This window comes from Balearica regulorum, chromosome 2, assembly GCF_011004875.1.
Source record: "Balearica regulorum gibbericeps isolate bBalReg1 chromosome 2, bBalReg1.pri, whole genome shotgun sequence".
NCBI lineage: Eukaryota > Metazoa > Chordata > Aves > Gruiformes > Gruidae > Balearica > Balearica regulorum.
The window spans coordinates 88592005-88664093 of record NC_046185.1 but is presented as its reverse complement, the minus strand read 5'-3'; positions in this window follow the sequence as shown (position 1 = coordinate 88664093).

Here is a 72089-nt window from a genome sequence, read left to right as displayed (position 1 = left end):
TTCACGAACTGCTCCAGCGTGGGTCTCTCCCATGGGGTGCAGACCTTCAGGAAGAGACTGCTCCAGCATGGGTCCCCCATGGGGTCACAAGTCCTGCCAGCAATACCCAATACAAGGTCAGACACTGGAAGCAATATAGCTGTATTAATGCAAGGTCTGCAATTGTTTATTTGCTCAGCTTCATCTTTTAGTAGACACACTTTCAATAGTTGTTGTTCTTGGAAGTTATTACTCAGACAAGTGTCTTGCAAACTGGCATTTAGTATATACTTACTCTCTATAAGAAACTGGAAGCTACTTCAGTTTACTTTGGGAAATGTTTATGCGTATGCTGCTCCAGTTTCCACCGGGCAGCCCCCCAGACCAAGTGAAAGGCCAGATCGCACTTCTGATCCTCTTGAAGGGACTTCTAAGTCCTTTTTGCAAGAGGTGAGTGGTGACTATGACGAGCAGGACTAGAGGGGCCCTGCCTCCAGCCAGGTGGAGGAAAGGGACAATAGGGTTTATTGGACTGTGTGGATCCGATGGCCTGGCACATCGAACCCACAAGAGTACAAGGCCCTAGTGGACACGGGTGCACAGTGTACCCTAATGCCATCGAACTATGAAGGGGTGGAACCAATATCTATTTCTGGTGTGACGGGGGGATCCCAACAGTTGACTCTGTTGGAGGCTGAAGTAAGTCTAACTGGGAATGAGTGGCAAAAGCACCCCATTGTGACTGGGCCGGAGGCTCCATGCATCCTGGGCATAGACTACCTCCGGAAAGGGTATTTCAAAGACCCAAAAGGTTACAGGTGGGCTTTTGGAATAGCTGCCTTAGAAGCGGAGGGAATTGAACCATTGTCTAGTTTGCCTGGTCTCTTGGAGGACCTTTCTGTTGTAGGGTTGCTGAGGGTTGAAGAGCAACAGGTGCCGATTGCTACTACAACTGTGCACCGGCGGCGATACCGCACCAACAGAGACTCCCTGGTTCCCATCCACAAGCTAATTCATCAACTGGAGGGTCAGGGAGTGATCAGCAGAACCCACTCACCCTTTAACAGTCCCATATGGCCAGTGCGGAAGTCCAATGGCGAGTGGAGGCTGACGGTAGACTATCGTGGCTTGAATGAAGTCACACCGCCCATGAGTGCTGCCGTGCCGGATATGCTGGAACTTCAATATGAACTGGAGTCAAAGGCAGCCAAATGGTATGCCACAATTGATATAGCTAATGCATTTTTCTCGATCCCTTTGACAGCAGAGTGCAGGCCACAGTTTGCCTTCACTTGGAGGGGTGTCCAGGTCACCTGGAATCGACTGCCCCAGGGGTGGAAACACAGCCCCACCATCTGCCATGGACTGATCCAGACTGCACTGGAAAAGGGTGAAGCCCCAGAGCACCTGCAATGCATTGATGACATCATTGTATGGGGCAACTCAGCAGAGGAAGTTTCTGAGAAAGGGAAGAAAATAATCCAAATCCTGCTGCAGGCTGGCTTTGCCATAAAACGAAGTAAGGTGAAGGGGCCTGCGCAGGAAATCCAATTTTTAGGAATAAGGTGGCATGATGGGCAGCGTCAAATCCCTATGGATATTATCAACAAAATAGCAGCCATGTCCCCACCAACCAACAAAAAGGAGACACAGGCCTTCTTAGGCGTTGTGGGTTTCTGGCAAATGCACATTCCGAATTACAGTCTGATAGTAAGCCCTCTCTACCATGTAACCTGGAAGAAGAATGATTTCAAATGGGGCCCTGAGCAACGACAAGCTTTCGAACAAATTAAACAAGAAATAGTTCATGCCGTAGCTCTTGGGCCAGTCCGGGCAGGACCAGATGTAAAAAATGTGCTGTACACCGCAGCCGGGGAGAATGGCCCTACCTGGAGTCTCTGGCAGAAAGCACCAAGGGAGACTCAAGGTCGACCCCTGGGGTTTTGGAGCCGGGGATATAGAGGATCCGAGGCCCGCTACACTCCAACGGAAAAGGAGATACTGGCAGCCTACGAAGGGATTCGAGCTGCTTCAGAGGTGATTGGCACTGAAGCACAGCTCCTCTTGGCACCCCGACTGCCAGTGCTGGGTTGGATGTTCAAAGACGGGGCTCCTTCTACACATCATGCAACCGATGCTACGTGGAGTAAGTGGGTTGCGCTGATCACACAACGGGCTAGAATAGGAAGCCCCAGTCGTCCAGGGATTCTGGAAGTGATCACAGACTGGCCAGAGGGGAAAGATTTCGGAATGTCGCCAGAGGAGGAGGTGACACGTGCTGAAGAAGCCCCACCATATAATAAACTAACAGAAGATGAGAAACCGTATGCCCTCTTCACTGATGGGTCCTGTCGCATCGTGGGAAAGCATCGAAGGTGGAAGGCTGCTGTATGGAGTCCTACATGGCGAGTTGCAGAAGCTGCTGAAGGAGAAGGTGAATCAAGCCAGTTTGCAGAGGTGAAAGCCATCCAGCTGGCTTTAGATATTGCTGAAAGAGAAAAGTGGCCAACGCTGTACCTCTACACTGACTCATGGATGGTGGCCAATGCCCTGTGGGGGTGGTTACAGCAGTGGAAGCAGAGCAACTGGCAGCGTAGAGGCAAACCCATCTGGGCTGCCCCACTGTGGCAAGATATTGCTGCCCAGCTATAGAAGCTAGTTGTAAAGGTACGTCATGTAGATGCCCACGTACCCAAGAGTCAGGCCACTGAGGAACATCAGAACAACCAGCAGGTAGATCAGGCTGCCAAGATTGAAGTGGCTCAGGTGGATTTGGACTGGCAGCGTAAGGGTGAATTATTTATATCTTGGTGGGCCCATGACACCTCAGGCCATCAAGGAAGAGATGCGACATATAGATGGGCTCGTGATCGAGGGGTGGACTTGAGCATGGACGCCATCTCACAGGTCATCCATCAATGTGAAACATGCGCTGCAATCAAGCAAGCCAAGCGGGTAAAGCCTCTGTGGTATGGAGGCCGATGGTTGAAATATAAATATGGGGAAGCATGGCAAATTGACTACATCATGCTCCCACAAACCCGCCAAGGCAAGCGTTACGTTCTTACAATGGTGGAAGCAACCACTGGGTGGCTGGAAACATATCCTGTGCCCCATGCCACTGCCCAGAACACTATTCTGGGTCTTGAAAAGCAAGTCCTGTGGCAACATGGCACCCCAGAGAGAATTGAGTCAGACAACAGGACTCATTTTCGGAACAACCGCATAGACACCTGGGCCAAAGAGCATGGTATTGAGTGGGTGTATCACATCCCCTATCATGCGCCAGCCTCTGGGAAAGTTGAAAAGTGCAATGGGCTGCTAAAAACCACCCTGAGGGCAATGGGTGGTGGGACTCTCAAACACTGGGACACACATTTAGCAAAGGGCACCTGGTTAGTTAACGCTAGGGGATCTGCCAATCGAGCTGGCCCTGCCCAGTCAAAATTTCCACACCCAGTAGAAGGAGACAAAGTTCCTGTAGTGCGCATGAAAAATATGTTGGGTAAAACAGTTTGGGTTATCCCTGCTTCAGGCAAAGGCAAGCCCATCTGCAGGATTGCTTTTGCTCAGGGACCAGGGTGCACTTGGTGGGTGATGAGAAAAGATGGGGAAGTCCGGTGTGTACCCCAAGGGGATTTGATTTTGGGTGAAAATGGCCAATAAATTAAATTGCATGATATTAATAGCGATATACTGTATCAATGGTATGACCATAAGAATCACCCAAAACTAATGAAGGATGGACTTTGAAACTGAACAAAGTGCCACGATGATGGAACTAGAACTGCCTTCAACTGGTGCCCAGAAACTTCATCGAAAAATCACATCTTTGGCATCCCGACTGTGAGCATGGACCATACCAGATACACCGGCTGTGAAGACTCCGGATGCAGCATGCAACAATCCAGCTGCATGCACCATTGCTCCTGCTCTGAGAGACTGTAATGGCAGATGGAACCCAAAGCCATGGACTAAATGAACTCGACAGACATTTTAGAGCAATAGCCCATAGAGTAAGGCAATGAGTTCTGTAAAATAATCTGGGCATGACGTAGATGGTATGGAATAAGGGGTGGGTAATGTCCTGGTTCTGGCAAGGATAGAGTTAATTTCCCAAGGAGCCAGGACAGGTGAGCCAAGCTGGCCGGGGGCTATTCCATACCATGTGACATCATGCTCACCATAAAAGGGGGCCAGTCGGGCAGGGGCGGGTTCGGCGTGTCGGCGGGGCTCCGGGACGGGTCGAGCGTCCGGTCGGTCGGTCGTCGGATCGGTAAAATCGTTCTCTGTTATCACCCATTGTGAATATCTGTTATCAGCACTGTTGTTGATTGTTTTCCCTCTCCCTTGCTGTCCCAGTAAACTGCCCTTATCCCAACCCTCGAGGCTTTGCCCTTGTTTTTCCGTTCTCCTCCACATCCCGCTGGGGGAGCGAGCGGCGCGTGGCACTTAGCTACTGGCTGGGGCTAAACCACGTCAATACTTTGAGAAATTCACACCGTGGGTGAGAATGTCATTGCAAAGCACTATACACAATGGCATATACAGTGGGGTAGTTTACTGGTTAGGGAAAGGTGAGGGAAGAAGCAGAACCTTTCCTTGGGAATAAAATCCATGCACTGTGGCAGAATCAATGCTGTATTAGATGTTTTAGATAAACTGATAGACTTTCACTAACTTGCTTATAGACTCATAAGTGGTGCTTTTAAAATATTTACATATTTCTTACTGAAAATGGTGTTTAGTGCTTTTATATGCAATTTAAGATATGGTGCAAAAGATGAAGAATTAATCAAGCTTTTCAGAATGTCAGGAAACAGACTGAATTTGCTTTAGTTTAAATTTTGATTGGAGATTTGTTTGGCTTATTAGGCTTTGGAAATTTCCATCTTTCTGGGATCACCAGATGCTAACTGACTTCATCTGACAGACTGCATGTACCTTGGATAGCAAATGACATCATGATGTGGCATATCCAAGGTGAATGTCACCACTAGCTAGCAATAATTTGTGCTAATGTAATACCTCATGCAAAGTACCAGATACACCTCCAACTATAAATAGTGATGCCAGACTACCGTAGGCAATTTGACTGACAAGCAAGGACTTGCGACAGCAGCAAGACGCAATAGCTCAGCAAGGGCACTGAAGAGGAGTTCAGAAGAGTAGTACCATTATTACAAATCTGCTGAATTATACTGGCAAGAAACTCTTCTAAATTTTGCCAACAAGGGTAAGGATAGCAGTTCAACAACTTCTCTATATTCTTGCAACTCATGTGAAATACAAGGAACTTAAAACAGGGCTAAACACCTACCTTTCAGGAGTTTGGTCCTCTGCAAGATACATTTCTCTTCCTCTTAGTAGCATACACAGATGGAGCTAAATGCGAAAACCTTTATACAAGCCAAGGGAAGAGTGAGGTTCTTCTTAATGTCAGTGCTGAAAGTGAAACCAGGTAAGTAGTAGTTGATATGAAATGTAGTGTCTCAAATTCTGCTCTTCTTAGAGGTTTAGCCATCTTACTGTGATACAAGGAGAAACTTTACCTTCTAAGAAAGTTTGCAACAGTGTGAATGCTGACAAAAATAGTTAATTAAACTTCCCCCCCCCCCCAAGAAATAAGATAGAAATCATCCATTTCTTTCAAAATATTTTTCGTTGTTCTATGTACCTCTGGAAACTGAAACCTTTTATTTTTGTTCCACTTATGAAATTATAATAACTATTGATTCTGCCTTCAAGATGTGGCAGAAAGAATCAGTGAAGTGCTTGGAAACACAGTGAATTTCATGTACTAATCAATTTGAAGGGTCATTCTTTCTCCAGTATTCCCTCTGAAAATAAACACTTTCTTACACACCTTTTCTTTATTCATACCATTCCCAAAATGTTAGAAACAAAAAGCCTACTTAACACAGAAGCTTAAAATTTCATAGTATCAACAAAAAATTCGAACATTAAACATACTGTAATTCTGAAAACTTCATTCAGAAACTGAACATTCAGTCCATCAAAACTTTCAGTTTATAAACAAATCAAGCTTTTTATATCTTTTCCAGATTTTCAACATTTCTCTATCATTTCAAAGATTAAAACACTCCTTTACCATCAAACAAGCTACACCTGAAAGATTCATGTAATCAAATGTCTGTGGTTTTAACTCAAGACTATCATGATGAAATTGCAAGACCAGTATCAGAAATACCTATATAAATAATCTATACTTAATTAGGCTAACCTGCTCAGTCTGTGCATTCAGAATAATCAAAAGAGTCACAAGAACGAAAGCATATCTGTCTGAATTTAGCCTAGCAATCTTACCATTGCATTCAGGTAAATTTTTCTTTCTGCTATTACAAGAATAAGAAAACTGGTATTGTGTGCAAATGTGGAAGCAATACTGGTTTGTTGTGACAGATCTCTGAGTCAGCCAGAGCTTTGAGGTGGATATGGCTTCATCTGTTCCCTAAAGTGAGCTCCTCAAGGAAGATCAAGAGATTTTCAAATTAAAAACTCAGACACTCCACGTTTCATTAGAATATAAACTAGAATTCTTAACTTTTTTTCAATAGGAAAAAAAATCAAAGTTACTAGGCTAGACCAGAGAGAAATAAAAAAAGTCCAGTTCTGTGACCCATTACCTTTGAAGGTGGGTCTGGGCAATCAGGTTGGTGGACTGTCAACTTAGCAGCTTCCTGAGCTGCAGGAAATTTTGCACAGACTTCAGCCAAGTTTTTCTTTCTCCCTCCAGTGAAGCCTGGTTGTCTGTTCTCTGTTTCTCCATGCAGTTGCTCTTTGCTCATCTACAGACTTTCAGCCCCTTGATCTCTCTTGCTGTCTCTCTTGTTTTTGTTCTCTTTCCCACCCCTTTTCTGCTTGAAGTATCTCAAAACTTTTCTCACCAAGGAAGACTTGGTGGTTGCCCAGGGAAGAATTGCTCCACAGAGGATTCTATTGCCCCGCGCTCCTTTTAAAATGGACATTATCACACAAACTGGAAACAAATCATACATACCAACAATCGCTCCATGTAATAGCAGTAGTTAAAAATCACCAGCTGGGTTTTTAACTCCACTGTCAATTGAAGTCAAGTCTGTAAGTGAAAGAATGAAAAATCTTTACCCATATGAGTAATACTGTCTTACCAGAGGCAGCTTTCTGTGACCTTTGGCTAAAAGACAGCTGACCGTATAACCTCTCCAAAAGAAAGAAGAAATAAATTTTCTGTTGAAGTGAAAGCTTGCATTTAACAGTAGATTGTCAAATACAACAAGCTGACTCCAAGAAATTATTTTAAATGGACAGTGCACAATCTAAGACTTTAGACTGCTCTAAATTGCAGTGCTGACTGTTCCTCGTATGCCCATAGGTGTCAGAAAACAGCTCCGTCAAAATATTTTTTGGTTTTTCAGAGAAACTCATGTCACTGCTGCCTAATTCTTATCTCTCTCTGGATAGAAGAACCTTCAGAAAAGAAACTCAAAACAGATCCCCCCACCCAGTTCTGCCGAAACAGGCTCTTTAATGAAAGCTCTGGTTGATTTAACAATTCTGACCTCTTATGCTGAGCACTGCCAGTCATGCTGTGTTATGTAACAGCTGTAACGCTGCATTACATGTCAAATCTAATGCAAGTTTGTGCTACATTTCAGAGATGAACAGCTGACTGAATTTTTTTTTTGGTTGGTTGGTTTTTTGTTTGGTTTGTTTTTTTTTTTTCCCAGTAAGCAAACTTATGGATACAGTAAGTTTGAGACTTACTGACTTACTGAGACTTTCTGTAAGTATTTTTTCTGGGAAATAAAATAATCCTAGAGTGAAAAAAAATGTATTTTTCAAGTTTTTCATTACTGTTGAATGCTGATTTTTTTTTTTCTTCTTCTAATTACATGCACAGTCTGATATAAAGAACACATGTAAAAGAACAGGACAATTTTGACTTCAACAAAGTTAATTCAGTCTTGGAAGAAGTGAGTGCAAATTTTATGATTTAAGAAAGGCTGTATCCCTCTCATGCAGTTCAACATCCAAAAGGATGGGAACAAAGTAAATCAGCATCCTCATGTATAGTGAGTATAACCCTAAATAAATAAATAAGAGTCATTACTTAAGATCTGCTTATAATAGAATTGATTCCATGCCAGTATTGCTGGCCGTGGAGGAACCTTCCTAGTTACACAAATTATTTGAAGATTCATTCAGGATGATCATTGTAACTGTGAGCAAATCAATAAACATGCCAGAAAAAAGTTAGGACACTTTAAAATAAAATCCTGTGTTCCATGAATATTTGGAATATTTAAAGACACTTTTAATTAAGAGTCCAAACAAACAGTTCGCTCCTGTTGGCTGAGTTAATAGAGAAATTTAGTTTCTCTATTCCCCTTGTTGGTCTAGTTTACATTTATAGCTGGCTTCAAGCTCCCAAAGGTTTTCTGCTTTGTGGCTGTCTACCAAGCACCTTGGAGACCTGTCAAATTTCAGAGCTATGTAATTTCACACAATTTACTCGACACTCTCATCTCCATGCCTCTTCCTCGTTCCCTCGTCCAATCCATAGCTAAACTGAAATACAACCCATTTGCAGTTTCATGCCATAGTTTCTCTCCATGACTCCACTTGCCAAAACATGTCTATACAGTTAGCCAGTCAGGTACTGACTGAAAATCAATGTTGTACAGTGGCAAAAAGATAAGATCTTTGAGATGCATTGCCCCAATAAGAATCTGTGCCAGTAGTAGTTTTAATACATTTTAACTGATGGAGATATCAATAGAAAATTTTACAGCAGACTAATGTCTTTGTGTGTGTGTGTGCACATGTTGGCACATATAATCAACTGAAAATGAAGAGAACAATATTATACAAAAAAATCCTAGTGTGGATTATTCATCATCAAGATAAAACAATTTTTATTTTTCATATGTTGTTTTATATGTTTTTTTACCTTCTAAAATTCTCCCCCACACACATTTAAATGCTCGACTCAATTTGTCACATGTCCGTTTGTGTGGGCTTGAGTATAGAGAGTGACATCCCCATGAAGGGCCATGGTAAATGTCCATGAAATCCCCTAGGTATCTGTAATATCTTTAAGAGTTAACTGAAAAAAAAAAGACACCTGAAAAATGAACCTATGGAAACCTTTTGTATGTCATGATATTGTTCTCTCAAGTCTCTTTTACTGCCATTGTGCATCACTTTTAATACACAACAGCAAATATAACTTGTGCAAGGTTTGTAAAATGCTGGTGAGGATGGACTCTACAGTCACCAGTGTATGAGCCATCCTTATCCAAGCTCCAAAGCTCCCTGCTGATTACATGCTCAAAACACATGGTCTAATGTTGCAGCCCTCTCACTGATATGTGACGAGCATAGCTAGCAGGCCAAGGGAAAAGTGTATTCTGTGTTCAGCTCTCCTGAGGCCGTGCCTGGAGTATTGAACCCAGTTCTTGGCTCTCTCATGCAGGAAAGGTGCTAATAAAGTGGAGGGAGTCCGGTGCAGGTCCACCAGGGTAATTGGGGTCTGGAACACCTGTCATAGAAGAATAGGCTGAGGGAAGTGGGTTTTCTTAGTCTGGAGAAAAGAGGGCTAGGAGGGATTGAGTGGCTGCCTTCAACTACCTGTGGGGGTGTATTGAGAAGACAGAGTCTCAGAGGTACACCATGAAAAGACAAGAGGTAACTGTTGCAAGTTGCAGGAAAGGAAATTCCGACTAAACAGAAGGAAAATATTTTGTAATGAGAGTTAAACACTGGAACAGCTTGCCCAGAGATGTTTTCGAGTCTCCATCCCTGAATATGTTTAAAAGTTGGTCAAGGACCCAAGCAACCTCATTTAAATTTGAGGTCAGCCCTGCTCTGAGCAGGTGACTTCCAGGGCTCCTTTCCAACCTTGCCTCCCCTATGACTCTGTATGTCCTCCCATTCCATTCCATGACAGTAGGGGACAGCCTGAAAGATTTGACTTCAGTCCATTTAACCCAGTAACTGTATTAGCAAAATGCACCTAGATGCAATATTAGAAAGGCCACCAGCTACTGAACTCTGCAGCTCCTACTAGAGAGGTTATCTAAAGCTCATTACCTGGTGGGAGGCTGTGGAAAATAAGCTGAAGTGTGGGAAACTAGGCTCTGAATTGCTTACTGAAAGGCTATAATGACAATTTAGGTAGCCTATCCTACTAACAGATCCATTTCAGAGAGATGCTCGAACTTGGTGTGAATTTTCCTTGCACCAGCTAAAGCTTACAAGTCATCTTACATTTAGTCCTGCAGAAAGTATATTGTAGTAATACATTTGGAAATGACAGGCACATAAATAATTGTGGTGATGGTTATATCAGCAAGGTTGTTGATCTTGTAGCTTTTTTAATAAAGCTGTAAAACAACAAGAACTGAGCTAGAAAATATACTAAATTACCTTTTCTAAATGCAAGGAGGATCACAGAATTGCATTACTATGTTTTAGCTGAAAATTTATGTAGCTGTGCATTATTTATTCGAAAAAAAATAAATTACCAAATCTGAAGATTGAAAGGAAAATTAAATTTCTTAATAAGTCAGTGACAGTTGAAGCACTGCCATGCATACAGTTTTACTTGGATCAAATAATGTATCATTGGCAAGAACGGTCATTGAGTGGGTTTTTTACCTTTTGTTTTCCTCTTAATAAGTAAGAATCAGCTCTACAATCAAAGCAGTAAGCAACAGACAAATCAAAACCAAACAAAAATCCCCAAGCACATAAGCAAACCCCAGTAAAACCTCTCTTTGTTGTGCTACTGACTTCTTCATCTTAGAATTGCAAGCTATCAGACTGAAAAATGGAAATTAATCTAAACTTGGGTTGCAAGAATGTATCTGCAAATGCCTCACATTATAAAAAAATGCCCTAAGTAGCACAAAATACATTTGCATATGTGTATAAGGTAAAAAAAGCTGTATCTAAAAAAGAAAAAAGAAAAAGTGAATGCTGTTGTAGGAGATGACTGAAAATATACACTTTAAAGAAAGGGATTATAAGTAAGGATATGATATGTTCTGACAATGGAACTGCAGTGATATAGGCTAAACTGTGTGTTCACCTAAGTGTGTGTTTCAAGTAACTTCCATTAATATACTCAGTAAGAACAGAAGTCGCTCCAAGTTATTTCAGCTAAGAAATGTTTCCACTCGCTGTCACTAATGTCATTCCCAACACTTGCTAGAGAATAAGTCAGCCACTACTCTCCTACAAGACCCTTGCCTCAGGTTAGAATAACTATCAAATTATCTGTCTCTCTACTGCAGGATGGAAGGTAACTTCGGCTGGAAACAAATGGGTGCAACTGAGCATACACTTGCAAGAATTTTCAGCTACTATTTGTGCATTTCCTATTCAGCAAAACCAGGGAATTATGTACTTAGCCTCCAGCTCTGTTTAGTCCTGTGACTATTCGTTGTTATAACTTCCTCTTTTAGGTTAGTAGCCAGGCTGATTTTTACAATAGCTTTACCTTATGACCCTAAAGCGGTGTTCTGGCCTGGATGGGGCCCCCTGCAACATGGGTGAATGTGCCACTAGTACTAGCAGTCCTCTCTAATTCCAGTTTGCTTGATGAACCATGGGACCCTGTGGGACTAATTTTCTCTTTCACAATTTTTCTTATTCCATTAGGTTTGACTGAACCTTGTTACTTACAGTCTATTAGTTCATAGCAGTTGAGTATGTAAGACCACACCAATCTTTTTAGTTCCATAGAAGTTGCAATTATATATTCATCAACATTTTAACAATAAACCAAATTACATATTTCACATGAATTATTTTGGTATTTAAAATAAAACTAGTCCTTTTTTTCCTACATTCAGTAAAATAGTGGATTACTGGAAGGAGCAATATTAGTGCCAGTCTTGAAATTTTACCATGCAGACACCACTGAATTTCAAGAATGAGGGCACTAATTTACACATGTGAAGTCATACATGTACAAAGTAAAATTCTGACCTTAATGAATTCAGTACTAAAAAGGTGAAGTTGTGCCAGGGTTTTTAACAAATAGCCATCAGGCCTTTCAAAGATAAAAATAATTAAAATTGTCAATGTTATGCTTGAACTGAAGTTATATGGGGTAATTGCTGACACAGTAGAATGTAAACAATGCAGGAAAATCTCTGCCATTGGTACTTGCCATTTGGTACATGACATACATTTATAGCAGCTTTTAATCATGTTTGATATTCATATTTTTATCCTGTCATGGCAAAACAGCTATCTCAATGCAGGGTTAAACCTATTAGAGCTGGCAGTGTCTTTCAAACCGCTGGTAGAAGGAAAAGAAGCCACTTCACACTTTTACAGCATATTCTTGGAACCAATTGAAAAGAGGGCCCCATCATGCTGGTCACTGCACAAACATAGAAGAGAAGACAATGATTACTTTGAATATTTTGCAAGCTAAGGAGAAAATACAGTCTTATACCAAGGCAAAGGAGAATTAAACAAAAGTAGTTTGGAACAGCGGAGTGGAAACAAATATTCTGTTCACTCCATAAATTTACTTATTTGCAGGTGGAACATACCTAATGCCCAATGTGTGCTTTCAATTTGAAATATTAAGGTGAATTTCAGAAAAAAAATGTTGTTTTGCCTCTAGTTTCTTTGCCATGATCACTGTCAAAATCTTAACCACCTTTTTTTTTTTCAACAATTAAGACCAGAACTAAAAATGGTAGCTTTTTCTCCCACAGCTTTCAGTGAAATGGGAGGAAATCTTGTATAACTAAATAATTTTCCACATACTGAAATAGAGACAAGATAATTAAAGACACATTGTAACAAACAGACAAAATTATTATGATTTCAGGTGAAAATATTCCAAAGTAATAAAAGGGAAAAAAACCCCAAACCCTAACACCAAAAAACAAACCCTAAAATATCTATTACTTAAAACAGCTATGACCATTGTAAATTACTTTTCACTGACAGAAAATTTTCCACTGACAGTCCACTTTTTGGAGACTAAATAATGACTTTTCTTTTGGTATATACATATTTAGCATAGATCCTGCTGTTAGTTGAGTCTGAATCCAATGTTTTGTGGTTAGAGACCTATTAGTTTCAGACAAACCTTACAGAAGTTGTATTTACACAGGCAGTGTTGACTGCTTTGAAGTAAAATGTATTAAATGTCTTTCAAATTTAAATATCTTTCCCACTAAATGGCTTAGTTGTGCACCCTCTCAGTTAATACCAAAAGATCAATTTGGCTTTCATCTTGAAACACTAATGGCATTACTGACATAGAAACAAGCCTGAATTCTTCTAGTAAGTTGGATGAGAGTCATTGGCATCTTCCATCAAAGGCAAGCCACTGGAGCTTCTAAATCCATGGAAATAAATACATGCTCACCCTGGTACTATTAATCTACTCAGGAGAGCCATCTGAGGTCCTGGGAAGTACATCTAAAGAGCAGAATGGAAATTTGTCAAGCGTTTCGGCAACAACATACTTGTAAAGTACCACCAAAGGCTGGCCTGTGTTGTGGGTAGAACTCTTGTCGCTTTGTGTGTTTATAAATGATGGATGTTACAGTTACCTTGTATCCATCTTTTCCATCATAATTTTGAAGGGGTTTAGTCAGCTTTAGCAAATTGTGTAGACAGTTGATGTTTTCACTGAAACAATCACATGCAGTCATTTGCTTTCTAGTGTAGAAAGGAGCACAGAGCAGTGACTATTCACAGAGCAATCAGTTTTAAATCTCTCTCAGTCAAAAAATGATTAAAATCATAGCTGCTGACCTTGAAAGGCTGAAGGATCTGGATATTTCTTTCTGTTGCTGAACCCCAAAATTCCCATTATGAGATAAACCTCTGAAATCTGAGAAGCTTTTATATGAAACTGAATGGGAAATTTAAAGGAGTAAAAATTATGTATGTAATTAATATATTTCAGGACTAGCTTATTGTTTGAAATTCAAAGCAAGAGTAATAAAAACTCTTCTGGGCAAAACTGAGAAGCAGATTAAAAGCACACAATGCATACAAAGCTCATTTAAAAAAAAATAAATTAAAAAATCAATCCTCCCTTGGAAACTATCATGACCACTTTGGGACTGAATGCCACTAGTTCTTCAGCTGCTACTAGCAAATCCTACACATCAAAGGCCAATTGTCCAAGCAAAGATACTGAATCCAGAGACTGAAAAGTGAGGTTACATAAATTACATGTTATTCAGTGAAAGAGTGGTAAGAGTATGATGTGGTAGCATCAGTGCTGGTTTCTGGGAGGGCCAGTGTAAGCAGATTAATTAATCTTTGTTATTCTCCGAGTATAACCTGGCTATATGGTGCTATTGTGAGACGTTTGACAGACATATTTTCTTTTAGATGGCCTACAAGGGTGACCAGCACATGGTTACAGATTAGGAAAATTAAAATATTGTGAGCATCCGCACTGAAGTAAGTAAGGCTACATGTCTTAAAAATGCCATGTATTGTCAGGCTTCTGGCTTAGGTATTTACAGTTGAAGCACACGGGCTATGAAGCAGTGGAGGAGACAAAGCAGGGCAGGATTCCCTTTCAGTGGAGTTGTTGGAAGATTCTGGTGCTGCTCAGAAAATGTGAGCCTTTTTCGAGTGTATGTCCGTCACTTTACAGAACTTCAGGTAACTGTGAAGCAGAAGAACCAGTATATGTGCTGATAAATATGTTCACATATTCCTTACAGAAATTGTGATTTGAAATATCCTTGACAGAGGTTTACTTAAATATATGTTTTTACCAGGAGGATGAAGTGCAATAGAGAAAATCAAATAAAATAAATGAAGCCAAAATAGCCCTCTTATATTTGTCAGGCACCAATCATTCTGAAGGTTTGGAATTCATTTCCAAGCTGACATGTCTGCCTACAGCTGCATACACTTCTACAGGCAATTTTTAATTTTTTTTTTTATTTTTTTGAGAAGTATTAAAGTAACAGCGGAAACAACTCAACTTTGGCTACAGATGTTACAGTGAATAGCTGTTCAGTCAATTCACAGGAACATGCAGTTAATGAAAAGCCAGAAACCCAAAACATGATTTGTGACACAATATTCCAGAAAAGAAAAAAAATTATTTTTCAGCCTTGGACCATCCCTGTTTTTTTTATTATTGTAGGCATCTGAATGAAATTCAGATGAAAATATATTCTCTTTTTACAAAATTGACAGTTACTGCAGGATGCTCTTTTCCAGATGTTCAAGAGTGATCACGTGGAAGCCAGTTGCACTACAAGTGAAAAGCCTGTTTCATCTTTTCTATCATATATAGTAAACTCTTTATCTAAAGGTTTAGAACATGCATTCTTTTGTAGGATCGTGCTGTTTGTGTATCCAATCTGTAACTGACAGTAAGAGAGTAATGTGTGAATAACAACATAACATGCTTATATACTGGTTCAGGAGTTACGTTTGAGGATTTAAAACTTTTCTTCCCTATCTGTTTGCATAAACACTGTTTTCAAGTGATTCTTCTCTTTTCTGAATAATTTTTAACTATTAATGTTCTTGTTCAACACTCAACCATATATCAATATAAAAGGCATCACAATAGAATAAATTCTAACATGCCCAATTCAAACAGTCCCTCATATTCAAACTATTTCTAACCCTGTACTAATATAATTAAGTGCTCATCTGACATTATTTCTTAATAACTTTATGATATATTTGCTTAACAAAAAGTTCAGATGATAAATTAATTTGGAGTCTATTCTCCAAAAGCTCCACAGTAAAGACCCTCTCTGTTCTGATATATGCATCTGGTGATGTACACCTCCTACTTCCCTCAGAAAACATAAGTCTCTGCCTTGCCTTCTTCTTCCCATGCTGTTGGGGCTGGGAAGTTCTGAGATGGAAAATCCCTTCCGCTTTTACAACCTACAAAACTGGAGAAAGTGGTTTGAAAATTATCTACAGAAGAGTGATACACTTCCCCTATACCTTTGCTAATTAAATACTGTTAAGTCTCCAGGATAAGACATCACTTAACTAGCAATTTATTTTTTTTCTCCGTACAGGTCTCTCCAGTTTCTGTACTCATTTTCCTTCCAGGAAAACAGTGAAGATCTCTGTTTCTGAAACCATTACTGTATCTCCTTCATAGTAGAGGAATTTCATGTGTCTTTCAGAATGTCCTGCTCCAGACTGGTTTTCTCTGCGAGAGCAGGATTGGAGATTCAATGAGGCACCCCCCACCTCGCAATTCCTCCACATCCTGGGAATCTGGTTTAATGCAGTTCTGCTTTCTGTATCTCCTCTTCCATCTTTAGAGAACTTCTTTTTCGCTTCTTCCTCCCTAACTCTGGAAGTGTTTTTCTGCTGGTATTTAGTCACCATGTGGGGCAAAAGACATCTTTCCTTTCACAGTAGATGTTTTGCTTTTCTGAAAAAAAGTTGTTCTTTTTTGACAAAATGTTAGAGATGGTGAAGTCATATTACGAAAAGGAAAAGAAAAGGAAAAGGAAAGGAAAAAGTACCAGACAGATATCTAATGACAGAGTAAAATAATGGTTGCTTTCTTTGCTAGTTGTGGTGGTACAGCCCCCCAGGCCACTCTGAGATCTCAGGATAATCCCCACGGTGCTGCTATCTTGGATACAAGTGCAGTGACTTGGGTGTCAGGCACCCCCTGGCCACGCTTGGGCCACCTGCTGCCTGAATTGCCTACCAGAATGACTCAGCACAAACTGTGGCCAGGATGGAGAATCCTGACCAAAGCCAGTCATCTCTAGATCCTATACATAGCGATCCAAAAGCGAGACCCTTGAGCTCCCCGGGACCGCAGCGGGCTGTGTGACCCAGGATCTCCCCAAGCCGGGATGCCTCGCAGGGTAGGGTTCATCAGGACTGAAAGATCATCCATCCACGATTTCGCGAGGGCTCAGAGACCTGATTTCTCGTGTTTCACTGACTGCCCGTTGATGAATGCCAGCACATAAAAGTGCGTAATTTATGAAACTTGTGAAAGGGAAATTTGAATCATAGGTTAACCTCTGTGTGTACGTGTGCAGTTGGTTCAGAACTATTTGCCTATCTGTCTGTGTGATTTGATCCAGGATTGCTTGTCTGCCTGTCTGTATCAGTAATTTGATTTAACCCCCATCAGTGTGTGCGACCCTGCTGTAAGTTTTGGGTGACCCTTGCCATTCATGAATTTTTAACTAAGTTGCTAATTTGATTGTAACAAATTCTATTGAATTGCTCTGTTAAATTGGCTGATGATTAAATGCTGTTAATAATTATACAACCTAATCTTGTGATCTATTTCAAAAATACAAATAAATCCTAAATTGCTGCTAAACCAAAGCCTTGTAAAAAAATTGTATCTATCTGCAACACTAGAGCAAGGCAAGGGTCATAGTAAACTTACCATTGCTATGATTTTTAATTTTTTTTTAAACTTATCTTCTTATTCCATCCTCACTTTATTCTTTCTGTTGAGAGAGAATTAGATATCAAAAGAGATTTATATACACTTATTCAAGTTCATAATATTTAAACTGTTCAGCCAAGGATGAGAAAAAAAGAACACAAAAAAAACCCCATAGACCTTTGCTGTCTACATACCAAGTGAATTAATACATCCAAACAAGAAGAATAGTCCTGTGATTCATCTCATAAAATTAGGAGTGTAAGACAAGTATCGGTCATTAAAATTCCCAGTTAGTCTTAGCAGACACTGTTTTCACTAGGTAACATTTGGCTTCTCTGAGTAATTAGAAAGGCTGATAACATCATCTAGTTGAAAAATCTGGCAACTGTCTCCGTTTGAAATCCCTCAGAATCACTCAGAGTAGGCATTTCTCTACCAAAATTTCCTGCAGCCAGGCAGTACGGAAGAGATGTGCAATTCACAGCAGCAGCAACATTCTTCACACAATTCACAGAAGCTACAGGTACTTTGAAGATAGAATAAGCCTCCAGATCCTATATAATAGTCTCATTTAAGAAGCTGATATCTAGGGGTTTGCTCCACTTCAGCCTTAGGGGAGTCTGATCTTCTTCCTTGATCGTCAGTAAGAGTACTCTAATAACTTGGCAAAAATACAGTGAGAGGGCTCGAGGCTTTCTCCTGCCAGTCCATTGTACAGTGAAGAACTGAAATTCTTGGAAGCAATGAAAGAAAAGAAAAATGTAGAATAAATCCTTTTGTCCAGTTGTTACTTTGCTCTTTCAGAGGAAGAAGAATGAGATTTTTGTTTGTGATCTCAAGATTTCTTCTGGATTGTTAAATTGTGAAGTCATTGGCTAAAAAACCCATAAATAGGTATAGGCTTGCAGGGATACGAACATAGAAATTTCTCAGAAGCAAGGAACATATTTACATTCTGCTACATAAATATAATCTTTCCAAATTTTGTTTGCCTTCCTACCTACCATTCCTCCATTACCAAAAGGGACAACTTGAATACTTACCTCCAGGAAACACTTCCAGGCTATCTATGGCAATCCATCATTGGTACTTCCCTGGTGCCGGGATGTGATGCTTAAAGACAAGAGATGGCACATGCCCTCTGTGGGTTACCTCTAGCGCAGCTGATGCTAACCAGGGTCTCAGGTAGCTTTATGTTCAGACTAGTGATTTTGGTGATTTCCATCATAATATAGAAACTTGTCTTCATGCACTGTGTAGTTGAAGTAGGTTTATAATTCACAACTATAAATTGTAACTTTAGATTCTACATATGTAAATTGTTTATATATACAGCTTATGTGTGGCCATATGCCAAATTGCTATGAGTGACAAAGACATGGATCTAGTCTTTTGCATTACTCCATATCTCGATTTCTAATTTGAACAACTGAATAAAAAACCAGCCCAAGAAGTATCCATAACTCACAGAGATGTTGTGATGTTAAATGTACTGAATATACCTCTGTGCTCAGAAAAAACAGCAAGAGTAAGCCCCAAGCTGCATTGTTTGCTTGAATAAATAGTTGAACATTTGCTAACAGAAAACCAGTTGGTAAATAAAAGGAGCCTCACCCCAATAACAAAACTCTACAAGCCATTTAAAGACAGTTTGTGCATATGAAAAGGCCTACAGCTATATCTATACTTAAAACTGAGATGTAAAAAAATCTTAGCTAGTACTAAATATGCAAGCTCAGGTATTGGAAATCTGTCTTACTCATATGCCATCTATTTCTAGATTTTGACCTAACTAGTTTAACTGCTATTTCTACAATGTGGTGTAAAGAAACTCCTGCTATACAAAATCATACAATACCATTTATACTTGATATGTTAAATACACAAATATTATCTTAAGATTAAAAAAAGGAAATATCTATGCATCTATAATGACTTTCAAGATGGCTAAAATACTGGAGATCAAACCAGATATTGCTAGGAATAAAATCATCCACACATGGGGTGGATGAAACGGACTCTGATGCCTCCAACAGTGCCAAGATATAAAACTAGATTCCCATTTTCCCCTTCAAGTCCTCTTAAGTTCATTCATTTTCCAGATCTGATCTGTGTTTATGGTCAGTCTCTTCAGGGACGTTCCAGGACAGAACACAAGTTTCTTTATCACCTTGAATTTATTTCTGGGACATTGCTTACAAAGGAGATCAGATAAGCTGGGGGGGGCCTGACAGAATGTTTTAGCTTGCCTTAAGGTAAGTGAGCCAATGAGTATAATGGAAAGTACAGGCTATAGCTGAAGTTTTCTGCCTCTGAACGCTTGCAGGGCTGCCGAGACAGAGCCTAGAAAAATACAGCAAAGAAGTAATGTAGGTGAGAAATTCAGTCAAAAGTTTGGCCGCAAGGTTACTGCTACCCAGTTAATGTCATTCTGCCTGGAAATCCAGTCTTACCAGGTGTGCGGTTCCCACCTTAGTTATGGTTGGTAGCATTTCTAGGCAAGTCAATAACAGGGAACTTGTTCTCTAAGTCTGTAGGTTTACAAACATGCAATGTTTCCCACTTTCTATCAGGGAACCTGGAAACCCTGAGGTACAGCATGCTTTCAGTGATCTAATGTGCTTTGCAGACCTTAATCTGAGACAGAGCTGTCTAGTCCAAAAGCTATGAAGTGAGCTGACAGAAAATGAGGCAGACTCCCACAGGAACCCATAATGGCAACAGCCAGACTTCTGTGAAAAGTATGCTTGCTTATTGCTGAAAGGTCATCTCAATCAATAATGCAATATTCCAGCTTTAGTGAACTGATATTTTTCACCAAAAAAACCCCAAAACCAAAAACCCAACAAAACCAAAACCAAACAACCCCCCAAAAAACAATTTCACTAAAAGGTTTCTGAAAAGTTTCAGTAATTGTAGGTCTGGATGAAAATGAAGCACATCTGGATTTATTTCTCAACTGTTCCATACATTCCATATCAGGATATCTGTGTATCTTTTGCCCATGGTAACAGGAATTAAAAGCCCACTCTTTTTCTTATTTTTTCAGCTTTGTCTCTTCACATAACAAAGGCTGCAGGTAAAGGATGATACCTCAACCTCAGCTGAGAACACTGGAAAGGATCATAGTATGAACAAAGTAACTCTACTGTGAGCAAAATGTGTCCAGCATTCAGTTTTCACCAAACTTCATTAACTTTTTTCCACTTTGCTTTTAGAACACAGTTACAAAAAAAGCCCCAATTGTATTAAGGAAATGGTAAACTGTTTTATATATTATTTGTTTCTCTCGATACTAAATCAAATCTATGATGGTTCTTCATATTTGACAGGTGGAACTGAGAATGTCTTTTGCCTTCTGAATTCATGCAGTTATATTAATGTTACAAAATATTACATCAATATTAAACTAATTAAAGAAAGCAAATCAATACATCAAAATATTTACAAAAACCACCCACCCCAACACTGAAAATGTTTTACATTTATACAAGACTACACCGCTGGTATTTATAAGAAATGAAAGTCTTGTGGTTACCTTCAGTTCATTGAATGTGTCTGTCCAGCACTGGCATTGCTAATAAAATACTGAAGTCTCTACAACGAAAATCACACTGTAGTAATTTTTATGTGAGTAATATTCTTCTCTTTCTCAGAACTAAATATTTACACTCTTCATTAAAGGATTGCCAAAGAAGAATAGTCTGAACAGGCTATGTCTTCAGGGAGTGCTGCTCCTTTCAATCTTTAATGTGGTCTAATCTTGCAACATCCTGGGTGTAATAAGGCCTGAAACCTCAGGTCTTTGCACATTAAATACTCAGAGAAGGTGACTATAGTATTTTTTAATTTAATGTCTCTTTATGTAGGGATTAATTTTAAATCCAATTTTCATTTCCAGCTCCTAATTATCAATAAATTTTCAGTTTGCCTAATAATTCAAAGATTAGTAGAAACAGAAGAGAGAAAATACATGTTAAAATACTTCTCAACCTATCTTTCATTCTCTGTGAACTATATCATTCTAGTCCAGTGAGTGCAAGCTGTCCTCTGTCATTACATATGGCAGCGATTAGAGAAGGCTGTTAGGAGCGCCAACAAAGCCAGTAATATCTGAGATAAGCTATCTCAAATAAAAAGAAATCAAATTAAAAAAAAATTAACTTGAAAATTTCTGTAGAAATGTGAGTCTACAAATCTTGCTAGTGTGAAAATATCTTGCCAGTGGCATTACTGTAGAATAAAATATAAACTGCTAAATTCAGAATCAACCGCCTATCCTTGTACTCCTGCTGCACATGCTAAGGGTTTGTAGAGTTCCTCCTAATTGTGTTCATTTGAATTAAAAACTCCAGAAGAGGCATGACTTTTTTTTTTTTTTTCTTTTGCTTGCCTCTTATCAGTTAGAAATTGTTTTCCCTGGGAAACATCCCTGCAAAGAAACCACTGTGTTAAAAATAATTTGATATGAAAAAAATGCAAATGTAGTCAGGAAAGTAAAAGAACATTTATTTAAAATTAAACCAGAAAAGTAAAATTTCTATAAGATTATCGTTCTGGAAAATCTGTGGAAGTTTACTAGATAAATACAGGCTATGCCATTAGATGAAATAAGTACTCTGCTGCATATCTAGCAACCCAGATCTTCCACCACTGTCCTAAATTTCTTCTGCCCCTTGATAATCTGATATTTTTGCTCTTCTGAGACATCTCAATTCTGAAAGCATGAATAATTGCATCCCATCTTCCCTTTCTTGTTCATCCTAGAATATTTTGGGTCATCCTCCCTGTGACTGTTTTGATCTAAAAGACATTTAATTCTAACTCTCCCAGGAATCAAATGGAAAACTCTTTAGGCTGAAGTATCCTCAGCTGAGATATAAGAAACTGGGATTTGGTGTCTACATTAGATTTTTCAGTTTTGCTTGAGGATAGTAGTTACAGTGTTGGATAAAGAGGTCTCTATCTATAGTTTCCTATTTAGAACAACAGTTGCCTCAAAATGCATCTTCCTACTTTCTCTCTAAAATAAACTATTTTTGATCCATATCTGCTTCTCCCTGTTTTGAACTAATGACTAGGATTTTGTTGTGATATTTTTCTAATAAGGAGCATCCATGCGAATTTTGTTCCCTTTTAAAGAAGCAGGAGGAATTATTTTCTTTGATTTCCTCCCAAATGTATTTCTTTGTTTGACAAATGTGAATTTATATCAAAATAATACAGTTAGCCCATAAGAACTACTTACTTTTGATAATATGGTATGTCCAAATAAGCATAAGGAAGGGCAATAAGAAAGGATACAGCCACATTCACTCTGTGAATTTTTCCCATAAGCTTCTACATTAACATACATGAAAGAAAAAATTTAATTTTTAGATGCTTCTATATAAAATCAGATTTTTCTAGTAGAACTTACAAACATTTTTTTTTTTCTGATTCATGTTTAAATGTGATTTTCTTCCCTTCTTTAATCTAACTGAAATGTATTCTGGCATGTAAACAGAAAGATTTGTGCAAATCAAGCATATATGCTGAAGATGAACAAACTACTTTTTAGTTCATTTTCTGGGGGCTTGATCATAGAATTTTAATATGCATTGCATTTTTAATCCCATCTTTATTTTTAAAAAAGGCTAGCTGCTTTCATTTGAAATAGCTAAGGAGTACGGAAGAGACTGCTGTGACTTCCTTAGAGATGAAAAGTCATACATCTAATTATCTTTCTGGTGCACACTCATTGCTTTGCTATGCTTTTTGTGCAATCACATGGCTAGTGCTGGAAAGTACTCACACACACACACACACGTGTGCACACAGTATAATGGTTTAGAATAATGTAGCATCTGATGCCGAGAGCACAATCAGACGCCAGAAACACGCTCAGTTAGATGTTCTGCAGAAAAATTATCCTAACAGATTGTATGTTCATGTTGAGCAGCCTGGCCAGAAGGATGTCTTTGTAGGTATTTTAAGATTTTATTTACCACTATTTTGCTTTACAATGTTTCTACACTATATTGTTCTTTTCTATTTTCTTTAAAATGTTAAAATATGGGACTAGTTACCTGTAATAGAGCTCTACGATTGTGTTGAGACCCCTAGACAATTAGTAGATGGGATCAACTCCAGAAATTAAAAAAAAAAAAAGTAATCTGATTTAAGACAAAATTACCTTGCACAGCTAATGGAGAAACAAAGAAATTGACTAATCAATAGCCATATGAGAGAGTTGCAATTGTTCAGCCTGAAGAAGAGAATGCTCCAAGGAGACCTTATTGTGGCCTTTCAATATCTAAAGAGGGCTCATTAGAAAGGTTGAGAGAGGCTTTTTCTAAGGTCTGTAGTGACAGGACAAGGGACAACAGTTTTAAACTGAGTGTTAATTTGGATTGGATGTAAGGAAGAATTTTTGTTTGTTTGTTTGTTTGTTTTGGTTTTTTTGTTGTTTTTTTTTTTTTACCATGAGGGTGCTGAAACACTGGAACAAGTTGCCTAGAGAAGTTGTGGATGCCCCCTTATTGGAAGTGTTCAGGGTCAGGCTGTGGCTTTGAGCAGCCTAATCTAGTGAATCATGTCTCTGGTCATTGCAGGGGTGTTGGACTAGGTGATCTTTAAAGGTCCCTTCCAATCCAAACTATTCTATGATTCTATGAAAGAGGAGGCCAGTCCTGCCAGAGATGTGGATTTATACCAACAACAAAACATTAAACATACAATAGATGCACTGTCTATTCTTATGTGAGTTTTGATGTATTTTGGAAGTAGTCAGGTAATCTTACTGTAGATTTTTATGTACTCCAGTTGACAAGGCATGAATTGGGTCAGGTATTAATGGTCCATAAACTGAATTAATAAGTTAACAAGGAGTATATCTGAAAAAGCAATGGAGAAAAGGATGTTATATGTTTCCTGTCAAATATACAACACAGTTAAATTTGATGCAAGACTTTTATGACTGAGTAGGGACAGAGAATCAGGGATTGCAAAGTAAAGGCTAATGTTATTTTTTTCTCTCAGGCACAAGCAACCCATATATGAGTATGAAAGAGTATCTCTTCTATTTCAAAGTATTCTGGTATGCATGGATTTGTGCTAATTAGAGCAGAATCAGAAATGACAACTATTAGTAGTCCACTACAATGTGATTGTTAATAAAATTATGTGTGTTCATGCAGTCTCTCTTTGCATGGTTTGAGAAGATACAAATTATATTGTCTGTATAGGCAACACTGAGGATTTCCTCTTCCATAGTATTAATCAGTACCAAGTCAAAGTCATATTCTCTGATCTGAGTTGAACAAGAGTAATGCAGAAAAAGCTCTAAGCTGTTTGCCCAAACTTGGGATCCACAGGAGCTGAGCTTTGGTTGTTCACAAAGACCCAATGTGTGACTGATGAGTAGAGCCCTTAAGCTTCAAGGGACTAAAGCTCAGCAAGAGTAAAGCTCTTCTCATGTTCAAAGTGTTTCCAGTCTGTTTCATTTTACCCACAGCATGTTCTGTCACTCTATCACTCTGTCAATCCAGATGGGAAGACAGACATAGCCAAAGAAAGTAGAGTTGCAGAATTTGGCTCCTCTTTAACCAGGAGAAATATCCACTGGAGCCAAATGGAAATTACACATTTTGGTTCCTTTGGGCATGTAGTTTCAAACATTTTCAAGCTGCACAACATGAAAGATTCCACTAGAAAATACTAACACATGGGTAATCCTTTTTGCATTTTCTGTTTTCTTTCATTCTTGCTTTTGTTTGTTGATAGTTTTCAGAAAAAAGACATTTGAAGCCTGTAGGCACATATTTATGTGTGGAAGAAAGATGTCACACAACAAGCACTTTATTCTCCAAATTACTGAAAACATGTAGGCTAAAGAAACAACATATCTTAATGACTGTTTCTTTTTTATTTATTTATTTATTTATTAAGTTTAAGGAGACTAGCTTAGTCACAAGGTTCTTCTTGGGCCTTAGTGTCTATTAGAATCAAAAGTAAGAAAGATATATACCAACACAACCTGCAATCAGATAAGAGTACTGACTTTAAGTAGACCAGAGTTTTACTACTGTGAAGATATCGCCAGAGTTCGAAGTTTTAAAAGAAGAGTTTTACTGTTGATTAATGGGCTTGACTAATCTCCTAATTTTGGCCGTTCATTAATTTTCAGCTTGGCAATGCAGGTAAGACTATGGCTTTTGTCACAGTGGTGCTATCTTTGTAGTAGAAATATCACTGAACATCTTATTTGCCTCATCTTCTTGTATATTTCTTTAGCTCCATTAGATCTTAATAAGAGTCATATTTCTGTTTTAGAAGGTTCTAAGCACCCTTGCTTTGCATAAAAAAATCTTTCAGCTTTAGCTGTCAGTCATTCCTGACTAACACTTTAAAAAATCTTAAAAATATAAATCATCATCAAAGGAAGGACTGTTCTACCTTTACAGACCTGCAGATAGGATGTACACAAAGCATTTAATTACTCATGCAGAAAGGTCATCAAGAGAATATCAAAGTAGATAATTATATTTAGAAGCAAAACATCTGAGTTCATATAATTGTTGATGAGGTGAAATCCATCCTCTTTCTTTAGGATTCTAGAAAAAGATTGATCGAGTTTCTTTATATGAGATAGAGGTGTCCTTTTATAAAAGGGCACAAAGAACATCTGACTTTCAACAAAGCAGCTTTCAAAATCAAGAAAACAGAGATTATATGACATAGATTTTCATTGAGCAAATTCTTGTAATTTCAGACATATGCTGTTCTCTATTTTAATAAAATCAAGTCCTGTGAAAGTTTTAAATAAAATAGAGAGAAAGTGTTGCAGCATAATCAATAGCCTTGAAGTCAGGACAGTCACTTAGGATCCCCCAAACCAAACACCTCATTTATACTAGTATTTTGTAACAGACACAATTTATGAATGACATCATTAGCAATTGATGTGGAAGACCCATTTATGTAGTGTCTGCTCCAAAGCAGATATTCAATTGAGTAATCCAGTTTAGGTCTCTGCTTTTTTGTTAAAGTAATAATAGTAAGCTACAAAACTTGTGGAACAAAAAGAAGCTTCAAGGAAAGAAAAAAAACACGCAAAAAACCCCCAACCCCCACCTCCTACACTCCTCCCATCCCCAAACCAAATCTAGAAAATACTTTAAAGACTGAGTTACTTATCCAGAGCATAGTAAACCCAGGCTTATGTTCCTTATGTAATATCTGGGACTGGAACCTGATTTTGAATGATCTGAAACAGAAAATGTTTAGATTTAATTTTGACAATTTCACATTCTCAAACAAACAAAATGTTTTGTGCGTGGGTTTTACACCACTGCCAAAATTCTGACTGTTTAATTTCAAAGTTATATTCCAGGGTCTTATACATAGAAATTATTTGCTGGATTTATGGGCATGTAGAAAACAGGATAGAAACTTTTTATACGTCTCAGTTACTGGGATAGAATAGAGGTATCCTTAAGTTTTTTCAGCTACTCTGAATGTTTCATTTCCTGAAGAAAGGAGCTGGAGTTTTGCACACGGAGTTGATATTTGCAAGGGATGTCAAGAGCAACAAGAGGAGCTTCTGCTGCTGCGCTAGGAAAATGTGGGCCTGTTACTGAATTGGCTCAATGATTTAAGCACAGTAGACAAAGAAAACACTGATGTACCCAGTATCTTCCCTGCTTCAGACTTCACCAACAAGATTTCCCAGGCCTTTGTGCTGAGAGAGTTGCCCAATGTCCTTGAATGGCTGCTCTCTATCTCCTTTGAAGTTTTGTGAAGATCAGGGGAAGTCTACAGCAACAGGAAGAAGTCAAGTGTTGCACTCATCTTCAAGGAAGGCTAAACGTTCAAGCAGGATAACTACAGGCCTGTCAGTCTTGCTTCAGACCCTTGAAAAAGGGTTGAATCCATCCTCTGGGAACATATTTCTGGGCACAGGAAGGTGAACTAGGTGATTGGGAAGAGCCAGCAGAGAAGTACAAGGAGTGAGTAATGCCTGATTAACCTGATTCTGTGATGAAATTACTTGTTTTATGGACTGATGAATATAATTTACCTCAACTTTAGCAAGACTTTTGACACCATCTCCCACAATATTCTTGTATCTAAGTTGGGACATTATGGTCTGGAGGGATGGACAACTAGATGGATGAAATGTTGTAGAGGTAGGCATGGAGGGCCGTGTACTGGAAGCTGGTAAAAGTTGAGTACTACATTAGTCTGAAGGATGTGATGGAGTACTCTCTCATCTAACTTGGACATTATATCAGGCTGGGTGTGCAATCAACACACTTGACAGCAGAGCTGTCATTCAGAAGGACCTAGATGGGCTAGAGGAATGAGTAGACAGAAACCTCATGAAATGCAACAAGAGCAAAGCTGAGTGTTGCCTGTGGCCGGGAAGCACTGGTGGAAGGGCACAGACTGGCCTGCCCAGCTGGGAGCAGCTCTGAAGGAAGGAAGCTAGGAACAGTTCAGCCTGGAGGAGAGACCGCCTCAGGGGGACCTAACAGCAGCCTGCCCATGCCCCAGCGTGAGTAGGTTAGCAAGAGGATGGAGGCAGTGTCTTCAGTGCTGCATGTTGTGAGGACAAGAAACAATGGGCATAAACTGAAGCAAGGGAGTTTCAGACAGCGTGTTAGGAAAAACATTTTCACTCTGAGGCAGTCAAGTAGTGAAGCAAGTTGCCCAGAGAGGCTGTGCAGTCTCCATCTCTGGGGATTTTGAAGATCCAGACTGGAGAAAGCCCTGAGCAACATGGTCTGACCTCACAGCTGATCCTGCTTTGGGCAGGAGGTTGCACTAGAGACCTCCTGAGGTTCCTTCCAACCTGAATTGTCCTGTGATTCTTAAAGTGTTACATAAATGCTTTGTCTTTTTCAGGCTTGAACATTTGCAAAACAGTGTTGGAAACTCCCATGTTAAAAAAAAAGGTGGTGATTTACCCCAAGCACATGGTTGCCCTAATAACTATATTGTAAACCTGCAAAACTACAAACTTTTCTCCTCTTCTTAATGTGATGTCGTTTTAGGAGACAACATCACAAATCAACACAGGAACAATAAAAAGTATGCAGGTCTTTCTGTCCTTTCCACTTTTCTGCTATAGCTGTAATAGATGTCAAGAGAGCAATCCTTGGAATCCTGCAATTTGGAGCACCCTTGCGCCTGGTATTCTTGGAAAGATAAAGGAGAAGATGAAGCTCCTGGGAACTTTGCTTTTGGTTTAGTTGTTAAGGTTACAGGTATCATATGTAAAGAATAATGTATAAATAATTTATACAATTTAAAAATAATGTATAAACTTAATAATTACACACACACACACACACCCCCGGAATAAAGGCAAGGAACAAGCTTCTATCACCTTGTAATACTTGAGTAAAATGTAGTAATCTTGCTAATGATCATATGCATATCAATCTTAAGATTGTTCTTCACATTAATTTCAAATCTTGTTCAGGCTTTTCTAACCCTGACAACAGTACGATGTGATCTACCTTTATCTTTAAGTAATAAACTTTCCAGTGAGGACCATGAAGGATGTTGCTGGTTTGGGGGTTTGGAAGAAAAGTCTGTGGTTTTTAGGGGGTGCTTTTTCTAGTATAGCTATTTTTAATTAATGTTTAATAAAATTAATTTAACAGCTGACCCCAACTGACCAAAGGGATATTCCATACCGTATGACATCATGATCAGTATATAAAGATGAGAAGAAGGAACGCGGGGATATTTGGAATGATGGTGTTTGCCTTCCCAAGTAACCGTTGCATGTGACAGAGCCCTGCTTTCCTGGGGATTGCTGAACACCTGCCTGTCCATGGGAAGTGGTGAATGAATTCCCTGTTTTGCTTTGCTTATGTGCACCCCATTTACTTTACCTGTTGAACTGTCTTTATCTTAACACACTGGTTTTCTCACCTTTACTCTTCTGATTATCTCCCCCATCCCACTGGAGGGGAGTGAGTGGGCGGTTGTGTAGTGCTTAGTTGCTGGCTGGGGTTAAACCACAACATCCATCATGCCAATGAGATCACAGCTTAGCAGGTGTGTGCATCTCTAACTCCTCTTGTTTATTCCCCATACATTTGCATAGAGGCATTTCAGTTGGGCCCCCGATGATGCTGACTGACTGGCTGGAGTGGCTGGAATTCCTTTGGGTGGCACTTCAGGTGCTCTCCTGCTGACCTGTGATCCTTCTCCGGGCTCTGGGCATCTATTGCTGGCACTGGCATCCAACTGGTAGCAGTGGGATGGATTGAGGTTTCCCTCCCCTAGCAACTTTAGTTTAAAGCCCTCTTCACCAGCTTGACAAGCCTATGACCAAAGATGCTCTTCCCCTTTTCCGACTTAATATCTCTGACTTAATAAGTCTTCGTCTTAATATCAGATTTCACTACTTGGTGGGGTTTTTTTGTTGTTTTGGGTTTTTTTCATTTACCTAATATAAAACCAATCCTAGTTGAAAGTACATGGCTGAAATATTTGACTGAAATATTTGTCTCAAGGTGGTCAATTTTAAACAAACAAACAAGCAAGCAAACAATATTTTTTTGGTAGTTTCAGTGAGCCAAAGTTTTTCACTTCTGAAAATTTAGTTGGATTAATTTTTTTGTGAGAGTTTTTTTTTTTCCCTCACGCATTGGTAAAAAACTAAAAAAGATATCAGTGGTGAAGGAAGGAAGGCAAATAATGAGACAGTGTGAAATTCTACAAAACTAAAATAATTACATGATGAAATGTATTTTTCCAGGGCATAGTATATATTTGAGCATCAGGTTTGTGAAACACCATTTTTGCTTTATTTAAACACATTATTTGGATTGATACTGAGTAGTTTATATCCTGATTTGCTATGTAGACCATGAAGTCAATTTGTTTCTTCATTATGTACAGGAATCTGGTGGGAACCAGTGCAGATGAGATATAAAAATTGATGATGCAGTGTGATAGAGGAGGAGCAATCATATTTTTTGTGTGTGTGATACTGGGCAATCCAAGTTACAGTTCCTGAAAGACAGCCATGATATCAGGTAAGAAAATGGAGAGTGAGGTGAAACCAGTATTTCCCCTTCATCTGTGATCTTTCTCCATATACCTGCTCTGTAGCTGTACTTTCCCCCATCACCAGTCTTAAATGTGTCAGGTGACACATCATGATATTGAGACTTTGCATCTATCTCCAATTATATTAGACAAGCTATTTTCTGTACAGTGATGTGATTCTATTCATGTCAGAAATGGAGTAAGTAAAGGAGACTACTTCATCCAGTACGTAGCAAGATCACAGGAAACCTAGTGCTAAATTAATTCAAAGCAATCTGCTTTGGGTGTTTGTGACAGATGGAAGCTAAGGCTGTCCTGAAGTTCCCTCATTCAATTTAGATGCTTGGTATAAATTCTAATATATGTTCTAGGTTGTAAACAGTAATTTGCTCCTACTCATTTCACAAGTCATACTCATATAAATTTGCCATGCAACAAAAAGCAACACACTTTACACACTTTTTTTCTTTGCGGAACCAGTAAAAAAGCTGAAAATTAAACTTATGTTCTGAAGCATCCAGAAGAAAAAATGCAACACATTATGTGAAGTCAACTATAAACCACATTGAAATTATTTCATACAGATGACTTTGTTTCATATCACATAGTTTGCTTGCCTTAAAAAAAATAAAATCCTATTCAGCACATCTGCTTATTCAGGTTGTACATTCCCAAACTACTGTGATTTACATTTGAATGAAGTTTCCAATTTTATTGAGTGACATGGAATCTAATTAGATTCTGCCTGTAAGAGAGGAGTGTCAATTATAAAAAGTAAGGCTCTGGAAAATTAGCCTAAATAAAATTTTACTGAACAGAACATGCAATTACAATCAACATCAGAGTGTTTCAATTATTACCTCTAGATTTTTATTTCTTATTTTATTTTCTCATGAAGAAATTAAGAGTCAAGAACTGGACTATTAGCAGTGTGTTATGGATCACATTAGAATATCTTCTTATATTATATGGTGCAAAAGAATGCTGTCCAGTTTTAGTGATATCAAATACGCAGCATCCCTCCAGAAGGATTTACTATTAATAGGACCTGAAATAGATAGGATTTGATCAATAAAATTAATATGCAAAATGTTCAACACTGGTGTGGGGGTGTCCAAGTTTTTGGCTGGGATAGAGTTAATTTTCACAAGAAGCTGGGAGGGGACACAGCCAGGATAGCTGCGATATTTGATACCATGACAAGATGGTCAGTTTATAAGGAGGGAGCTGGCCAGGGAGGAGGGTTCACTGTCTGGGGACTGGCTGGACATCAGGTCCTGGGTGGTGAGCAAATTGCATTGTGCGTCACCCACTTTGTATATTCTAAGTACTGTTGTTATTTTCCTCTTTTTTTGCTGTCCCAATAAACTGTCCTTATCCCAACCCACGAGTTCTACCTCTTTCTTCCAATTCTCCTCCTCATCCCACCGGAGGGGAGGGGTGAGCCAGCGGCTACATGGTGCTCAGCTGCCGGCTGGGGCTAAACCAGAACAGTCTTTTTTGGTGCCCAATGTGGGCACAGAGGGTTGAGATAAGAACAGATCTGACCACAGCATGTTAAAGCAAAGTTGATATATGCATTTGTTATATAAGGAAAACAGTTGCTGGTCACAATGGTGTTTTGTTTGTTCACACAGCTGTGGTATGTAAACCCATACTTGCTGTATGTATTCCCTGCAGCGCTGTAAATCACCTCTGGGAGAAGGAGCAGGATTCTCATTTTGCTGGACTGTGTAATACCAATTTACAGTATGACAACACCAATGGTCATGAGGTTAAGTTGGTAGTTGTATGTGGCATTGCTGTCATGTCCATACCTTGGACATCATCTCTTGGAATTGATTAATAATTGCACTCAATCTACGGGGAAGACAGAGGGGGATACTTTATTCCACTCTTTCACCTCCCCTTTGTCCTTCAGGCTGGTTACAACAGCTTTTCAGAATTTTGAATACCTTGGGATGTTCAGACCAGCATGCTCCTATCGCTATGGCTCCTGAATGTGTTCCAGGTCTTGTTTAGGGTTACAAAAAGTTGTTTTAAGAATACCACCCATAGATCTGCTCTGAGGCTGGATAGTCACAAGTGGCATGGCATGTGGGAGAATACGGGCAGGTATCTAGAGACCTTCTCACCCCCAATGGTTTGGAACTTCACTCCTGAACAGCTACAGGACCCTGATCAAGTGATAGAATATTTGAAAGGAAAATGCTGTGGCTATTCCAAAGGGGAACAACTCACCCCACTGTGCTGGGCCCTGGCCAGCACTGCTTGACAGTAGGCAGCATCTTCAGGGGGAAGAGAGGGAAAACAGAGTGACAGGCACTGTGGGCACCCAAACCCCAGGCACAGGCACTGTGGCTACTCAAACCCCAGTGACAGGTAGTGCAGCTGAACTGAAAAACCAACCCATGCCAGTATCAGTCACCCCTATACACAAGAACTACACAAAAAAAATCAGTTTGCTTAGTAAGGAATGACGATGAATCAGGACCATCATGAGAACAGGAGGAAGAGGCAGAACCAGAGGCAATCACCCAATCCCCACCCCTGAGTGAGCTGCAAGATATGCAAAAAGATTTCAGCTGCCATCCAAGTGAGCACGTTGTTGCCTGGCTGCTCCGGTGCTGGGATAACGGGGCCAGTAGCCTGGAATTAGAGGGTAGGGAAGCAAAGCAGCTGGGATCCCTGTCTAGGGAAGGGGGCACTGACAAAGTGATCGGAAAAAAGACACAAGCCCTCAGCCTCTGGAGGTGACTTCTGTCAGGCATCAAGGAAAGGTATCCCTTCAGTGAAGATAATGTATGTCATGCAGGCAAGTGGACAACCATGGAGAGACACATCCAGTCCCTGAGGCAATTAGCTCTGCAGGAGATATTTTATTATGACCTGGACAATGCACAGTTACCCACAGATCCTGATGAAGTCCAATGCACACAACCCCTGTGGTGGAAGTTTGTACGAAGCACACCATCGTCATACACCAACTCATTGGCAGTAATGGACAGGAAAGATGAAGAGGCACCAACGGTGGATGAAGTGGCTGGCAATACTATTGTTGTTATTTTCCTCTTCCTTTGCTGTCCTAGAGTTTTACCTTTTTCTTCCAATTCCTCCCCATCCCACCAGTGGGTGGGGGGAAGAGTGAGCAAGAGGCCGTGTGGTGCTTAGCTGCCAACTGGGGCTAAACCCTGACAAAGGGTCTGCTACAGACTGCTTGATTGGGAAGAAGTAGGTGACACTTTCTTCATGCAAGTGGAAGAAATCTCATATTTTCAGACCCTGTTCCTCATGGAGGACTTTAACCACCTCAGTATATGCTAGAAAGACAACACAAGGCAGAAGTAATACAGGAGGTTTCTGGAGTGTATTGATGGCAACTCCTAACACAGGTGATTAAGAAGCAGATGAGGGGAGATACTCTGCTGGACGTGATACAAGCAAAAAAGAAATAGTGAGGGATGCGGAGGCTGAAAGTAGCCTTGGCTGCAGTGACCATGGGATAGTGGAATCAGGTTCCTGAGAGGAAAGAACAAGGCAAAAAGCAGAATCACAACCATGGAGTTCAGAAGAGACTTTGGCCTTTTCAGGAATCTGTTTGGAAGAACCCCACAGGATATGGTCCAAGAGAGAAAAGAGGTCCGGGAGAGTTGATTGATTTTCAAGGATCACCTCCTCCAAGCTCAAGCATGGTCCATCTTGACTTGCAGAAAATCAAGCAAGGTGGCAGGTGGCCTGTATAGTTGAACAAGGAGCTGCTGACATCTCAAATATAAAGAAGTGTATGAGATATTAAAGCAATGTCAAGTGATCTACAAGGAATATAGAGATATTGTCCTAGTGTGAGGACTGCAAAAAAGACCATGTCACTGCTATCTTCAAAAAGGGGTAAGACAAAGAATCCTGGTAGCTACAGGCTAATAATTGCAATGCCTGGGAAATCCCTGGGATGAAGGAAATCCTCCTGGTAACCTTTTCCAGATATATGGAGGACAGGAAGGTGGCTGGAGTAGTCAGCACGGATTTATGAAGGGTAAATCATGCTTGACCAACCTGAGAGCCTTCTATAATTAGATGACTGGCTTTGTACATGAGGAGACAGGAGCAGATATTTTTATCTCGACTTTAGTATGGCTTTCAACCATCTCCCATAACATCTTCATTGATAAACTGATGAAGTATGGACTAGATAAGTTAGGTGGTCTAAAAACTAGGTGAACTGTGAGGCTCAAAGGGTTGTGATCGGTAGCAAAAAGTCTAGCTGGATGTCAGTCATTACTAGAGTACCCAAAGGGTTGATACTGCATCCAATATCATTTTACATCTTCATTAATGACCTACATGATGAGATACCCTCAGCAAGGCTGTGAATGATGCCATTCATAATGACCTCCACCAGCTGGAGAAATGGACCAATGAGAACCTCACAAAGTTCTACAAGGCAACATGCCAAGACCTGCACTTGGGAAGAAATAAACCCAGTACTCACAGCGGATGGACCAACTGGAAAGTAGCTTTTCAGAAAAGGGAGCCATAATGAACAATAAATTGACCATATGTTTACAGTATTTTTATTTTTTCTTTCTGAAAAAAAAAACCCACTAAAAACCCAACCTGAAAACAGCAGAGTGCCCTCATGGTAAAGAAGGCCAACAGCATCCTGGGTTGCATGAGGAATAGTGTTGCCATCAGGTTGAGGGAGGTCATCCTTCTCCTCTAGTCAGTCCTGGTGAGGTCACATCTGGAATGCTGGGTCCAGGTCTGCGTTCCCCAGTGCAAGAGAGATATGGACATACTGAAGTGAGTCCAGTAAAGGTCCACAAAAATGACTGAGGGAGTGAAGCATCTGACATACAAGGAAAGGGTGAAAGAACTGGGACTGTTCATCCTGGAGAAAAGAAATCTCAGGGTGATCTTATCAAAATCTTCTCAGTGGTGCCCAGTGCAAGGCAAACAGGCAATGGACACAAATTGAAACGCAAGGAATTCCATTTAAACAACCCTTCTCCATCCCTTTTTAATTCTAAGGTTGGTCAAACACTAGAACTGGTTGCCCAGAGCGGTTGTAGAGTTTCCATCCTTGGAGATATTCAAAACCCAACTGGAGACAGTCCTGGACAACCTGTTCTAGTTGACCCTGTTTTGAGCAGTGGTGATTGGAAAAATGATCCCCAAAGGCTGCTTTCCAAGTTCAGCTATTCCATTATTGTATGATTATATTTAAGAAATGAATCTATTTTATTATATTTTCTGTCTCCTACCAAGTCCATACACTGCCTTGTACCAACTCTATGCCTGAATGACAGAAAGTAAGACAAACTTAAACACCATGATTTTGTATTTTAAGAATATGTTCCTTTGGCACAATCTTTGTTAATAAAAATGCAAAGAACATTACACCTAATGTAAATTAAAAGAACTGTCAATAAGCATTTTTCTTCATATGTAGAGAGAGAGAAGATGATGTGATGTATGACAATTGTTATCCATGCTTTGCAGTGAATTACTGTAATGGGTTTAGATTCCACGATAATAGTATTTTCTTTAAATTTCATTAAAACAGATATGAATGTAATTCCTCTTTTTTGCCTCTGATTACAAATAATGGCAAACCCAAATCTCCACTGTAACATATTTGACTTTTTTCTTTCTTGTCTGGTAAGTCTAACTCATGCCTTTATCCACCTTTATTTCCTGAATTTATACAATATGTTATCTTAGTCCTATGTTTCGAGTCACAGTTCCTGCCTTGTCCGAGACTTCCCAGAATACTGAGAACATTAACTGAGTTTGTATATTTAATTTCCTTTCCATTTGGTTTGCTTTCACTCACAAAAACAAATATGCAATGTCCTTTCTGTCTTGCGCTCCACCCACTCTGAGTTTGGCTCAATAGGTAGTGGTCAGTCAATTGTATATTCTGCCATAAGCAAGGACAATGGATGGAACACAGAGTTTCATGGTGTCGGTGTATTCAGGATGGCTTACATCATGGACTCAGCTGATAAAATAACAAGATTTAAATGAGAAAAGGGAGCAGAATCTGTTCTCTTGAATTTAAACCCTAACAAATTAAAATCATCTGTATATCTGTAATAAGAAACACCTGAAAAATAAATCTTAGGTCTCTTTATACCACTGGCATCCCTTGCCACAAACTCCATAATCCTGAGAGTTTAAGCCAATGACTCAAAAGAAACTGTAGCATAGTATCAGATCAATTTAATCATTCACTGACTTGCCCTTCAGATATGGTAAGTGACGGATCAGATTAAATTCCCTAAGTGCTTTCTTTGGAATGCATCAAATGAGAAAATCATAGCTTTATGAAAGAGACCTTTTGCTTTTTGAATCTTATTCTTTTATTACTCTCTCTTATTCAACTGAGGCCATATGCCATATAGTTGTTAATTGTCTAACTGCCTTCACTCGGGGTGAGAATAAAAGAAAAGGTATCCAGGAAATCCTCTGTACATTGACTACAATTCCACTGCTATCGGGCAAGTGTGCATCTTGGGAATTATTCCTCCTGATGTCTTCAGGGCTACTATCTATCTCTCTCACATTGTTTCTTGATTCCATTGCTATCTTTTGGCTTGGCCTTCATTTACTATTCCTGGCGCGCAGAAGAGGAAGTAAAAATCTATGGCCATGAACATTTCTGCATAAAATTGTAGAATTTGATAATGTCTTTTCTGGATGTTTTCCAAATGTATACCTGCTGTTACAGAATAAGCAGTCTTTGTCTTGTGTTGGAACACTCTTTGTCTGTTTGGTTTTACTAATAGTAACACATATAACTTTCCAAATACATTGTTTTCTGCTGCATAGTTTCCAGTACTATTTATAAATGAAAGTATTGTTTTATTCCTTTCCTGTCTTTCTAGGTATTTTATTCTGCATTTGTTTACTGAATGTACATTTAGTCTCATACTCAGATAAATTATGATGTGCTAATTTCTTGTTTTTTTCATTCATCAGAATACTAAAGGGCAGTATCTAAAGGCTAACGATCTGCATTCACATAGGAGCTGCTCTCATTTCTCTTTCTATTTACCTCAGAAGACTTTTTATCCTCACCTCTCTGTAACTTCTTATGCCCTAAGAAAACATCCAGGGAATTATTTTCTGTGCAGGTGGTTGGTAAGGATAGACATGGAGGGATTGCCTGTGCACAAACAAGGTTTGAGTCCAGTTAGGGTTATTGCCAAAGTCATTATATAAATTGGTAGTCACTGATGCTAAGTAGGATAGAATAAATGTCATTTTACATATGGGTCAGTGGCATTTATTGTAACACATGCTACTCTCCTACTAGACATACATTAGTCTGGTGGTTTCTGCTAAGCTTTTCCCACATTCTAACACACACACACACTTTAAAGGTCTAAAAGTACTTTATAACTACCAACTACAGGATTTTCAGAGGTGGACTTAAAAGTGTATATTTTTTAGTGATTGAGTTGTGAGTTTGCTTCTATATCCCATGGACATTTTTGAGCATCAGGTGGCAGTCAATCAGCAAAAGGCATAGGAAGCAGAAATACCAAGCCAGACTGCTGATCAAATGACAACTGACTTGGAATTAAAAGGATAATTTATAGGTGTCCTGGTTTCAGCTGAGATAGAGTTAATTTTCTTTCTAGCAGCTGCTATAATGCTGTGTTTTGGATTTAGGATGAGAATAATGTTGATAACACACTGATGGTTTTAGTTGTTGCTGGGCAGTTGTAGTGCCTACACTAAGTCAAGGAATTTTCAGCTTCCCCTGCCCTGCCAGGTGCACAAGAAGCTGGGAGAGCACAGCCAGGACAGCTGGCCCAGGCTGGCCAGAGGTATAGTCCCTGCCGTAGGATGTCATGCTCCTGATGTAACTGGGGAAGCGAGTCAGGAGGCAGATATCGTATTAAACTGTCTTTAGCTCAACCCATGAGTTTTTTTCCATTCTCCTCCCTTCCTGCTTGGAGGGTAAGAGTGAGCAAGCAACTGTGTGGTGCTCAGTTGTTGGCTAGAGTTAAACCATGACATCAAGAAAGTAGTTCCCATTTTTACAGGAGTGATTTTGTGCTATAAAAGAACATGGGACTACTTATATTTTACCTCTTCCTGTCTCCCCGCTCCCTTACCTCTGGGATTTATGTTAAAAGATTGGACATAATTACATTTACTCATGCATGGATATAGAACACAGTAGGGGATGGGCAGTGGAAGGAAAACACATCTTTTCTTTGTTTATGTAGTTGTGGATGAATAACGTAGTTTTTCCACTCTCATGAGTGAAGATGACAGAGGAATGGATTTTTCCCACTTACAAAAGAAGAGGTACATTCTGGTATTTTCTTTAAAAATATGTTTCAAGAGATCTTAAAGGAAGCTTGAGTATCTCTACAGTTGACAGCTAGAAGGCTGAGTCAATTTTTACATGATCTGAAGCTGTTCTTGCAGAAATCTTGGATCATTTTAGCCACAAGTTTTTACATTAGATTATAATCTAGGGTGAAGTGCACTCTTACTCTTTTGTGGGGTCTGTTCCTTATCTGAGTGATGTCACTATGAGACTTCTGACTGTCAACTTTGAAAGACCATGGTGACTGGGCGAGATTTCTGGTGACTAGAAAAAGAAAAATGTCACATCCGTTTTGAAGAAGGTGAGGATAAGGACCAAGGAAACTGTAGGCTGGTCAGTGTCATTTCAGTCCCTGTGAAATTTGTGGATCAAAATCCTCTTCAAATTTATTTCTAAATATATGAAGAGCAGAAAATGACTGGGAATACACAGCATGGATTTAACAAGGGCAAATCGTACATGGCCAACCTGATTGTTTCATGTCATGAGATGACAGGGTTTGTGGACAAAGAGAGGGGAGTGGATGTCATTTGCCTTGACTTCAGCAAATCTTTTGACATGGTTTTCCATAAAATGAGATGAGATATGGACATCATAAGGTGTTGAAAATTTGGCTAAATTGTCATTATCAAAGAGTTATGATCAGCAGTACAAAGTCCAGGTTTCAGCCAGTTACTAGTAACATTCCTCAAGAATCAATAACAAGGTCAACACTTAAGTATCCCTATCTTACATAGAGCTATCTATTGAGTTATATAGACATCTACAAATACAGTTATTGATATCATCCATTTCTCTCCCTACGTCTCACTATATGTGATTTGCTGTCCTCCATGAACTTGCTGAAAGCGTACTCTGGCCTATTATCCATGTAGTAGATACAGATAAATGTTTTAGATGTATAGACGTATCTTTATGGATATCTGTAGATACAGATATATAGTCAGCAATGTGTCCTTGCAGCAAAGACGACTAACTGCGTACTGTGCTGTATCTGCATTTAAGTAGACAGATTACCATCATCTCTGTTCAGTACTTGTGAGACCACATCTAGAGTATTGTGCCCAGGTCTGGGCTTCCTGCTACAAGAACACCATTGACTTACTGGAGTGAGTCCAACAAATGGCCAGTGAGATGTTTTGGGGCTGGAGTACTTGACATGAGGAGAGCCTGAGAGAGCTGGTTTGTTCAGCCTGGAGAAGACTACAGAGGGTCTTGCTATTATCTACAGGTACCTATAGGGACAGTGTAGAAAAGTTGAAGCAGAGTCTTCTTGAAGATGTATAATATCATGACAAGTAAAAGACAATTTATTTCAGGGAAAATTCCATCTGTGTGTAAGAATAAAAAAATCTTCAGTCTGAGAACAATTGAACAGTGGGATAGGTTGCCCAGAGAAATGATGGAATTTTCCGTGTCGAAAATATTCAAGACTCAGCTTGACAAGGCCCTGGCTAATCTACTTTAAGGTCCTCCTCTTAAGAGACAGTTGAAGTAAGTGGTCTCCAGAGGTTCCCTTCCAAACTAGACTTATGTGATTCCAAAATTCTAAGCTGGAATATGAGAAATTCCACTTAAATATAAGAAAGAAAACTTTTTCTCTGTGAGGATGATTAAACACTAGAAAAGATGTCCATATATCTGTGGGATCTCCATCCTTGGACATGTTCAAAATTCAACTGGATACAACCCTGAGCAAGAGCTATAACTGGACCTAGTTCGAGTAGGGGGGTTGGACTGGATGACTTCCAGAGGCCTTTCCAACTTAAATAATCCTGTGATTCTAACACCCTTCACATGATGATCATTTATTGTGGAACCAATTTTTCCTCCCTGACTTTCCATAAATGTTAAGATTGAAGCCAGAGCTACTGAAATTTCTGGACTTTTACAGTGTAGCTACAGCATATTGAGGATATGTGAATAGAAAGGTGATGTACTTCAGAGGCAAATACAACTTAATTTGATATTGCTTCTATGATGTTCTCCATTCCATACAAATACTAGTGTAACTGCAGGAAATTATACAATATTTTGTAATGATACAGATTATTAAATTAAGGAGGTGAAGAAAATTGCTTTCAATCCCTATCAGTAGAATTTGCAATTAAACTTGACATGTCTTGCAGTTTGAACATAAATTGCCAAACAAAACAGAATTAATTACTCAATTCCTTAATAAAGTATACAAATGTGAGGTCAATATGCTGCTATGTTTATTCATATTTGTAAGAGTTCTCTATTAATTGTTGCCTAATATAAGAGATTCATTGTCTTACAATGAAATAGAAAAGGGAGAAAGTCAGGTTAAAGTTGTAGGCAATAATGTAGAAATTAATAATAAAGCTTTATATTGTCATCATTTTTGATTGCTTCCTTTCTAGTCATAGTAGATTCTTCAGGAGCTGCCTGTTTATGCTTATACAAAACACAGAAGCAAATGAAAGGCAGTAGCATTTTTACATACCTTGTTTTCAAAGTAGCCCTGAACATAAAATTGTTGTTACAAAATGACATGTATATCTAATAATCTCAGCATTGGATTAAGAGCGGCCCTGAGGAGAAGGACTTTGGGGTGTTGGTTGATGAAAAGCCCGACATGAGCCAACAATGCATGCTTGCAGCCCAGAAAACCAACCATATCCTGGGCTGCATCAAAAGAAGTGTGACCAGCAGGTCGAGGGAGGTGATTCTGCCTCTCTACTCTGATGAGACCGCAGCTGGAGTACTGCATCCAGCTCTGGGGCCCCCAACATAAGAAGAGCATGGAACTGTTAAAGCAAGTCCAGAGGAGGCCACAAAGATGATCAGAGGGCTGGAGCACCTCTCCTGTGAAGACAGGCTGAGAGAGTTCGGGTTGTTCAGCCTGGAGAAAAGAAGGCTCTGGGGAGACCTTATAGCAGCCTTCCAGTACCTGAAGGGGCCTACAGGAAAGCTGGAGAGGGACTGGTTACAAGGGCATGGAATGATAGGATGAGGGGTAATGGTTTCAAACTAAAAGAGGGTCGATTTAGATTAGATATAAGGAAGAAATTCTTTACTGTGAGGGTGGTGAGGCACTGGAACAGGTTGCCCAGGGAAGCTGTGGATGCCCCATCCCTGGAAGTGTTCAAGGCCAGGTTGGATGGGGCTGTGGGCAATGTGGTCTAGTGGAGGGTGTCCCTGCCCATGGCAGGGGGTTGGAACTAGATGATCTTTAAGGTCCCTTCTAACCCAAACCATTCTATGATTCTATGATTAAACTATTAGATTAAAAAAAACAATAAACTAGATTAATAGCAGCCTGTCCAACTGCACAAAGACAAGCTCTGAATTGTTTGGTGTTTTTTTCAGTTTTTTCCCCATCCACAATGCTATATTACAGCACCCTGCAGACAGTAAAGTATCTCTTGCTGTGACAAGTTATTGATCTTGTTTTCCTCTGAGATCCCTAACAAGTCAAACAGCAGCTTCCTGAAATATATAGATGGAACAGTACTTTTCAAGGGGTACAAGTTACAAAGAAATTTGCTCTCCATTGTTTAGCAGAAAAATGAAATGTCATCAGTATAAATGTGTGCAGTTTTGTCTAGGAAGAGTAAGGATGGTCTAAAGCTTAGCAAGCCTACTCAGCCCATCAGTGGTGATACCACCTCTTCTCCCCTGCTCCTCCCAAGTGAAATCCTGACCTTGTACCCTAAATTCTGAAAAAGGAGGGGAAGGTAAAGAAATGTGATATAGGGAAATAATTTGGTTCGCTCAAGGTAAGGACAAGAGAAGGTCTCTTCGGGTTTAATAGAGAATTAGAAACTGCTGTCATCCCACTTATTCCTATTACTTTAACATAAAAAATTTGATTTGACTGTGCATGGGAAAACAGAACCACTTTACTGGGATGCACAGAATAGATTTTGTTGATGAACAGAAAGTGGATCTGAGATGAGCTTGACAGGGACGTGCTGACTTAACCTGCTTAACAACCTACTGAGACTGTCATTTGTTGCCAACTGGCAGTGTCATCAGTTTGTGTGGAAAGTTTCTTTTATATGCTTTGAACCATGGCAAGTATAAGGACTAATTAGATGGAAATGCCTGATCTTCCTTTATCTCAAACAATAATCTCTGATCTTTTGAACCCTGCAGTTCAGTGGACAACATTCTGCATCTACTAGAGCTCCTTCTAATTTGAATGCTGCTGTGGCCCATCTTGATTCCCTCAGATCACAATCAGTTGAGAGCTCAGAGAATGTGATGATAGTGTTGTGTAAATCTGGTATTAAAAGTGAAAGAGAAATTTTCTTTTAACATCAAGTTGCCTTTGTTGTTGTTATAAACCACATAATCCTTGCAGGTAAATTATCTTAAACAACATTCATGATGTATTGACTTTTAGAAGCCATAGTAGATTATAATTTTCATTCTACAAAAAAAAGTCTTAAAACCTATCATAACTGAATTATCTCCATTTAACTGTTACAGTAGCAATTAGACTGTAATGTCTTTCCAAGTCTAGTGCCAATGCTCAGCTAAACATGCAGATGCTTTGCCCAGCTTTTGCCAGATTTCCATTTGTTAGGCTAAAGTTCAAATGTTCTATTATTATTATTATAGAATTACATATTACTATTATTATAGAATTACATATTGTTCTAGCATTACAATGCACTGGAGTGATATTTGCGGATTCTTATCAGACCTCAGAACTTTATCATGTGAGAAAAAGCGCAAATATGAAGAAGGACCACAACTATCATAAATATCTGATAGTTGTCTTTTGTGACAAGATGTCAGAGATCGATGTTGCAAGCACTTGGAAAGCTGGATATATACATGTGAAAGAAAAGACTGTGAAACAAATATACTTCACACAATCAGCTAATAGTCTCAACTTGCCTCCTGCCTACCAGTGCTAAATGGTTTTGGAGGCATCACCACAGTGGAGAATCTTAAGGAAGGATCTGAGGTAGGATGACATACTTGTGAGTTTTGCATTTGTAAGAGCCATTGCAAGTAAAAGTGTTTAGGGTTCTTTGACAGAGAAATGTCCTGCTGTATGTTAAGGCCAGCAGCACTGGTACAGCTAAATTGTGAAAGGTCTAAGGTATGAAAACAAGAGGCAAAGTCTGATCCTGATTAAGTCAATGGTTATTCCTCTATTCACTTCGTTTGGAATAAGGATTTTACCACAAAGTTTTTACATGATATGAAGGTACATAGAGAACATGTTAAGAGGGTGAAGTAATCTGAGTCATAAGAAAGAAAGAAAATTTTTGAAGAAGTCATTCAAAATTCTGCTTTTAAGTGAGCTATATCCTCTTAAGAAGCAAGTGTGAAACAGTCCAACTATTAAACTTGTGAGAAGGAAGTGCAGAGGCTATTGTAGGTACAGCCTGGTCATGGCATCTTGCCAAGTCAGCCTGAAAATCAGAAGATATTCTTCATATAATTGTGAAAATGTAGCCAGGGTTGCACAATGCAAGTCTTATTTGCAGAAGCCAACTGCGTTCTTTTGAAATTCTGGGAGTTTTATATCCCAAAAAGCCAAGCCATTAACCTGGCAGAACTGCATTTTTAATGGAAAAAATAAAATAAAAAAAATTTAAAAAATTGCTTTTGCACTTATCAGCAACCATAAAAATGTGGCTTGGCATTAAAATAAAAATCTTTATTAAGGACTTATTTATGGCTATGAAAGCTTTTCATTTTTTATATGACTCAAATTATCCCATGTCATTGTGCATGGAAACTCATTAACACAGATAAACAAGATCTAAACTAAAATTTCTGGAGTCCATTTTAATAATCTCCAGTTAAATTTTAAGATCTAATTAGAGTTTAATAGATTTAATAGTCTAATTTAAATTGATGACATCTGTATTTGCTTGTACTTTTGTTAAGGTTAGACTTATCTAATGCAGTAAGTCTCTGGTATAATGTCAAAGATGGTGGTACATCAGTTTTCAGTTATCCCCTCCATCATTACCAAATACTTCTCCAGGAGAGAGTGTATATTTCCCTTTAACTTAATACTTATATGAAACTTTTTATAAACAGTCACAAAATCAGACAAAGAGAATATTTCTGGTGCTGGACTAGCAGGTCATCTTTGATAGCTAACCATGATGAAAATTCTAGATTTGGAGCTGTTTTCAGCAGACCCTGACTATGGTCCTCAGGTAAACCAGCACAGCACCAGTGGCTCTTACAACTATTTGAAAAGCCAGTAACTTGTGGCATGTAGAATTGACCTGATCTTAAATGAAAAACACCTTATTCGGGAAAAATAGAATATTGAAAATATAAATATCTTCAAGTCAGGTAGATCACTCATGCAGAAATCATTTTAGTTGGGGCATTTAATAAATAGAAATTCTGAAGACTTTTATTTTCAACCCTTTGGTGGCATACATGTGAAAAGTGACAATTCTGTACTCCAATAAGTCTGCTAAGGTGGCTGTAGTAAAGACTGTACTGTACACTGATTAACTGAGGAAATAAAGGGTTTTCTTTGGGCATAGAATGTCCTAAAATCAAGAGCTGATACCTAGTTTCACATTTAAGGTGATTATAAAACTGAATGCTACAGACTATGCCAAAGATACCAGCTTGAATCTGGATATATTTTTTCCTCCTTTTAGTGATGCAGCCGACTCTGGCATCATGGTGTCCTTCTCAAGAGACTGCTTACTGAGGGTTGAGGGAGCACCGGCTTTGTGAGAAATAACATCAGCAAGATTATTCACCACCACCGTCCACCTTTTGTTTGTAAATTTTTGGAAAAACAATTTCCTCTTCTATAAAATTTCTCCAAGTATCCATGCATATTGTCTTCTTCTGGCTCTGTGTTGCACAGTGTATCCTGACTGCTTAACCATGGATCAGGGTTCCACTTCCCAGCTAGATTGCATCCTCTGGAAAAAATCTGGCATTCTTTACTTGTAAGCTCCTATAGTAAAGCTATGTTGGCCAAATAGCCAAAGCTGCTGGTTTATTCTCAGAGTCTTTTCCCTTTCTACTAAGTCTTTGCTGCCTATGAAAAAACTAGTTGCAAAAGCTAATAAAAGTCAAAGTATTAAAAGGAATCAGAAGTAGCAGAATTTTCTTCTTTTTGTAGTCCATTTATCTTAGATCATTTATTTCAAACAGCAGATTATTGTGAGACACCACAATGGAAGTGCCACATCATGTAAAAGAAATTGCTGGCAGGGTTCAGTTTAGGGCAGAGGTCTCAACGCCAAACAGCACCTTTCTTAGAGTTTCATTTTGCTTGCATTGTTACTTCACCTTTCAAACTCTGTGTGTGTGTGTGTTGATTTCAGAATCACAGAATCACTGATTGGTAGGGGGTGGAAGGGACCTCTGGAGATCATCTAGTCCAACCCCACTGCTAAAGCAGGATCACCTAGAGCAGGTTGCACAGGATTGCATCCAGGTGGGTTTTGAATATCTCCAGAGAAGGAGACTCCACAACCTCTCTGGGCAGCCTGTCCCAGGACTTGGTCACCCTCACAGTGAAGAAGTTTTTCCTCACATTCAGGCGGAACTTCCTGGGTTCCTGTTTGTGCCCGTTGCCCCTTGCTCTGTTGCTGAGCACTGCTGAAAAGAGTCTGGCCCCTTCCTTTTGACATCCACCCTTTAGATATTTATAAGTATTGATGAGATCCCCTCTCAGTCTTCTCTTCTCCAGGCTAAACAGACCCAGCTCTCAGCCTTTCCTCATACAAGAGATGCTCCAGTCCCCTCATCATCTTTGTAGCCCTCCACTGGACTCTCTCCAGTAGTTCCCTGTTTTTCTTGAACTGCGGAGCCCAGAACTGGAAACAGAACTCCAGATGTGGCCTCACCAGGGCAGAGTAGAGGGGGAGGATAACCTCCCTCGACCTGCTGGCCACTCTCTTCTTCATACATCCCAGGATACCGTTGGCCTTCTTGGCCACAAGGGCACATTGCTGGCTCATGGATAACTTGCTGTCCAATAGGACTCCCAGGTCCTTCTCCACAGAACTGCTTCCCAGCAGGTCAACTCTTAACCTGTACTGGTGCATGGGGTTATTCCTCCCTAGGTACAGGACCCTACACTTGCCCTTGTTGAATTTCATTTGGTTCCTCTTTGCCCAGCTCTCTAGCCTGTCCAGGTCTTGCTGAATGGCAGCGCAGCCTTCTGGTGTATTGGCCACTCCTCCCGGTATTGTATCATCAGCAAACTTGCTGAGGGTACACTCTGTCCCTCGTCCAGGTCATTGATGAATATGTTGAGTAAGACCGGACCCAACACTGATCCCTGGGGCACACTGCTAGCTACAGGCCTCCAACTAGACTCTGTGCCGCTTATCACAACCCTCTGAGCCCTGCCATTCAGCCAGTTCTAAACTCACCTCACTGTCCTCTCATCCAACCCACACTTCCTAAGCTTGCTTATGAGGATATTATGAGACATGGTGTCAAAAGCCTTGCTGAAGTCAAGGTAGACATCTACTGCTCTCCCCTTATCCACTCAGCCAGTCATGCCATCACAGAAGGCTATCACATTGGTCAGGCATGATTTCCCCTTGATGAATCCATGCCGACCACTCCCAATAACCTTCTACCTACCCGATGAGTTGCATCTGTGTGTCTTGAGGGAACGGGCAGATGAAGTGCCCAGGCCACTCGCCATCATATTTGAGAAGTCCTGGCAGTCTGGTGAAGTTCCCACTGACTGAAAAAGGGGGAACATAACCCCCATTTTTAAGAAGGGTAAAAAAGGAAGACCCGGGGTAGTACAGGCCGGTCAGTCTCACCTCCGTGCCTGGCAAGATTATGGAGCAGACCCTCCTGGAGACTATGCTCAAGCACATGGAAAATAAGGAGGTGATTGGTGACAGCCAACATGGCTTCACTAAGGGCAAATCATGCCTGACAAACTTGGTGGCCTTCTATGATGGGGTTACAACGTCGGTGCATAAGGGAAGGGCAGCTGACATCATCTACCTGAATTTATGCAAGGCATTTGACACTGTCCTACATGACATCCTTGTCTCTAAATTGGAGAGACATGGATTCGATGGATGGACCACTCGGTGGATAAGGAACTGGCTGGATGGTCACATTCAAAGAGTTGCAGTCAACGGCTTGATGTCAAAGTGGAGAATGGCGACGAGTGGCGTTCCTCAGGGGTTGGTACTGGGACCGCCCCTGTTCAAAATCTTTGTCGGCGACATGGACAGTGGGATCGATTGCACCCTCAGCAAGTTTGCCAACGACACCAAGCTGTGTGGTGTGGTCGACACGCTGGAGGGAAGGGATGCCATCCAGAGGGACCTTGGCAGGCTGGAGAGGTGGGCCCATGCGAACTGCATGAAGTTCAACAAGGCCAAGTGCAAGGTCCTGCACGTGGGTTGGCGCAATCCCACGCATGACTATAGGCTGGGCGAGGAATGGATTGAAAGCAGCCCCGAGGAGAAGGACTTGGGGGTATTGATTGATGAGAAGCTCAACATGAGCCAGCAGTGTGCGCTTGCAGCCCAGAAAGCCAACCGTGTCCTGGGCTGCATCAAAAGAAGTGTGACCAGCAAGTTGAGGGAGGTGATCCTGCCCCTCTACTCCGCTCTTGTGAGACCCCACCTGGAGTACTGCGTCCAGCTCTGGGGGTCCCAGTACAGGAGAGACATGGAGCTGTTGGAGCGAGTCCAGAGGAGGGCCACGAAGCTGATCAGAGGGCTGGAGCACCTCTCCTCTGAGGACAGGCTGAGAGAGTTGGGCTTGTTCAGCCTGAAGAAGAGAAGGCTCTGGGGAGATCTAACTGCAGCTTACCAGTACCTGAAGGGGCCTACATGAAAGCTGGAGAGGGACTGTTTATGAGGGAGTGTAGTGACAGGACAAGGGGTAATGGGTTTAAGCTGAAGGAGGGTCGATTTAGATTAGATGTTAGAAAGAAATTCTTTACTGTGAGAGTGGTGAGGCAGTGGAACAGGTTGCCCAAAGAGGTTGTGGATGCCCCATCCCTGGAAGTGTTTAAGGCCAGGTTGGATGGGGCTGTGGGCAACCTGGTCTAGTGAAAGGTGTCCCTGCCCATGGCAGGGGGATTGGAACTAGATGATCTTTAAGGTCCCTTCCAACACAAACCATTCTGTGATTCTGATTCTATGATTCTTCTTTTCCACATGCTTATTGATGACCCCCAGAATCAGCTGTTCCATCACCTTTCCAGGGATGGAGGTGAGGCTGACTGGCCTGTAGTTTCCTGGGTTCTCCTTCTTGCCCTTTTTGAAGACCAGAGTGACACAGGCTTTCCTCCAGTCCTCAGGCACCTCTCTTGTTCTCCATGACCTTTCAAAGATGATGGAGAGTGGCACAGCAATAACATCTGCAAGCTCCCTGAGCACTCATGAGTGCACCCCATCAGGGCCTTACTCAGTACTCTTACTGAAGTCAAAGGAAGCAAAGTCATGACATGGGAGTGGTAGGTGATAGCAGAGCAATTGGGATAACATACGAAAGGTCCCAAAATCTGCCCATGACTCAGGTGGACCATGTCAGCTAAAGAGCCAATGAGTTCAACTAATATTTATATATGTATTCAGAAGAAACAGAACATAATGAGAGGTCTGAAAAGGAGATAGATATTACAACAGTACCAACGTAAGCCAAAATTCAATGGACCTGTGTTTACTGCCCTCAGTACCTGTGCTCATGGTAATACACATTTTAACCAGTGCTGATATGCCTCAGCAAAGCACTTAAAGTAATGACCAACTCCAGAGGCTGAATCCAGCTGTTTCTCATGGTGAGTTTTTTGGTAGAATTTCTGATGTCTTGAAGATTTACTGACCAGTGTTTTGTTTTATTCATTATTGCTTCTAATAGCACACATTAAATATGTCATTATGATACAAAAATTTTGAATTTTTGATTGAAATCAACTCTAGAGAAGTTTCAATTTTCTTGCAGGGAAGATGTAAAAATTCTTTCCATAGTTTTCATGTAAAATTCATACAGAACCTTGATGATTTCTCTATCCATGAAAACGAACGATAAATGTATTGATAAGTAGAGAATACCACGTATTCTTTGAGCAGTGTCACTAAATCTAAGTTTGCATGAAATAAGCATTAGGCTAATATTAAGACTGATAAAAGACAACTAATTTTGTGATTTATTATAATCTGACTGTATAATGACACTGTATCACCACATTCTGAAAGACAATCATGAAAAGAAAGTCATTTGCATCAAAACTTCATGGTCATCAGTTGAGATTTTACTTATCTGGGGAGTAAAAAAACCAGCTATTGTGTCTATTATAAAACAAATATTGACCTTTTCCCACAAAACTGTTGCTCATGAGTAATAAAATTTAATTTGACTGTGAATTACTGCAATGTTACGACCTTTTGCTGTAGGCATTGTGCAAGAAGGACTTGTAATTTTGCATTTCAGACAGCATTTCACTGCTGTTATTCTACAGTATGATTCATAATTTCCTGCTAAGAACAAATTCTTTCACTTTCTTTGATAATTATGTTTCTAGTTAGCTTCTCCCATTTTTTCCTGTATACTTGTCATAATCCCAAAAATATACATTGCAACATAAAACTGTATTTTGAAGAGTAATTGTGTAGCAGAATAGTGATTATCTGCACTATAGATATAAAAAATCTAAATGAGGAATTTTTCTACTTAATTTTTGTGGTTGTTTGGGGGGATTTTTTGGGGGATTTTTTGGGTTTTTTTAATTGAGTGAATATTTCCAGAACATTAATCTTTTCTTCTTTTCCGCCCCCCCCAAAAGATATCATAAGCGTAAGGAAAATAAATGGAAGATTATAAATAGTTTCAGAGAGAAGAAAAATTTCCTATTCTTATAGAAATTGGTGGACAAATACTCTGGAAATGGTGTTTTAAAATGTCTTTCAAATGCTCTTGTCACGTTAAAGGAAGCTAAGAGCTGAGTGAGGTGAGAAGAGGCTGTAACATTTATTTCACACCCCCAGGTAAGTCAGAGCTGTAGTCAGCAGGCTGCCCCGCAGAAGGCACGCACCGTTTCGCTACGTCTGCCTGTTTGTGAGCGCGCTGGCCTTCGCGGTGCGTTCAGTGCTGTGCAGAGCGGAGCTCAGCGCGACGCGTGAGCGCGCGTGTGCTCTTGCCTGCAGGGTTCGCATACACGCGCTAAACACAATGAACACAGCTACAGAAGCAGGCTCTCCGGGGACTTGGAAGTCCTGGTCTATGAATCTGAGGCATTAATTGATAGACTGCTGCTGAGGTGTTCAAGCCAGTGAAATAGAGATGCTCTGGGGTATGTGCAGGAGCAAAACTTTTGGTACTTAAAAGTATATTCACCTTACATTTCACTTGAAAGCATATGATCGTATTTAGTCTTTTGGGTACGCTTCAGAAAAAGAAGGCGTGAGATTCAAACATAATTAAAATATCCAAGTGCTTAAGAGCACAAACTTTTTACAGGAACTGGAATTCATATCAGGATTGTGAACAAACCAAAATAAGCAGAAGTTCTAACTGGTGAGAAAGAGATTAAAGGTGAAAAGTATCTAGTAAAGAAACAAATATTAAGAGATGACCTTCTAACATATGAAATGTGTTAACACTGATGAAATAGAAGTAAAATAAGGGAAGGGATAAAATGAAGTAATGCTACAAACAGTTGCTTCACAAGCACTCCTGCAATGAAAAAGCACCTACTATCAAATCATGCAATGTGCGCCTCATTGCTGGCAGTAGCACTCCAAATCTTATGCTCAAACAGAAAGGAAAATATTTGCCATTGTGTAGAAATGAGACATTTTATCAGTGCAATAATTAGGGGCACACAAAAACCATATTATAACCCCACAGAGAACATTCTTGATAAATTTCCAGATTTTGTGCTACTAAAAATTCAGTATTTGAGAACAAATTTGACTTGAAAGGCCATAACAGACATTTCTTTTTTCAGTAAAACACCACAGGATGTGGTACAAGGGAAAAAGACTTGGAAGAACAGGTGCAGATAATAATTTGCTTATCAGCATACACAATAAACAAATGGAAAAAAGAGAGAAATAGAGAATAATGATACAAGGGCTCTTATAAATCAATCAAATCAAATCAAGGCAGCCTGCAAAGAAATGACACATTCTCTTCATTTTTAATTCCTAAAATTGTTGGTAAAATATGAACAAGCAAGCAGAAAAATAATTTTTAAAAAGATCAGAACAGTGAAAACCAGGTAATAATTCACGATGCATCTAGTAATTTCAGACAGCATTTTGAAACTGATTATTCACACAGAAGTGTCCATTAGCCACCAATAGCTGATAATTACAGGTTTGTGTTTTATTTTGGTTTGGTTTGTTTTCCAATAATTTAGTAAGTAACATATTAGCTGGCAATGTATCACATTAAGCCTAGACATCCTTGTTCACGTGTTCACACCTCTTCAGGTAAGATGTAGTATATGTTCTTAGAGACAAGTTTTGTAGTGAGCTTCTTGTGAAACATATCTGAAAAACTGTGAAGGTTTGAAAAGGATTGATTTTTGGATATAATGAACAGTCTGTGCTACCAGCAATCCAACAAACATAGGATCTGAATAACACATGCGCAATTAGCCAGACACCAACCAAGCCAAAAGAAGAGTCACAATGCTTCTTTTGATGTAGTTTGCTGTTGAATCACCCACGCTGTCAGAGACTTCATATATGTAATTGATGAATGGATGATACAAATCAGAAGTACCTGCAAAAGGTCCTTTTTTTTTACTGTCCATCCTTATAAATCCAGTTGACTGGATGGCAGAAGGCAAAAATACAAAGAACTCTGTCAGAATAAAGCAATGTTGAAATAGCTGATGGTACCACAGCACTGTAACTGAAAGAGAGAGGCCATGGGTGTTGTAGCATGGAATGGCCAGCTTGGAACAAGCAATCTCACGTACTTGAGGACTTCTGATAGACAAGCATAGCTACTAACGGAAAGATGGCCTGTGGTAATGAAACTGTGACTGAAACACAACCCTGCAGAACCTTTTGCACCACACCAGAGCAGAGGGAAATCAAAGAAAGTTACAGAAGCACCATCAGCAACAGTATAGAAAGTGTCTTTTGGGGGAGAAGAGTAAATTAAAGCCAGAGGACAGGAATACAATACGTCCTGATGCTATTATTAACTAAAACTATTAGTAAAAGCATCTAAAAAACATAATGTGTTTAAAATGGAGTACAGCATTCTTGAAAATACTCTGGTACTAACAACAGTGTAAGAAATTACTTTAAGGTAATGTTTCTTGGTCACCGACTCCTTTATGCGCTAAACTGCTGAATAAGAATGTGGGTTTTATATTGCTGTGAGCAGCTTAACCTTGCCCTTTTCCCCCTGCCAACACAGAGAGGGATGGAAAGAGTGAGAAACCTCCTCATATCAGATAAGGAATTGGAAAGGAATCTGAGTGCAACTAAAACATTTACAGGGCAGGTCCTAACTTGCTGGAAATCAATTGAAAGCTGAAATAGCTACTATTTCTACTAGCTAAACACCCAAGCCTTAATGCATCCAAAAATCAGAAAGCGGTTTAAGTGTAGGGAAAAATGTCAACTTGAATAATCTAGTGCTACAGAAATATTTTGAATAGATACATTCTGTACTAAACAATAGATACAAGTTGAAATAACTCTCAGTGCAGAAACAGGAGAACACGTGTTTCCCAGTCTTTTACAGTTAATGGTCACTTTTTCAGGCCAGTCATTTGATAGAGTTCCTAATCCTGAGTGTGCTAAGTAAATAACAAAAAGTTTCCTTTAGGTATGTCTTGCTTAAATAATAAAACAGTCATTCTAACTAAAGAATATCATCATGTCAATTATACAGAGTAGGTCTGCAGATTAATACATTTCAGTACTAAACACAGAAGAAATATTTTGGACGTTGAGAAAAGAAATGTGTTTGTGCGTATGAAAGCTAATGTATAGTGAGGATTTTGGTCACAGAGCTAGTTGATTAGATAAATCAGTTAATAGTAATAAATCAATAGATCAGTCTAATGAATGTAGAATGTCTATATTATTTTAATGACTAAACTTGTGACCCCCCACATGTAAAAGGCTTGCAGCCTTCCAGCAGCAGAAATAGAATCGTAGAATCATAGAATCTTTAAGGTTGGAAAAGACCTCTAGGATCATCAAGTCCAATCGTCAACCCACCACCACCATGTCTACTAGACCAATAGGCACAGGACAGGTCTGAGGTGCCGAAGCGCTTGGCCGCTCCCCTCCTGAATGCAAGGAGCCAGGCCGGAGCTCAGCAAGTGTCCTGCCCGCGCTCCTCCCGGCAGCTGCAGTCGCTGCAGTAAGAAGGGCATTAATGAGGTGAGTACGTGTGTGACCAACAGTCCTTACAAAGCAAAAAAAGTACCAGGAGAACTCCAGATAATATTTAATTCAATATCTCTATGTGTTTACCCACACTATTTCTCAACTGGCATATTACATGAACCAACACAATAATTGCGTGCAGAAATGAACAATCAGACGTTATAACACGGAGGATTTGACCCTTCTTTGTTTGAAAGCAGGGGAATAATGCCCACTGACATGAATAGGGCAGCATCACATGTTCCCGCCTTAGGACCACAGAATACTTTAGGTGTGCAGGACCCTCTATTTACAGTCAGATTATAGTGTAGGCAGAGTATTTGTGTTCCCTGTTAAATGCCTGACTAGTGTGTACCACTTCAGATCATAGCAGTCGTCCCCATCATTCTCTGGGCTTATATAAACATAAAGACAATACCTGAAATAGCAAAAGGCATTTTTATCAAAACTTATAACCTGTTGGAAAGAACAATAGTAAATTTATTGTCAGAATAAGGAGCTTTCTAGATTCTCCATCAAATCCTAAAGATTATACCAATCCTAAAATACAGCCTCAAAGAGATCATAAATACAAACAGTGTAACTTGAATTACATCAAATATAAAAATAGATTTTTACTTACAAAACAATTTGTTTCAAATTTGAAAATAGAGTTTAGCTGACATAGTAAAAGGATGGGATCTATGACAAGGTTATAACAGTAATAAATAAAACACACAGAATTTTTACAATCCTATGGTTTTCTAGTTAAGATTAATTCTGTCTTTGTATCACTGCCACTGTTTCTCTTCACTATAAATGAGATAGCTTGGAAAGCCAATCATAAATTTAAAATTGCACCATATCTTAGAGGATGATGGACATCTGTGGTACAGATCCATCATAAAAAGTATTATATACATGATTTAAGAGTTTAGTGACTCTTTTACATAAGCCAGAATGTGAGCAATCCATGAGGATCACCAGAGGCTATCTACTCTCTACTCAGCACCTGGATGATGCACCTGGAGTACCATGTCCAATTCTGGCACCCCAGTTGCCAGAAAGATGCAGACAGACAGGAGAGGGTCAAAAGGAGAACCACAAAGATGATCAAAGGAGAACCTGCTGTGTGAGAAAAGACTGAAGGAATTAGGTCTTTTCTCCCTGGAGAAGAGAAGGCTTAGGGGAGGCCTCATCACAGTATTCCAGTATTTAAAGGGCAGCTACAAAGAGGATGGAGGCTCACGCTTCACATGGAACCACATGAAGAAGAGAAGGGGCAATAGGTCCAAGTTGTACCAGGAGAGGTTTCATTCCAATATAAGAAAGAAATTTTTTACAGTGAGAAAAATCAATCACTGGAACAACCTCCTCAGGCTTGTGGTAGTGTCCCCATTGCTGGAGATGTGATTGGACAGGGTGATAGATAATCTCATTTAGGCTCCCTTTCCCACAAAAGGTTGGACCAGATGATCTTTCAAAGACCCTTTCAACCTGGGCTGTTCTATGAATCTGTGATCCCACCTCAAGGCTGAACAAGCCCTGGTCCTTCAGCATCTCCTCACAGGGCAAGTGATCCAGACCCCAGACAGCTTGGAGGCCCTCTGCTCAACTTGTTCCAGCACTTGTTCACTCTCTTTCCTGTACTGGGGAACCTAAAACTTGGGCAGAGTATCCAGACAGAATCTCATGAGTGCTGAGTAGAGGAATATTATCCTTCCCTTCAACGTCCTCACTGAGACCCTGTGAATACTGCCCAGCGTGCTGCTGGCCATCTCTGCAGCCAGGGCACACCGCTGGCTCATGCTCAGCTGGTGTCTGCGGAGGCTCCCAGGTCCCTTCCCTCAGAGCTGCTCCCAGCCAGGCAGGCACCAGCCTGTGTCCTTGCACCAGTGCTTCCCGCCCAGGGGCAGCACTTGGTGCTTGTTCTTGCTGAATTGCGTGTCCTGTTGGCCTGTTCCTCCAGCCTGGAGGGCCCTCTGAATGTCCCGCCCTCAAGTGTGCACCTGTACCTCCAAATGAGCGTCATCTGCAAATGTGACAACAGTGCACTCCATTGCCTCCTCCAGGTCACTGACAAAGGTGTTAAACAGGAAAGGTCCCAGTGCAGCAGTACCGACCCCTGTGTTACTCCCCTTCTTGCTGATCTCCAGGTAGACTAAAACCCATTAATGACAACCCTCTGAGCCTGATCATCTAAACAGTTATTACACCACCCACTCACACTATAACATCCTGATTTTAGAGACCAGATTATTTTAGGAACGCATGTCAAAAGCCTTGCTAAAGTTGAGATGAAGACATCCACTTTCATGTCCTTTCACTTTAGCCTCCAATGTTCTGCATTCAGCTTCTGTTCTCAACATGCTGCTGATACCCTTAGTGGCTATGATTTCATCTTTAAGAGAGATCCTGAGAATATAGGGAATTTTTAAGTATTCTAACTTTTTCTCTGATGATCTTTCCAAGTACAAACAGTAAATTTTCATGTTCTGATATTATGTTTCTTTAAAACATGTTTTGGCTTGTCTAATCCTGTCGTCAAGATCACGGTTATTTATCATCTGTTGGCTCTTTCTCATATCTATTATTAGAAAATATATGCAGCTACATGTTCTTTTTAACAATGATTTACAATCTGCAAAAAAATGTGATTGTGAAGCTCAATGGTACTCAATATGGCCCTTCATTTGTAATGGTGCCCTTCAATCAAATATGATCCACACTCCACAGGAATGTTTAAAGGTTTTTAAGTACAATTGTCCGGTGCCACCACAGTTGACCACATTTTTCAGACACCTGAATCACTTCCCATAATCCCCTAGCTTATTTGTCTGTGGTATCTTACCCAGCACTAGAAAACATTTTTAACTTTGATCAATCATGAATATCAATGGAGTTTTTGAAAAATTCTCTATTCTCTAAAAATTTTGGAATCATACTTTATCTATTAAATCAGTGCAGATTTTACTTTTTTCCTGCTGGTATTTTTTCAGTAATATTCCTTCCTTCCTCACTGCTTCCACCTTGCCTTTTAATTTCTTCTTAGAATATAATTTCTCCATCTACATTTTTTCGATTAAATTTTCTCAAAATGCCTTGTGGATCCTAACTCTGCAAGCCTGCAGTATGAAAAAACCTATACGCTTGAGCCCTAGTTGATGAACAGATGGGCAGAGAAGAACTGATTTCTCCACCTTCTCGCATGATCTCCAGAGAAATTCTTGCTCTGACTTCCTTCTGCTATTTCTCCTTCTTTGAGGATGGAAGTGTCACTCAGAGAGATACCACATACAATTACTGTGAAGACACAGCAAGTCCCAAAAGAGTCTGAGCTCAGAAGACAAAGACAGACCAGGAAGCAGACTGGTACCTATAAGCCTGCATATGAGAACAGATTCCAACTCAAAGTGGAGGGAGTTAATCTAATTTAGACCCAATTATTTTTGAGAGAGATTATATCTATGCTGCAGGAGATGTGATCTCAACATGGATAAATTCAGCTGAGTAATCTTTAGTTGAGATAATGTGGTCAACTGTACATTGAAAATAGGACATTGTGGACTCCTACACCTAGGAATCAGGCAGGTTTCTGCAGCACAGGCTGATATCTTAGTGCCAAAAAAAATGTTTTCCTGTTTATTAACCAGACTAAAGCTCCGCTTTTCTTTCCTGTGCTCCAACTGTGGTGTACTCTCCATTAACTACGTTTTTTTTACTGCCATTGCCTGAGTACATAGACATATTGACTAGAATGTTTGACAGAGTGATTTCCCTGTTAACCTGTTCACATCCAGAAGTTGCCTAGATGGAACATGTGCAAAGTGTGAATGTCAAGTGTGATTTACTTGTGCATTGCAATTACACATATGGGAGACCCATCCATTATCTCTCTGTATTGCTGTAAGTCATGTTCCATCTATTGACATCTTTGCAGTTTACCCTAGTGTTACACCACAGGAAACATGGACAAATAAGATTTTTTTTCCCCACCCTTTTTCTTTTAAGCAGAGAGCTACAACATTTATACCCTTGAATTATATGTAAGACAAAGGGAGGTGGCAATTTTTATTTAAATACTATTCTACAGTCTCCTACCATAGGAAGCTTTTAGTCCTAAATACCTTAAAGAAAACAAGCAGTACTACTATAGAAGGTCTATGCAGAATTAAGGAGACAACAGACTTGTGCCTTGTCTTGCTGCTGCCACTGTTCTTAGACTGTGTATTGATGGCAGCCGTTACATTCCTTTGAAACAATACATCTTCCAGTCCTTCTTTTGAAGTAACTGTTGAAAATTTAATCTACTTCACCACTTCAGCAGGTCAGTCAATTGCAACGTTGGTGCTGATGTCAGTACATGCTTGAAATCCTTGAATTGTCTTTAAGGCCCTGTCTCCACTCTCATTGTCTATGAGGTTTTTTTCTTAGCTGAGTTGATCAAGCTGCATACTTGGCTAGGAACTTCAACTAACTAATATTTACCTAACTCAATGTGACTTTCAGTCTTGCTGTTAAAATTTAACTCTTCACAGTGCAACCAGTCCTGAGGCAGAGGTTTTAGTTTTGCAAGGGCCTGGTTTGGAGGTTTTTTGTGTGTGTGATGAATTAATTTTAAGTTTGACTCCAGTCAAAGAATGCTAAGGACCCTACCTCTAATAAACTATGCTTTGTGATACACTATCAGAACTAAGGAATTCTTAAGCTCAGGGCTTTTTACCTGTTTAAAAAAAAAATAAATCAAAGAAAGACTGCTGACTGATGGGAAGTCACTTAGCAAAAAGTAAAGATGATTTGAAAGAAGTAGCTTTGAAGTAGGCGGCAAAACCTCAACAAGTTCCCATGGGGCGCAAACAGTTTCACCAGAGAATTTAAGAAAGTTTCATTTGTTCCACATAAGCCTGCTTCAGTGCTCCCAGTTCATAAATAATAATGTAGGTTGCTCTAAAAGGCAACCATTCCTCTTTATTCATTTTCTTTCACCCACAAAGAAAAAAACAAACCAAACCCACAGAAAAAAACTCCTCCCCACGACAGGAAAAAAAACAACAGCCCAAAACCAAAAAACCCAACAAACAACAAAACCCAAACAAAGCCAAAAAAACCCCAAAACCAAGACAGACAGTGGAATTTGGAATACCTGGAATCAGAAGAAATTATAATCTCTGTTTGAGAGCATGTCACTGAATATGTTCATGGCAACTGTAATGAATATGTGAATAATATGTGATTTTTTGAAAACTTTTTTTTCTTTCATTGCAAATATAATGGTTCTGTTTGGTATCATTGACTGTTTGCAATGAAGCATTTAAGACAGCACTGTGCATGGGAATTTTTCAGAGCAGAACTTAAAGAGATTTGACCATTTGAAAGAAATGCTGATCAGTAAACTTGAATGTAACTAAAACTTAAGATGTAATCTTGGATTCAGAAGATATTTTTATAGCATATCTTTTAACATTCTAAGGAGATTTATACATATATATTTCATCAGGAATAGTGCTAAGATACCTTTTTCCTCTGTGTTTTTGTTACCATAGTAACAATATTACTTTTGTTAACAAGAAAAATGCTGAAAACTTCTGCATAGACCTGAATGGCCAGACACTTTAGAGATAATTTCTAAATTGGACCCCTCTCTCTAAAAAATGCTTTGTGGTCCCTCTTTGAAACATTTTCAGCATGTTTATGTAACCACCATTATTTTAATTGGGTAGATTTTGTTCAACTATATTTTAAGTATGTATTGCTAGAACACAAACTGTGTTGCATCAGATTAGACTCTACTGCACATAGACCACCTAACAGAAAACCTGAAAATAAACAACAAAAAAAAAAAAAAAAGGAAAAATTAAAGCAACTGTGTGTGTTCATGTGATAGATCTAAAGTTGGCCTCAACTTTGAGGCTTGTGGAGCTAGACATTCTAGTCTGATTGCTTTCCACAATGCAGCATAGCGAAAATCAGAATTCATAATTTCTTACATAGAGAAAATTCAAAGTGACTGTGTGAGACAAGTAAAAATAGAAAGGACTTATACACAAGTCTCCCCTGCCTACTGTGTTCTTGCAGGTAAATCCTTGCTACTGCATTTAGCCTTGTAATTTGGAACAAAATTTTCTCAGTTCCCCCTGTTTCCAAGGCAGTTTGTCTTTCAGTCAGTGCTGTGTCACTGTTTTCTGCTCCTCTCAGTAATCCCACTCCTCTGCCTGACATCCTGCTGCTTTCTGTTTCTCCCAGTGTCGCCTTCTTTCTGCTACATCCTGCAATGTCTAGAAGCTTTCTTCCTCCTGCATTTGCTCAGTTGTTCCCAAGAAAAGAAAAAATATCTCCCTCTCCAGAGAGTTTCCCCCAAGCCACAATTGAATTGCAAGGAGCAGCACGCAGCTGAAGACAAACAGATCAACCTTACAGAATTTCACACTCCTATACATCTGACCAGAGGCATGTTTCCCCAGCTGCAATGTCACCATTTACACAAGAAACATATCATAAACATAGCTCTGCTGCTATAAGAACAAGAAATATTCTTCCAGATCGATTTGCTGAAACTCTACCCGTCCACTCTCACTGCCCATAAGCTTTTCTCGTGTCCTTACACCAGAGGAATCAGGCTGCACCTGATTCGGTTCTTCAGTTCCTGAACTAAACACGTGGCTTAAATGGCTATGGTCCTGATGAATTGTCAGCTACTTTACCAGAGGAGTCTTCCTTAGATTTCACACAGAGAATCTATATCAAAGTTATTTTCCAGTGCTCTTACTTCAAATTAATTCATTACATGTCAAGCAGAAACCTATCAATTTTCTTGAAACTTCAACTTTTGCCTCAATCATGTACTGAAAATTTGTGTGCGTGTGTGAAATAAATAAATAAAGTAAACAAGGTGCCAAGCAGTTTGACAATTGTGATATCAGAGATAGTGAGCTATAAAGTCAGACTATACCTTCTTCCACAAAGTCAAGTGTATGAGAACAAATCCCTGTCTCTTTAACCATATTTTACACCCTATCATATTTCCACTAAAATTTAGGCTGAAATTTATCATTCAGTTCAATGAAGTGTATTACTTAAAAATTATTTAGGAAAAACTCCTACAGATGTCCAGTGAAGTTTTGGTTTACTTAAGACTCACTAGAAAGAGTGAATCTTGCCTTTTAATCATTTAGGCCAAGAAATTTCTAGCATAAATTGCTAAGAAAACTAAGATTATCATCTGGTTAAAAAAAAATAAAAATTGCAACTTTATATCACAGTTTATAAAATTAGTCCATATTTCTTGCTTGATTCAATCCTGTTCCACCAATCCATGGAACAATTTACACTGAAATCAGGGGGCTTTCAAGTGATTCTCATTAAACATTTTCTTTGGCTGCAGGATTTTTAATTTATTTCATGCTAACTTTTTTCCTGTTTAAATTTTATGTAATTTTTTTTTTAATTTTATGAATATGGAATTGTAATGAAATAGGTTTTACTTTAATTCAGAACATTTTTCCAGAAGTTAGAATCAGCCTTTGCTATGCATTTGGAAGGGTTACTTGCATTTAAAAATTTAAGTGGGTTTGGGTGTGGATTTTCACATAAAATAAAAAGAATTGTCCTCCTAAAAGTTATACTCAAAGGAAGCAGCAACCTTAAACTGAACAACAAAAAAGCCCTCAACCCAAACTTAAAAAAAAAAAAAAAAAAAAATCCTCAGGTACGATTGTTAAATCATCACCATTATTTGTTACAAGAAAAAATTATATACACCGTCTTATCAAATAGTCATAGTTAAAGCAAGGTACTACTGTAGAAACACAGTGGGAGAGTAAAATCTGTTTATGGCAGGATAGGTAGGCATACTGTGAAGAACCCAGCTACAGTTAAATGTGGAGAGGTTTTATTTCAGGTAGCCCACAGGAAGCAATAATGTTCTTTTCTTAGGGAGGAGTGGGAGGACTGTGACAGAAAGAGAATCAGAGAGAAAGAGAGCTTTTATTACTGTGAATATGGCTAAAGTACATATTGTGTTTTTTAGGCTACAAGGCAAGTCAAAGATTGTATTTATAGTGTGCTGGCTTTTCTCTGTTGACTATCCAAGTCCATATTCTAACTCGTGGTATGTGTGACATGAGCTACCCTATTTTAAGTGGGTAGTATTAATGTGCTGTAGTCCGTCTAATGGTACTCTGAGACACTTCAGGAGGAATATGTCTGTGGTAAGTGTGTTACAACGGGAACAACAGAAGGAATGTCAGCAAAAAAAGAGAGACAAAGAACTTTTATCATGGCACATTAGTATGGACTGATTGCATCTCAGCTAATGCAAATATTCTCCAGGAATATTTTATTTTCCTAAAAAAAATAATAAAACCCCCCAGATTAAAGTCAAATGACAAAACTTCACAAGATTCTTTTCAAAGAGTAAAACCATCTCAGGTTAAAAAAAATCACCTATTTTTAATGTTGGTAAGATTCATAGCTATATATTAAAGACAAAACATTATTCATAATTTCACTTCAATCCAAAATTTATCTCAGTTTTATGTATAAAAGCATAATGGTTTAACATTTTATATCTAAGTAACCCATTTTATTTTTTTCTTGAAGAAATTCTGTCAGGTGCTAAGAGCACAGAGAGCCAGGATTTTGTTTCTCTCAACATTCTGAAGAGGCTTCATTTTGGGTAACCCAGAATTATATGTAAAAGATTACTTTGTGGACCCTTTCTATAATGTAAAATAGTGATTATGCTCACAGATCTAAATGGGCTACACAAGGTACATAGGCATGTCACTTTTTCTGTTAGATGCAGAGGAAGACAATATCAGATGAAAGGGTACCAGGCTGGAAGTGCTAGTATTAACCACAGATTGCAAATATAAGCACATGAAAAAGTATCATCACACAGGTAACTGTATAATCTCTCTGAAACATCGACACGTCAGTGAAATAATGAAAACAATTGCTTGAGATACTACAACAGCAACCATCACTACACTATCTCCATACCATTTCCCTGTTACAAGCTGTGCACGCATACAAAACCCCATGGCATGCTGAAACAGGAATACTTCCCCTTCTGGGTAGGTGAGCTCAGGGGAGTTACAGCAGTTCAGACAGGCTGAACTAGTGAGAAGAACAACTACACTTGAAGCCCATAGTTCATATGTAGTACAATGCACCTTTTTGTGGCCCCTTATCTTGGTTTGTTAATCATTATAAAGAGTTGATGGTGATTTCCAGTTTAATGCTGTCCTTGTACAGTGATTTGCTTTTAGTACATTAATTTTAGAGCACTTTCCCCAAATTCAGTTTCTGTATTACAAATATAAAGCCTTTTAAGAACACTTTTGTGCTACAACGTTTTGAGGTTTTTTAATCCTATAAGAATAAGAAATCTAGTTGTTCGCCTATTTTTTTCTCATGATTTATCCAGGTTGGTTGCTAATCTTTCCTATAATTTCTAAGCAGCTGATACAATAGCATTGACTAGTTTTATCAGTATTTATTTTATTTCCTGTCTAAATTGGAAGCTCTTTATTGAAATTAAACACCTGTTATGGGTTTATGAGACAGCTCCTACTACCTTTACAGAGAAATAACTCACACTTTGAGATCAATGGGACTACTTGTGTAATTGCATCCCAGTTTGGAGTAAAGCTGCACCATTTATTTCTCACAGTGCATTAGAAGTCATAAATAGTGTTTTTGGTCTCCACAAAATTTGTTTCATTGGAGAAGCCTAAGGCTGCAGTGTAAACAGTGAAATTAGCCATTTCATTACTGTGAAATCAAAACTATTCTCAGAGCAGAGACAGGCCGTGTAATAAAATATGAGGACATGCTTCCTGTACGCATTGTGCCTTCTTCTACTGGTGAACCCTAAAACAAAATCAAGGGGAAACTTTTTGCTCTTGTACTATTCCATAATAGTGTTGATTCATTAAATTTTATACTGCTCATTAGCATCAGTAGATAAGTTTCTTCCTGTATACATTGTAAAACTTCAAAATGTGAACTTTGATGAATAGCAGGCTAAAACTAGCAATATGTAGTGAACGGAAATTGACTAGGAAAATATAGAATTAAAGACATCCAGAGTTAAAGGAACACTTTTCCTTAATTTTCTGTGAGGATGATAATGTTACACAAGAAAATTGCCTTTAAAAATGGAAGATGCTTTTCTAGAGTGTAATAAAATAACCATTTCGAGCTGCAATAAGGACATAGGTTTCTTGGGCAGTTATATAATTTAATCATAATGGTATGATTAAAATATTATGTGCAATTCTCGTTACTTAGGTTCACAAGGAATAATTTCCAATGGGAGCCACCTGTATAGAAAGGCTAGTAGGATATTAAGAAGCAAAATGAGCCTAAACTATGAGGTGTGGGGGAAATAAATCTTCACGTGTATACTCTAACAGACTGAGGATTGAGAGAGGGTAGAGTAATTTTTTATAAATATGCAGGGCAATAAACATCAAGATGTTACAAGTAAGAGAGAGTTTGAGTAAATAGGGCTGTGGGCTCAGGAGAAAAGTGAGTAATTTGCACCTAAGAGAGTATGCTCTCTGGGAGAACAGCAGTGCTTCGAGTCTGCCTAGACATCCAGAATCTAACAGACCAATGCTGGAATGAGATCTCTACTATAAGCCATACAAGGCTGAAATTAGGCTGGAAATCAGAAGAGAAGTTTCAGAACAGCCTTTCTATAAGTGCAATAGGGTCATGAATTCTAACCAGTTTTGAGATAACAATTACTCTCTGTGAAAAGGGATTATATGAGGGAGTTGCTTGTATTACACTCAAAATCTCATTATGAGCTAAAGGAGATGTGCAATATATGCAGACCTAAGACTTTGTCCAGATACAGTCTTTACAATCAAAATGAACTGAACAGGTATTATTAGTCCAGCTACAACACTACAAACACAGTCTAAATGAATAAGGAAACAAATAATTAATAATACAGTTAAAACTGTGATACACAAAAAAACCTTTCTAGCCTCTGCCTATTTTCCTTGGAGTTGGGCTCACCCTTTCAGGTAGCTGCGTGGATTGTCCAAATCCTGAGCTCTTCTCCAGCAGTAGTTCCATGCCTATGCTGGGGGTCCCTTGCTTTTTTGCTTCTGGTTTTATTTACACAGTTTCTTAACATTTTCTGCTTCCTTCTCCTTGGTTGCTAGCTTACAGTTTGAATACAGGACACTCGCTCTCCCAGACTCAGCATAAAGGGCTAGAACTTGTTATACAACAGCTACTGAGGTTGGTCAGACCTTCAAGATACATGTGGTAGTCACAGAGTTAAATAAAAATGAGTTAGGCAATAATGAGTTGGTCATTAGACAACTATTATCACAGCTATAACAAGGTAAAACGTGCGCAGGCCAAGACAGGGCAAGACAAATCCTGAGACCCTAAGTAGTGGGTCAATAAAATATAGCAAAACCATATGCCTTCCAATAGTAGAGGACTGAATTCCCTGCATAAAACAGATGGATCTATCGTCATCCTTACACATGCAGCCACATCCAGTTTACTAGCATAAATTAAATATTGATGAGACATAGACTGTGGCATATGTGAGAAATAATATGCCAAATTGCTTGGGTTTTCTAGGGTGAATTTCAACATAAATATCATTTTTAGCCACTGTATTTTCCCATCACCAAAATAATAAGTAAAATTTTAGTTTGCTGGTTATAGCAGGTAAGATTGTCCACTGTCATAAATAAGGAAGACTATCAAAATTAACCAACAATAAAAACACAGATAAAATATCCTAGACAAATAAAATTAAGAAACACACTAGCAGGCTAACACACGAGTTTTTTATCCCTTTGAAGGGATCTGCTGTCTGCCTACCTTAAGAATTTCTATGCAGTCCTATAAAAGGTCCATCTAATGACATCCTCTTTCCAATAGTATTCAACACTTTCATGTTTTCTATAACCACTTCATTGTTTCTTTCTCACTCTGTATAGATTCATTCCATATTTTACAAATACCACAGTCTTTCCCACCAGAAGAAAGCAGAGGACAATTTTGTACTTTACCTCTAACAAAACAACTGAAGCATTAGAAAATAAAATGGCTGATAGATATTTGTCTAGATTTGCCCCCTAGCAAAGGGCAATAATTTGTGGTGCCTAAGAGCATACTAGAAATCAGCACTAAAGAAATGCAGAAATCTCATTGTATTCCATTTTCAGATAAAGCCACACCTGAGAATAACACATGTGACACAGCCAATGTCTGAGAAGCTGTGTTGGGTTTGCGTGGCAAGGTTTTGGTAGCAGTGGGGGCTACAGGGGTGGCTTCTGTGAGAAGCTACTAGAAACTTCCCCTGTGTCTGACAGAGCCAATGCCAGCCGGCTCCAAGATGGACCCGCCGCTGGCTAAGGCCAAGCCCATCAGCGCCTCTGTGATAACATATTTAAGAAGGGAAAAAAACAGTTAGAGAGAGCTTTTGCAGCCAGAGAGAGGAGTGAGAAGATGTAAGAAACTCTGCAGACACCCAGGTCAGTGCAGAAGGAGGGGCAGGAGGTGCTCCAGGTGCCGGAGCAGAGATCCCCCTGCAGCCCCTGGAGAAGGCCATGGTGAAGCAGGCTGTCCCCCTGCAGCCCATGGAGGAAGAATGAGAGGGTGTAGAGATTCCACCTGCAGTCCATGGAGGATCCCACGCCGGAGCAGGTGGAGGCACCTGAAGGAGGCTGTGACCCCATGGGAAGCCCAGGCTGGAGCAAGCTCCTGTCAGGACCTGTGGCCCCGTGGAGAGAGGAGCCCACGCCAGAGCAGGTTTGCTGGCAGGACTTGTGACCCCATGGGGGACCCACGCTGGAGCAGTCTGTTCCTGAAGGTCTTCAACCCGTGGAAGAGACCCATGCTGGAGCAGTTTGTGAAGGACTGTAGCCCGTGGGAAGGACTCACGTTGGAGAAGTTTGTGAAGGACTGTCTCCCGTGAGAGGGACTCCATGCTGGAGCAGGGGAACGATGAGAGGAGTCCTCCCCCGGGGATGAAGAAGCAGCAGAGACAATGTGTGATGAACTGACCATAACCCCCATTCCCTATCCCCCTGTGCCGCTGAGGGGGGCGGAGGTTGAAGCCGGGAGTGAAGTTGAGCCTGGGAAGATCATAGAATCATAGAATCATAGAATGGTTTGGGTTGGAAGGGACCTCAAAGATCATCTAGTTCCAACCCCCCTGCTACGGGCAGGGACACTCTCCACTAGACCACGTTGCCCACAGCCTCATCCAACCTGGCCTTAAACACTTCCAGGGATGGGGCATCCACAACCTCTTTGGGCAACCTGTTCCAGTGCCTCACCACTCTCACAGTAAAGAATTTCTTTCTAACATCTAATCTAAATTGACCCTCCTTCAGCTTAAACCCATTACCCCTTGTCCTGTCACTACACTCCCTCATAAACAGTCCCTCTCCAGCTTTCCTGTAGGCCCCTTCAGGTACTGGTAAGCTGCAGTTAGATCTCCCCAGAGCCTTCTCTTCTTCAGGCTGAACAAGCCCAACTCTCTCAGCCTGTCCTCAGAGGAGAGGTGCTCCAGCCCTCTGATCAGCTTCGTGGCCCTCCTCTGGACTCGCTCCAACAGCTCCATGTCTCTCCTGTACTGGGGCCCCCAGAGCTGGACGCAGTACTCCAGGTGGGGTCTCACAAGAGCGGAGTAGAGGGGCAGGATCACCTCCCTCGACCTGCTGGTCACACCTCTTTCGATGCAGCCCAGGACACGGTTGGCTTTCTGGGCTGCAAGCGCACACTGCCGGCTCATGTTGAGCTTCTCATCAATCAACACCCCCAAGTCCTTCTCCTTGGGGCTGCTTTCAATCCATTCCTCGCCCAGCCTATAGTCGTGCTTGGGATTGCGCCGACCCACATGCAGGACCTTGCACTTGGCCTTGTTGAACTTCATGCGGTTCTCACGGGCCCACCTCTCCAGCCTGTCAAGGTCCCTCTGGATGGCAGTGGTGGGGCAGGTGTTTTAAGATTTGGTTTTATTTCTCATTCCTCTACTCTGTTTTGCTTGGTAATAAATTAGATGAATTTCCTCTCTAAATTCAGTCTGTTTTGCTCGTGACGATAATTAGTGAGTGATCTCTCCCTGTCCTTATCTCGACCCACAAGCCTTTTGTTATACCTTTTCTCTGCTGTATAGTTAAGGAGGGGAGTGATAGAGCAGCTTTGGAGGGCACCTGGCCTCCAGCCAGGGTCAACCCACCACAGAAGCATTTCAAAGCAAGCTTTTAAACCTGATGACTTTAAAATTGGATGGTCAGTGTTAGTTGATCCTGCAGAGTTTGTTGTCATTTGGGTAAGAAGATTTTCTTGTTTTGGAAGTGATTGAATTAAAAAGTATGAAGCTAAAGATAGAAATATTGTATGATTAGACGCTCATGTACAAATGGAATTTTTGGCCATCCTCCTATCCGTTTTTGAGGCATTCTATGCCAACATAGAATAAAAATGAAATAGTTGTTGTCTCATATTCAGATACTTCAGAATAATTTCAGCAAGAAATTGTTAATAATGGAAATATTTCTGCTAATGTGTGTGGGAGGTTTATTATTATTTTTGAATTTGCAGGACATTATAATCAACAAATGTAAAATTTTCAAAACATGTAATCAGCTCTGGAATGAATAGTTCCAAGTGAGTCAGTCCTTGAAAATATATCGTACCGTTGTGCTAGGTAAATGATCAGTAAAGAATGCCAGACATTGAATTGACATGGTAAATTTGTTAAGTCTTTCAAATGCTGAAAAGTGTATTGATGAAGAGTAATAAACGTATTCTTATTTGTGTGAGAAGAAAATAATATAAAACCTAGAAGATTTTTTCCATCATCTACAAAATATCGAAATATGGTGAAGATTAATTATCGTCTATTGAAAGATTAAAAAAGGAAATCTGCCTGTCAATCTTATTTGATAAAAGCATACTGGAAAGGGGAGAAATTGAGGAATATTTATAATACAGTTTTGTGGTTTAACTACAGCCAGTAACTAAGCACCACACAGCCACTTACTCACCCCTCTCACTGCAAGGGGATGGGGAGGACAATGGAAAAAAAAAAACAAACTCATGGGTTGAAATAAAAACAGTTTAATAGGATAACAAAACAAGATGATGGTGATGATGATGACGATGATGATAATAATAATATATTGTATATATATATAAAATATATATAAAATGAGTGATGCACAAATGCAATGCAATAAAAACTAACTCTGTCAGCTAAAATCAGGACATACAGGCTCTTCTAAGTCACTGTTTAAGAAGATAGTGGCTAAGTGGAAAGAAATGTCTAAAGATTTTGAGATAGAAATTTCTGCAAAGATAGATGAAAACAGTTACATGTCAGGGAAAGATAGGAAATAAGAATTTATCACACATACATTTAATTAGTGAAGTCTTTTGAACCAATAGCCAAAAATTTTGAGGTCATCTCGCATTTTTGGATACTAGTGGTCTATTAAACATCTGTTCATTCTAAGTTTCTCTTTTTTCTGACCTGCAGAATACCATGAGTTTGGGTAGAAGTCCGGTAGCACCAAAGCTTTTATTATCTTGTGAAGTATCAGAGAAAGGGAACAATAAACAGGAATTAAGGATTGATTACAAAATACTTCTGTAAGCACTACTCAAGAAAATGAAAAAAAAACCCAAAGAAACAAACAAAAACCAAACCACAAAACACCCAGAATATCTAAACTAAAATTTTCCAGTAGTTGTTTCCAGAAGTTGTTTTGCTCCCAGTTTGCTACTTTGCTTACAGGCATGACTTTTTTCTTTTAAATAGTAGGCTACTGTGCCATGTAGAACCCTTGGGTGTAAGGGGAAATTTCTTGCCTTGGCAGCAAATCAGTCTGTTCAGAAAGACAAGCTATGAGGCTGCAGATGAGGCTGCAAACAAAAGAGGAAAATCACAGGGAGGAACCAGGAGTCTGAGCTCAAAGGGAGAATGTTGAGCAGATGATCAAGGTGCAGAGAGAAAGGCCTCAGGAATGACAAAGACAACTACCCTCAGGAGCAGAGAGAAATTGACAGAATTTCATGCAAGGGAGAAAGCAAATGACGACCTGCCTTGAAAAGATATAGTGAGAACTATGGATATTTCTTTTGCATCTGACACAGTTTCTTTGAGATTCTTTATTTCAAAAGCTAAGGGATTCCAATTTCTATTTTAATAAAACCTGGCTGTTCCAAATGTAAAGCTTTCTTGGTCTTCTTTGGGAGTTCATTCTAAGGAGACACTGTAGGCATATCTACTTCAAAGTTCTGGGCAACTTGGGGTCCCATCACAAGCAGATGAATTCTTGGATGTGCATATACATCTAATTCAAATGAAATTTAGAGTGTTCAGTGGAATACTTGAACAGAAGTTGTCCTTCTCTGTGAATAAGTTTGATTATATTTCAGCTGCAAAGTGTGAATTCTGGTATTGACATCTGCTAACTTTGTAACTATTCATTTCAGGGCAACATCTACCAGTGGCATTGGTCCATATCAAAATAATTATATCAAAGGTCACCATATATTCTGATAATGTTCCACCTCCAAGCTCTTCTACTTTGGGTGACAAAGAAAACCACCTTGGTGCCTGTCCAGCTCTGGTGTATGGCTGTGAGAGGGAAAACAATAGAATGGGTGGTAATGCAGCGGGTGTGAGATGGATCATGAGGAGTGCCATGGAGATATCAGTGTCAATTGTTTAGCGTGATTTACAACCCCATGCTGCCATGGTATCGCTATGACACCTATCAGTAACATTGGAACACTGAAAAGATCTCCCAGGTTGCAGTGAGGAATTTGTTTCTTTTCTTGGAACAAGTTATTGTTATGATTTCATGGAGTTTTCAGAGATTTATGCTGACTCTAAAATGAATCAAATGCCTCCAAGCGTTTGTATGTCAGTTTCTCTTACATACTTTATGAGTCTTTATAGAGTGATAGGTATTTCAACCAAAGGAAACAAATAAAAACAATTGTTAGAATTTGAGGCACAAAGCTGTAACTTGTGAACAAGTAATTTGTAACTAATTTTTAAAAGATTTTTTCCCCCAAAGTTATTATTTTGTACATAGAAAGTGACTCGCAGCCACTAAAAGCCAAACAAGAAATTCAAAGTTAAAAGGGAATGTATTTTGCTAAGGCTTTGAGTTTATAATCTGTTTAAATAATATATTATGGTTATGGTATATTGATTAAAGCCAAAGCTAGTGGCTATGGGAAGGGTAAGCAGATAGAAATTTGATTATTTACTGTGGATAACTATGAAGAAAATGTTGGGGTTTTTTTCCTTGCAAGACAGGACTGACCTACGGTAAGGGGTGATAATAGTGAGTTGATATAATTGGAAACAGAAAATGCATTCATTTTGATAACTGACAAAAATTTTGAAAGTGTTAAAATTATTTAAAAACACTGTATTCAGTTCCAAAGAGGAAAATGCTTCAGATCTCACTTCTTTCACCACTGCATACATTTAGTTTATAGCTCAAAACATAGCTCTGGACAGTGACAGATGCTGCCATCCCTGAGAGTCAGATAAGTCTCCATGTGTTTGCTTCATCCCATTCATACCTATTGGTTACTTTAAAATGTAGCCAGTAAAACATGCGTTTTCTGTTATGGAAGCGATGCCAGGATAGCGCTGGTAAAAGAGGGAAAGAAGGCAACCTGCTGAGTCTCTGGAATGCCAAAGCACTGCAAGGTAAGAAGAAGATGTAGGTTGAAGTACAACAGTAACATACTGATGGCGAGAATTACGTGTGATAAAGAGATGATAACTAGAAGGAGCAAAGGAACCACACAGAGGTCCCTAGGCATACGTAATTTGCAGGGAGAGGCCAGAGAATGAGAAACTGGGGAACTTTGAAGTTTCACTTTTGCTGGATGCCTTAAAAAGTATAAAGCTTAGCAGATAAAAGACTATGCTAATGCATAGAGTACTAATATGTGGAGAGAGAGAGAGAGATATATATGT